General features: G+C 39.9%; 1 protein-coding gene across 1 annotated transcript; it reads right to left on the bottom strand.

Moving 5' to 3' along the window:
- Window positions 1-15,348: 15,348 nt before the first annotated feature.
- Window positions 15,349-42,694, bottom strand: LOC140637758 (uncharacterized). The gene is given in 9 exon segments (XM_072834023.1): window positions 15,349-16,527; window positions 16,530-17,015; window positions 17,018-17,463; window positions 17,465-18,611; window positions 18,614-19,051; window positions 34,970-35,065; window positions 35,318-35,444; window positions 40,224-40,282; window positions 42,500-42,694. Coding segments are annotated over 8 exon segments (3,105 nt in total). The 5' UTR covers window positions 40,239-40,282; window positions 42,500-42,694; the 3' UTR covers window positions 15,349-16,177.
- Window positions 42,695-71,439: the final 28,745 nt, after the last annotated feature.

The raw sequence follows: 71,439 nt of genomic DNA, 5'->3' as shown, positions 1-71,439 counted from the left end.
TAACTCTGTGGCAGAGAGTACTGTTTCTGGTTCTTTCTTTTTTTTTTAATTTTTATTTATTTATGATAGTCACAGAGAGAGAGAGAGAGAGAGAGGCAGAGACACAGGCAGAGGGAGAAGCAGGCTCCATGCACTGGGAGCCCGATGTGGGATTCGATCCCGGGTCTCCAGGATCGCGCCCTGGGCCAAAGGCAGGTGCCAAACCGCTGCGCCACCCAGGGATCCCTGGTTCTTTCTTTTGTGGTGAGTTCTTCCTTCTAGTCATTTTGTTCAGTGCAGAGTGGCTGTATGAGCAGGCTAACCACAACCTAAGTAAAATATTAACCATGACCTAAGTAAAATCCACCCTAGATTATTTTGAAGAGGTCAGAGACCAGAAAACAAAAGAAAAAGAAGATCAACAAAATAGAACAAAATAAAACAAAAGGACCACTAAGGTGAAAATCAAAATTCTAAAACAAAGTAGTAAAAATATAAAGCCAAAAACAAAGAAGAAAAAAGAATTTAAAAAGTAAAGAAAAGAGGAAAAAGAGAAGAAAAAAAGGAGAGATGGTCATGGTGAGGAAATGGTGGTAAAGAGAGAGTGTAGTCTACCTGAGGGGTCCTAGAGGCTGATCCTCTTGGTTCTGAGTGTACTTTGTTCTTTATGTTAGAAGATGCTCAATCCCAAATTTATATAAACCAACAATACTTCAGAAATCCCCAACATTGACCACAAAAACATAAACAAGATAAAAGAGGGGGTAAGAATGGGAAGGAAGGGAGAATATAATCTCACAGAATGAACCAGCACGGTGTTTCACTTGGTTTTGGGTGTATGTTGGTTGTGTTTTAGAAGGTACTAACTTCCACCATTGTAAAACAAAATGAGGGAGAAAAAAAAACAAACAAACAAACCCTAAATCTCATATGTCTCCCAAAATTAAATTGAATATGTTGAAGGGAATCCAGAAGTGAAAAATGTATCTAAGAATGTAAGTGTAGAAATATGAAAGTTAAACTGGAAGAAACTTAAAAATGAAGAGCTTGTATAATATTGTAGTTAAGGTGGGAAAAGAGAAAAAAATTGGAACTTTTAGTCTGATATAAAAACGAGGTGTAATGGAAAAAGGAAACAAAGGGTTAAAAAAAAAAGGACTGTTTATATTTATATCCTATTTTCCCTCGATTTTCCCTGGGTCCTGGAGATTTCCAGCACTGCTTGGTGAAGAACTTGCTCTTTCCCTGTTTTTCCAGCAGTTCATCTGGAAAAATGAACTGGGGGTGGGGCCTGCTGTGCTGATTTTCAAGTGTGTGTGTGCCTGGGCAGAGCTGCCCCGCCCCCTGCCAGGTGCTGGGCTCAGTGGGAGCTGTTTACCCCATGAGGTCTTAGTTCCCTGGCAGCCCTGCCTCTCAGGCACAAGGTGAAACAAGGAGGAAAAACAACAATGGCGGCAGCCAGATTTCCAGCTCTGGAGTCAGCTTTCCGCTAGTAACTAAAGCAGTCTCCCAGTCCACACTGGTCTAGATGCTCCCAGGGCAACATGGGTGCACTGATCTGCACAGCTTGGGGTCACCCAGTGGCAGGAGAGTTCTCGCTGAATTGTGCCCTCCCTGATTCCATGTTTTTGAACTTATCTAGGTAAGTTTGTGAGACCAGGTGAATTGATGACCCCTACTCTTCCGCCATCTTCCCCTCCCCCAGTCTTAGTTGTAAAGTCTAGCTTTTCTGATGTAAGTAGTTCTACTCTGGCTTTCTTTTGACATTCAGTTGAGTGATAAATGTTTCTCCATCTCTGCATTTTCAATCTGTAGATGTCTTAAGATCTAATGAGTCCCTGGCAGGCAGCATATAGATAGGTCTTGTTTTTTATCCATTCTGACACTCTATGTCTTTTAACTCTAGTATTTAGTTCATTTTCATTCAAAGTAATTATTGTGTATATTTAGTGCCATGTTATTACTTGCCATTATTTCTGAGATTTTCTCTGATCCTTTCTTTTCTTTGTCACTTTCGGTCTCTTCTTTCAACTCAAAGAGTTCCCTGTATTATTTCTTACAGGATTGGTTTAGTGGTCATGAACTCTTTTACTTTTTTTTGTTTGTTTGTTTAGGAAACTCTTAATCTTTTCTGTTCTGTAAAATAGCCTAGCATATAGTGTGTTTTTGGCTGCAGGCTTTCCCATTGAGTACTTTGAATATATCATGCCACTCTCTTCTGACTTGTTAAATTTTCATTGAGAACTCTCCTAGCCTTATGGGTTTTCCCTAAGTTAAGAACTTCTTTTATCTTACTTCTTTTATGATTTTTCTTTACCAATATATTTTGCAAATTTAATTACAAGATGTCTTGGTGTTGGCCTGCTTTTGTTCATTTTGATGTGAGTTCTCTGTACCTCCTGGATCTAGATATTTGTTTCCTTCTTTGATTAGGGAAATTTTCAGCTATTATTATTATTATTATTATTATTATTATTATTACTTCTTCAGATAAATTTTCTGCCCCCTTTTATCTCTCTTCTTCTTCCGGGATTCCTATAAAACAAATGTTAATTACATTTGATGGAGCCACTGAGTTCTCTAAGCCTATTCTCATGTTGTATGATTCTTCTTTCTTTTTTCCAGCTTCCTTACTTGGCATTACTTTTTCTCCAAGTCATTAATTTTTTCCTCTGCCTCTTCCAGCCTGCTTTTCATTGTATCAAACATGTTTCTAGTCTCATTTACTTTACTCTCCATCTGATTTTTTAAAATTCTTATCTCTGTAGTAAGGGTTTCATTGATGCCTTCTATTCTTGTCCCAAACAAATGAGACTCTTTATGATTGTTGCTTTAAATTCTCCATCAGGTGTTACTTATATTTGTTTCACTAAGATCTCTGGCAAAACCTTATTATGGTATTTCATTTGAGATAAATTCCTGTCTTGGCATTTAGTCTACGTCTCTGCCTTCTTTGTGTTACAAAAGCCAGTTTTGTGTCTTGCTTCTGAAAGTAATGGTCTTATGGAAAAGAGATCATGTAGTGTCAGGGCTTGGTGTTTCAGGAACTGTCTCCTGTGTGTGTTGCATGTGCTCTGCTGTTGTGTTTTGGCTGCTCTATCCTTAAAGCCAATCTATAGAGGCTCTCCTTGCCTGCCTTGGGCAGTGTTTGGTCTCTGGCCTGAACTGGCAAGTTTGTTGTTGTTGTTGATGATGATGTTGTTTTTTGTTTGTATATTTTTTTATTGGAGTTTGATTTGCCAACATATAGTGTAACACCCAGTGCTCATCCCATCATGTGCCCCTCTCAGTGTCCAACACCCAGTCACTCCATCCCCCAGCCCACTTCCCCTTCCAACCCCTTGTTCATTGCCAGAGTTCAGAGTCTCTCATCTTCTGTCACCTCTCTGATTTATCCCACTCATTTTCTGTCCTTTCCCCTAGAATCCCTTTCACTATTTTTTTATATTCCCTGAATGAATGAAACCATATAACGTTTGTCCTTCTCTGATTCACTTACTTCACTCAGCATAATACCCTCCAGTACTGTCCACGTTGAAGCAAATGGGGGTATTTGTTGTTTCTAATAGCTGAGTAATATTCCATTGTAAATATATATCACATATTCTTTATCCATTCATCTTTCGATGGATACCTAGGCTCCTTCCACAGTTTGGCTATTGTAGACATTGCTGCCATGAACATTGGGGTGCAGGGTCTGCCATTTCACTGCATCTGTGTCTTTGGGGTAAATCCCCAGTAGTGCAATTGCTGGGTCATAGGTAGCTCTATTTTTTTAACTCTTTGAGGAACCTCCACACAGTTTTCCAGAGTGGCTGTACCAGTTCACATTCCCACCAACAGTGCTAGAGAGTTCCCCTTTCTCCACATCCTCTCCAACATCTGTTATTTCCTGTCTTGGTAATTTTCACCATTCTCACTGGTGTGAGGTGGTATCTCTTGTTGTTTTGATTTGTATTTCCCTGATGGCAAGTGATGCGGAGCATTTTCTCATGTGCTAATAAGCCAATAGGCCATGTGTATGTCTTCTTTGGTGAAATTCCTGTTCCAGTCCTCTGTTCATTTGATGATTGGATTGTTTGTTTCTTGGGTGTTGAGTTTAAAAAGCTCTATAGAATTTGGATACTAGCCCTTCATCAGATCTGTCATTTGCAAACATCTCCATTTCTGTAGGTTGTCTTTTAGTTTTGTTGACTGTTTCTTTTGCTGTGCATAGGCTTTTCATCTTGATTAAGTCCCAATAATTCATTTTTGCTTTTGTTTCCCTTGCCTTCATAGATGTATATTGCAGGTTGCTGTGGCCAAGTTAAAAAAGGGTGTTGCCTGTGTTCTCCTCTAGGATTATGATGGATTCTTGTCTCACATTTAGATCTTTCATCCATTTTGAGTTTATCTTTGGGTATGATATAAGAGAATGGTCTAGTTTCATGCTTCTGCACAAGGCTGTCCAATATTCTCAGGACCATGTATTGAAGAGACTGATCTTTTTCCAGTGGATAGTCTTTTCTGCTTTGTCGAATATTAGTTGACCATAAAGTTAAAGGTCCATTTATGGGTTCTCTATTCTGTTCCATTGATCTATGGGTCTGTTTTTGTGCCAGTACCACACTGTCTTGATGATCACAGCTTTGTAGTACAACTTGAAATCTGGCATTCTGATGCCCCCGGCTCTGGTTTTCTTTTTCAATATTCCCCTGGCTATTCGGAGTCTTTTCTGATTCCACACAAATCTTAAGATTATTTGTTCCAACTCTCTGAAGAAATTCCATGGTATTTTAATAGGGATTGCATTGAAAGTGTAAATTACCATGGGTAGCATACATATTTTCACCATATTAGTTCTTCCAATCCACAAGCATGGAATGTTTTTACATCTCTTTGTGTCTTCCTCAATTTCTTTCAGAAATATTCTGTAGTTTTTAAGGTATAGATCCTTTACCTCTTTGGTTAGGTTTATTCCTAGGTATCTTATGCTTTTGGGTGCAATTGTAAATGGGATGGACTCTTTAATATCTTTTTCTTCAGACTCATTGTTACTGTATAGAAATGCCACTGACTTCTAGGCATTGATTTTGTATCCTGCCACACTGCCGAATTGCTGTGGGAGTTCTACCAATCTTGGGGTGGAGTCTTTTGGGTTTTCTAAGTACAGTATCATGTCATCTGCAAAGAGGGAGAGTTTGATTTCTTCTTTGTCAATTTGAATGACTTTTACTTCTTTTTGTTGTCTGATTGCTGAGGCTAAGACTTCCAGTACCATGTTGAATAGCAGTGGTGAGAGTGAACATCCCTGTCTTGTTCCTGATCTTAGGGGAAAGGCTCCCAGTGTTTCCCCATTGAGAATGGTATTACCTGTGGACTTTTCATAGATGGCTTTTAAGATGCTGAGGAATATTCCCTCTATACCTACACTCTGAAAAAATTTGATCAGGAATGGATGCTGTATTTTGTCAAATGCTTTCTCTGCATCTATTGAGAGGCTCATATGGTTCTTATTTTTTCCTTGTTGATTAGTACTGCCATGTTGATTGCTGAGTGTTCAACCAGCTTTCCATCTTGGGGATAAATCCCACTTGGTCATGGTGAATAATCTACCTAATGTACTGTTGGATCCTATTGGCTAGTATCTTGTTGAGAATTTTGCATCTATGTTCACAGGGATATTGGTCTATAATTCTCCTTTTTGGCGGGGTCTTTGTCTGATTTTGGAAATAAGGGGATGCTGGCTTCATAGAACAAGTTTGGAAGTAATCCGTCCCTTTCTATCTTTCAGAACAGTTAGAATAGAATAGGTATTGTTTCTTCTTTAAACGTTTGATAGAATTCCCCTGGGAAGCCATCTGGCCCTGCACTTTTCTGTCTTGGGAGGATTTTGATGACTGCTTCAATTTCCTCCCTGGTTATTGGCCTGTTCAGGTTTTTTTATTTCTTCCTGTTCCACTTTTGGTAGTTTGTGGTTTTCAGATATGCATCCATTTCTTCTAGATTGCCTAATTTATTGGCGGATAGATGCTCATGTTTTTAAAATTGTTTTTATTTCCTTGGTATTGGTTGTGATCTCTCTTTTTTTCTTTTTTTTCTCTTTTTTTCATTTGTGATTTTATTAATTTAGTCTTTTTTATTTTTAATAAGGCTGGCTAATGGTTTATCTATCTTACTAATTCTTTCAAAGAACCAACTCCTGGTTTTGTTGATCTATTCTACATTTCTTCTGGTCTCCATTTCATTGAGTTCTACTCAAATCCTTATCATCTATCTTCTTCTGTTGGGTGTAGGTTTTATTTGCTGTTCTTTCTCCAGTTTCTTTAGTTCTGAGGTTAGCTTGAGTTTTTTTCCAGTTTTTGAGGGATGCTTGTATTGCGATGTATTTCCCTCTCAGGACTGCTTTTGCTGTATCCCAAAGATTTTGAACAGTTGTATCTTCATTTTCATTAGTTTCCATGAATCTTTTTAATTCTTCTCTAATTTCCTCATTGACCCTTTGATCTTTTAGCAGGATGCTCTTTAACCTCCACGTGTTTGAGTTTCTTCCAAATTTCTTCTTGTGATTGAGTTCTAGTTTCAAAGCATTACGGTCTGAAAATATGCAGGGATAATCCCAATCTTTTGGTATCAGTTGAGACCTGATTTGTGACCAAGTATGTGGTCTATTCTGGAGAAAGTTCCATGTGCACTTGAGAGGAATGTGGTTCTAGAGGGTGATCCTCTTGTTTCTGAGTATATTAAGTTCTGTATATTAGAAGATGTTCAGTCCCAAATTTATTTATATTTATATATGTATACATATACATACATATATGTATGTATACGTATATATATATAAATATAGGGCCCCAACACTGACCACCAAAAAATAAGTGAGATAAAAGACGGGGGCAGAATGGGAATGAGGAATCTCAAAGAATGAACCAGCACAGTATACCACTTGGTTCTGGGTGCATACTGGTCATGTTTTAGAAGGTATTAACTTCTGCCATTGTAGAACAAAATGAGGCACAGAAAACAAAAAGTAGAAAACAAAACAAAACATATCTTGTTTACCTCCCCCAAATGAAGTTGAGTACAGTGAAGGGAATCTAGGAGTGAAAAATATATCTAGGACCTGTAATTGTAGAAATATGAAAGTGAAAAAGGAAGAATCTTAAAAATGAAGAGGTGGTAAAATATTGTAGTTAAGGTGGGAAAAGAGAAAAAAATTGGAAATTTACAGTCTGATATAAAAACGAGTTGTACTGGAAAAAGGAAAGAAAAGAGAAAAAAGGAGGCATACCCTCTGGTACTGTAAATCTGTTGACTTCCCCTGGAGCTTTCCAGCACTGCTGGGTCAAGAGCTGGCTCTTCCCTGTTCTTCCAGCTTGTCTTCTGTAGGAGTGGTCTGCTGTGCTATTCTCAAGTGCGTGCACCTATGGATAGCTGCTCCACCCCTCCACTGGGTGCCAGGCTCAGTGGGAACTGTTTATCCTGTGAGGCCCCAGTTCCTGGAGGCCCTGCTCTGTCCCAGGTACAGGGTGACACAGGGAGGAACAACACTGGCGGGCAGGGCAGGTCTCCAGCTCTAGAGTCAGCTCCCGTAGTAACTACCGCAGAATTCCAGTCTGCACTGGCATAGGTGTTCCAGGGCTGTCAGGGGGTGCTTATCTGCACAGCTTGGGGGTGCCCAGCAGCAGAAGAGTCCTTGCTGTCCTGTGCCCTCCCCGCCTCCGCCTGTCCTAGGGGGGATCAACAGGATCCTGGGCTGTGTCCGCTGGGCTTCCCTGGGATCCAGAGCCTGTGCTGCTGGAATTGTGGTCCTGGGGCTGCGTCTCCCGAAGGCAGCAGGGCGCAGAGCCCTCTGCCCGCACCCCGTCTGACCCACCGGCTTCTCCCTGAGGCCCCACCGCCCGCACTCCAGCCCTTTGCTGAGATTGGCCCACGGTATGTGGCGCGGTCTCCCCGGGGCGGCTTCCTCTATTAGCCTCTGAGAACCTGGAGGTTCCACTGCCCCTCCTGTGATTCTGCCCAAGTTCCCTGCTAAGTGCCTTTCCATCCAGGAAGAATCCAGTGCGGATTTTTCAAGTTCCTGCTTCTCCCGGACTGGGCTTTCCTTCCCAGGAGGCTTTTGCTGCCCAGTCTTAGCCCGGTTCCTCTCGGGGGCCCCTCCCCCATTTGATTCTTTTTAGTTTTTTTTTCCACCTTCCTACCTCGTTAGAAGCAAAAACCCTTCTCTCTGTAGCATTCCAACTGTTCTCTCTTTAAATCTCAGGTCGAATTCGTAGGTTTTCAGGAAGATTTGAAAGTTATCTAGGTAAGTTGGTGGGGACAGATGACTTGGAGACCCTACTCCTCTGCCATCTTGCCCCGCCCCTACTATTATTTTTTTATTTAAAAATAGACATATTGTACTGGGTAACAGAAATTGAAATAAATGAACATTCAGTGTAAGAATTTATAACTAGGAGTTGGGCTGTGCTTAAAATTTGCTCTAACAATAGGCACCAAATGCTTCAAATTCCTGTTATACATGTGTCTCCTCTTGATACTGAGTTTCCCTAATTACTCCTCATCAGAGTCTGTTTTTGCAGCTCTTTCAGTTGTAATCCAGTTGTTATATGATGTTATAATATATATATAATATATATATGTAATATATATAATTATATTATGTTGGTATACTCATCTGGTATATGAGAAAGGGAATGCTCCAAACATTCCAATTAAATCTCACTCCTTTATTGGGACTATTTCTCAGAACTGTGACCTTTACAAGTGTTTCTGACCCTTATCCAATGGTACAGCTCCCCCCCCAACTTCACTTTTTCCCCTTGGTGAATTCTAAATCTATTTAATTAAAGCCTCAACCTCTATTGATTGTTTTTTTCCTCTTTAGGTAATATGACAAGGCTGAAGTGGACTAGAATGGAAATAATTTCCTTCCCTCAGCCAGGATAAGGCTCCCAAAAATCTTTTGTATGACTATGACTTTCTTTGGGGAAGGCTTTAGGTATATTTTATAATGATTCCACTTACTCCCCTCCTCCAGAGCCATGAGGAATATTTCTCAGATTTCCACAAGAACCTGAGGGGGTTCCTGTGAGTAAAGCTTATTAAAATGTAAAACTAAAACTGATGTCAGGACCCAGAAATTTCTCCCTCTCAAAGCAGTGCATATTCAGACTGCAGTAATTAATTAAAATTACCATTTAAGTATTCCTACCAGCTATGGCTCCTATGGCATCTACCTCAGGTAAGCAGATCTCAGCTGTATATTTCTGGAAGTGCCTGTCCCTCTATGTTTTTAGTATGATGGTTTGACCTGTGATCTCAGTTCTCTGATGGGTTCAGAAAAAAAAATCTTTGATTTTTATTTCTTTCAGCTTTTATCATTGTATGGACAGAAGTAACAACTTCTAATCTCTTTCCATGTTGGAATTGAAACAGGAAATCCTATACTAGCTTTCTAAAATTTTCTTGTCTACTAATTCCATCATCTGTTTTTTTCTCTGAGTCTTCTATGGTGATCATTTTTGTCTTCATTATAGGTCACCATTTTGTCCTTCTTTTCATTCCTGGCAATATTTGACTATATAACATATATCTTGAATTTTGGTATCTGGATATCTTATTAAACAGTCTTCATCGACACTATCACAAATAGCATCAAATATTACTGGCTCTGGAAGTAATAAAATGGATATTGACTTGTTACACTTTTGGGTTTGTCTTCAAGTGCCCAATGACTGAAGCTAATGATTCTAATATTATCAAAGGATTGGTACAGGACATATTCTATCACTTTATCCTCCTAGTTTCATTTCTTCAGGTGAAGGTACTCACTTGACTGCCTGTGCAGTCTAACAGTGGAGAAATAAACACCATATTCTCTGTTAACCTCAAAGTAACCATTTAATAAAAAACTGGAATTAGCAATTAAAATACCTGCTTCAATAAGTGGAGGGTGACAAAGGATAGAAGCACTAATCTACAAACTTACAGTATTATGTTTTGCCACTTAACATAAGGAGTCTAACAGTGAGTCTTCATTAGATAAATCACTATGTTTTAGATAGATAAAATGTGATATCTTCATACTGTTATAACAAAATAACACAGATGTGGTGGCTTAAATAACAAATATCTCTTTCTCACAGTCCTGGAGCCTGGAAGTCTGAGATCAGATTGGCAGCATGGTGGGAGTTCTGGTAAAGGTCCTCATGCTGGTTTACAGATAGCTTCCTTTCATGCAGTATCTTCACACGAATCAGACAAGGAGGGCTCTGGTTTCCTCACCTTACAAGGACATTGACTCTTTATGTGGGTTCTATACTCATGAACTCATCTAAACATAATTACCTCCTAATGCTCCAGACCTCAATACCATCATAAAAGGGGGTTAAACCTTCAAAATATGGATTCTGGATGGAGGACATAAACATTCAGTCCATAACAAAGGAGATGAAAACTAAATTTACATAAAACTCAGCTTTACAATTTTTTTATTTTTAATGCCATATCTGGAAGGCCTTAATGGGGCTAAAATCAAGGTCCAAGAAATATTTCAAAACCAGAAACTATAGGTTAACTTGAAATGGTGAGAACTTTAAGATACTGATGGGATGGACGGTCTTCTCATTATCTTTCACATGGTCGGGCTTGACTATGCAAATGTTTTGTTGCCTAGAGAGTTGAATAGCTGTATTTCTCTGTATTTATCCAATCCAGTTCTGTATGACTAGGAATGGCCCCCCAAATAAGCCCTGGTCATCTCATCTTGTTACCATTACTATCACTGACTTCAAGGAGAAAGGTTTATTTTAAAATTAATGGTAAATGAGGGCAATGTGAGATTGTTACTGAGTGGAAAGGAGCCAACATTCGGGTGTTATAAATGGGGGGAAATCCAAGATAACTTTGGTGCCTTTTGAGAAGCTCAGACAAGTGAATAATATGCTCTTTTAGCTTAGACTCAGATGTCCCTTGGAGCAAAAGACTGCCAAAATTCCTCCACTTTCAAAGAAATGAGGGAGCGGTACAATAGCCAACATAATAAACATACTTCTAGGATTACTTTATGTCCTCCTAATCAATGAACAGATCAGAACTCAATGACTATGTAGGATAATACTAATATGGCTGTCTCTTATGGTTTCCATTTCACAGAATATTGTGTCTATGAACTAGAACTGGCCTAAAGATTTAGACTTAAGTGATGACAGACTGATTGGGTTCTTAATTAGATGTATACATAAAGTGCATATAGCTATAGATCAGGCAGGCAAAAACAAAGGGCAAAAATTTAAGAAACAATTTGTGCTGCATTCTAAGATAGTTTAAATGACACAATTCCTTACTCATTATTACAACTCTTTGAAATATGTGTCAGCATTTTGATTGTTTGAATATATGCTGTTGAAAGACATTTACATGATTGCTATCAAACTAAGAGTGAATTTTGTTGTTATAAAATATTTTGACCCAAGATCAGGGTGGTAGACTTTGCTGTAAGGGTTAAATTCTGCAGACCGGGAATACTGAGCTAACATATGCGCACATCATTATCTGTTGGTTAAGGAATGAAATATATTAATAGTTTCTTTGAAACCAGCAGTCCAGGATGCTTGGGGGCAGGTTTTAACAGCTTATCAGCAGTGTTTATTAGTAACAGTGTGATTAATGATTTACATCTGTTTTCTCTGAGACCTTCAGAGTCCTCTGTTGTTAGGGGCTGGTTACATAGTAAGAATATGCTCACATATTTGAAAGGGTGTAAGAAACTCCAACAGTAAATCCATTTTGGTTTTCTGAGTGATTCTGTGCACAGTGGTTCTTTCTGACAGTGAATTATATTCATGTGATAGACAAAAATGGGAGATCATGCCTGGCCCTTTTCCCAACCCCAGTATGAAGCAGCCTTTGGCTGTGATGCAAATCCTTACTTTAATAATGTTGCTATATTTCACCTTTTTTCCTGTAATAAATTTTATATTTATCAGCATTATCATTTTAGGTCCTACGAGTTTTTTTTAGCAATTTAGTTTAGCTGTCAGTGGTTAGTACAGCACAATCTCTGGCAATGTGGCAGTTTGGCATTTTTAGGCCGTCTTCATTTCTCAAAGTATGACTTTTTTCTTTCTCCTGAGTTGTGTATCAAGATGTATAGTCTAGCTCTTTTTCCAGGTTCAGTTTATTCAATGGTCTCTTGTTTCCTTATTTTCAGTACTAATGACTTTCTCACTGTGCTTTCTGGTTTCTGATCTTTCTCTCTCAGATTTACTGCACTCTGGTCATCAACAATTTTCCCTGGCTTCCTGAGTAGTCTAACAAGTAAGATACTTGTTAGAATAAGTATATTCTTAGTATAATAAGTATAATAATAAGATATTCCTGTTTATCTCAATAGAGACATGATTACATGTACCCGCACTGTTGCATTATCTTTTATCAGAGGTATATGCCTCTGTTTGAGAACATGTTTATCAACAAAACTGTTTTCTACATGGACTCCAATCAATATAGTTCTCTCCCAGAAGTGTTGTTGTTATAAGAGTTCCTATTAGATTTTCACTTGCACTGATATCTGACAATATGGATTGTATGTGTGCAATAACATGCCCATGTGTCTTGCTTCACTAGTAACTTGCTTCCTTATAATCCTTCCATAGTTTAGCTATTAAGGTATTATCTGGGAGTGACCATCTGCCCCTACATCTTTATATATCTATGTCATTTACCTATGGATCTAGCTTGTATGTCTAAACTTAGCTTTATAATGGTAACATACCCACTCCTTTTAAGTCTTCTGACTAGTACCATTCAATTTATCAATGTTTTTTTTAAAAATCCTTTACATTTAGCTTTTTAATATTCCACCTTTTAAAATTTTACTTATTTCTCCTATTATCATAGATTTTAGTTATGATGGCTGGTCATTCTTCATATCTCCTATTGTTATCTGGGTTAACATAACAATCTAGGTTGATTAGCTCATGAAATGCAAACAAATTTACTTTCAGTCCTTTTATTATTCAAAGTCCAAACTCTAGGAATTAAATGGAATAGAAGAATTGGGCACCACTATGATGATGAAGTATGAAGATAAAATTCTGAAGCTAAATCCTTGGGGGCAAAGGACAATGATTCATTAATATTCCAATAAACATTAAAAACAAAAATTTTGGACTACATACTGGATCTGTGTGAAGTTTCTAAATTCTAGGTGTTATTTTTAACCTATCTGCATTTATACTTTTTCCAACATTAATATCAGAAACATATAAAAAGGATTCTTAGCTTATGTTTAGTGTGGTAACTTATAAAATAAATTATTACCAGTAGCATACTGCTCACTTACTCATGCTTTTGAGGGATACAAACCTAAATTTTTCATGTTGACAGCATATACCATTAATATGATGAGAATAGCATTTTATTTCTGTGGTCTTCCTACAAAACAAAAACAAAACAAATTTGTAATGCCAGTGCAATCATTAAATATGTGTGTGTGTGTGTGTGTATACATAAAACATATATAAACCCAAATTGAGGGGTATTCTATAAAATTTTTGACAAGTACTCCTCAAAACTGTCAAGGAAACTGAAATATGGAAGATTTAAGAAGTTGTTACAGACCAGTAAAAGATAAGGAGACAAGACTATTAGATGTAATGTGGTATCCTGGATGGGATCTTGAAATACAAAAATATTAGGGAAAGGTGCAACTGGGTGGTTCACTGGGTTAAGCGTTGGACTCCTGGTTTCAGCTCAAGTCTTGATCTCGCATTCATGGAATTGAGCCCAGTGTTGAGGTCTTTACTCAGTACGGAGTCTGCTTCAGATTCTCTCTCCTCCCTCCCTCTCTCTAATAAAATATATTTTTTTTAATTAGGGAAAAACCAGTGTGATCTGAAAAATGTTTACTTAATAATGTATCAGTGTCATTACTTAGGTAAGACAAATATACCAGAATAAGATGTTCGTAAGAGGAACTGGGTGAGTCTGTAAGAACTAGTGTTGGTAATTTTTATTCAAACCTAAAACTATTGTAAATTGAAGTTAATTTTTTGAAAGTACTCCGGGTTTGATAATTTCCTTTTCATACTATAGTTTTCTGAAAAATCAGGCAGGCAGAAAAAAATGTTTTTTCTATCATTTCCTTTTGAACATTGTGCACTAAGCTCAGTTGTATCAAGGTGTCAGAGGTGGAGGTGCACACTTTCTTATCTGCTGGAAGGAACCTCCTTGCTACAAAGAGTGCTGATTCAGGGGCTGGTCTACTAGCCCTGGTGGTATGATATGAAGGTACAGCCTTCATCCAATGCTGAGCTCTCACTACAGGCTCTTTTCTTTAGCAGTGATGCTGCTAAGTGGCAGCAGCCTAGTGTAAAAGAAATACCTATTCTCCCATTATATGCCATCATATTCCTCACAGGATATCAGCAGAGGATTGGGAATAGAACTCAGGGAATCAATTGACTTATTGTCTTCATGCTCAATCTACCAGATCACACCTCAGAATGCAATGTGCCCAGAGTTGAGAGACATTTTGTGGTCCAGCTTTTTAAAAATGTGGGCTGCATTTACTTTCTTCTCTATGCTAAGCCATGCAGCCTCAAATGATGACAGACAGACCAATATGTTCTTGACTAAGACTATACAATACTAAATTGTTTTCTCAAAAGTTAGTCTGCCTTTCAATACCAATGTGGTACTTATGACATGAAAGGAGACTTTTTCATTCCAATTCCAAAAACTGCTGTCCAAACAGAATAAAAAAAATAATGGTTTGCAATGCTCCAGTGTGAGCACACATTATGAGGTTGGAAAAAGATCCTGTACAAGACGCTTAGACCACATGGCTATGATGTCCTTTATAATTACACAGTACAAAATAAACCACTAGTAGATACAACAAAAGCCAAATAAACATTTAAGAATCATTCAGCCCACCCGCATACCCACAGATACATATACACAAGGTGTCAAAATTTCATTGCATCAACAGCATCAAGCTGAGGGAAGCCAACAGAAGAACATAGACTGGAACTCAAAAAACAAAAGTGGACAGGGTCGAGAGCAGGTTTGACTGCTGCCTTCTACTAGAACTAGTCAGTGGTAATGAATTGTTACATAAACTGATAGAGATGTACCACGTAACTCAGAGACTAGCCACAAACACGTATTGGTATTGTTCACAGAATTTGTTAACTTCCTCCATCTTTAAAACTTCACATTTCACAGTGAGTGTGTGTGTAGGAGAATATTTTACTGTATTTTTTCTATAAAACTTGATGTTACATATGAACCACAAATTTAGGTACAAATTCTAGGTGAAGATTTTATCCTCAATTCTGAAACTGATATGTTTCCTCAGGAAAAAAATTATCTGAAGCAAACTTTCAATATTTAAAAATACGATTTATTAAAATATAAGACTTTGGTCAAATCTTATTTGATGATTTTAAGTTTTTTTTTTAATTTATTTTTTAGAGACAGAGAGAGAGGCAGAGACACAGGCAGACGGAGAAGCAGGCTCCATGCAGGGAGCCTGACATGGGACTCGATCCTGAGTCTCCAGGATCACGCCCTGGGCTGAAGGTGGCGCTAAACCACTAAGCCACCAGGGCTGCCCTTATTTGATGATTAATATGTAGCAAAGGCTTTTGTGTTTTTTTCCCTGAGATTACTCTAGTTTCTAATGAAGACTTCTGATCAGTGAGGATATTGACTGTTTTCTTCCTCATGTGAAGTCTCTGATGCACAGTGACAGGCTGAATTTTATAGGTCTTCTGACATTATATTCATAGGGTTTTGTCCCACTGCAACAGAGTTAACTAAGCTATGTGCATTTAACCGACAGAACAAAATCTTTAAGAGCTCAACAGTACATTTTTAAAAGCCAACCCATGAAGATCTGTTAGAGAATTGTTTCACCCAGTTATTCATATTTCAGCTTATGCTCTAACATGCTTAATACAGAGCACCCAAGTCTAGGTGCTAGAAATCCCTCTATTCCAACATAACATAGGACAGAAAGAATGTAAGGTGATTTTTAAAGGCTAAACTTAGCTTAAATGTAACAGCGGCATATTCCATGACCAGTATCACTTAAATGAATAACAGACTAGGAAATCACTGGAAGAGGAAATATTTAAGTGAAAAAATCTGCCAATCTATGTGATATGAGCTTTTTTACTGTGTGCTATCAATTAAGGTAGGAGTCCCTTTAGGACTTCCCAAATTCACCACAATCAAGGCTTTCCTCTCTGGTGTGGATTCTGGTATGATGTACTCTAAGAGCTGCCTTACGAACAAAAGTTTTCCTGCATTCATTACATTCATAGGGTTTCTCTCCTGTGTGAATTCTCTGGTGTACTCTGAGAGTTGAATTTTGTGCAAAAGCTTTCCCACATTCATTACACTCATAGGGTTTCTCCCCTGTATGAATTCTCTGGTGTGCACTTAGATGTGACTTCTGGGAGAAACTCTTCCCACATTCATTACATTCATAGGATTTTATGCCTGTGTGAGTTCTCTGATGTACTCTGAGGGTTGAATTATGGGCAAAAGGTTTCTCCCTGTATGAATTCTCTGATGTGCAGTAACATAGGATTTCTGGGAGAAAGTTTTCCCACATTCATTACATTCATAGGGTTTCTCCCCTGTTTGAGTCCTCAGATGCTCCTGGAGGTGTGATGCCTTGGAGAAAGTTTTCCCACATTCATTACACTCATAGGGTTTCTCTCCTGTGTGCATTCTCTGATGTGCCCTGAGGGCTGAGTTATCAGCAAATGCTTTCCCACATTCCTTGCATTCATAAGGTTTCTCCCCTGTGTGAATTCTCTGATGTGCACAGAGATGTGTCCTTTGGGAGAAAGTTTTCCCACATTCACTACATTCATAGGGTTTTTCTCCTGTGTGAATTCTTTGATGGACTATGAGGGCTGCCTTACAGACAAAAGTTTTCCCACATTCATTACATTTATAAGGTTTTTTCCCTTTGTGAATTCTTTCATGTCCACTAAGGTATGATTTCTGAGAGAAGGTTTTCCCACACTCACCAATTTATAAGGTTTCTCACCTGTGTGAATTCTCTGATGTGTTCTGAGATGTGTATTCTGTGAAAAAGTCTTTCCACATTCATTACATTCATAGAGTTTCTCCCCTGTGTGAATTTTTTGATGTGCTCTGAGTGCTGAATTATGGGCAAACATTTTTGCACATTCATTACACTCATATGGTTTCTCCTCTGTATGAATTCTCTGATGTACTCTGAGAGCTGAATTATGGGCAAACACTTTTTTACAGTCACTACATTCATAGGGTTTCTCTCTGGTGTGCATTCTCTGATGTGCTCTAAGGGCTGAATTATGCACAAAAGATCTCCCACAGTCATTACACTCATAGGGTTTCTCATTTGTATGAATTTTCTGATGTGCTTTGAGAACAGATAGATGGGCAAAAGACCTCCCACATTCATTACACTCATAGGGTTTCTCCCCTGTGTGAATTTTGATGTGCTCTGAGGTTTGAATTATCAGCAAAAGTTTTCCCACATCCATTACATTTATAGGGTTTCTCCCCCATATGAATTCTCTGGTGTGCACTAAGGTGTGTCTTGTGAGAGAAAGTTTTCCCACATTTAAAACACTTGTAGGGTTTTTCACCTGTATGAATTCTCTGATGTGTTCTGAAATGTGATATCTTAGAGAAAGTTTTCCAACATTCAATACATTTGTAGTATTTCTCCCCTGTGTGAATTCTCTGATGTTCTTTTAGATTTACCATCTTGAAGAATGTTTTCCCATATACATTACTTTGACAGGGTTTCATTACTGTGTGTGTTCTTTGGTGTACTATGAGAGCAGACTTGTAAGATTTCCCACATCCACTGTTTTCATAAGATTTCTCCTTTGTGTGAATTGTTAGATTTTCACAGAGGTTTGACTTCTGACAGAAAGTTTTTCCATATTTATTACATTTATAGAGACCAACTGTCATATCAGTTCCTGGATAATGAATAAGGTGTGAATTTGAACAAAAAGATTCTCCACATTCCTCAGGTTTCTCTCCCGAATGGTTCCTCTGATAATGAATGAGTTCTGCTTTCTGGTAAAAGGATTTCCTGCATTCATGACATTCAAATGACTTCTCTCCAGTTTCACTTTGCTCATGTACACTGAGGGCTGAATTTTGATGGAAGGACCTCCCATATTTACCACACTGGTAGAGTTCTGCTTCTGTGTGAGTTCTCGAACATACTATAAGGTCTAATTTCTGGTAGAAAGCATTTATACATCTATTATTTGTACAAAATTCTTCTCTAGTTTGTGTCTTTTTTCGTACTACACAGGTTGAGCTCTGGCTCAAACTTTCGTCACATTTATTGCTTGCAAAAGCACCCTGTTCTTTAACAGTTCTCTGAGATTGAGTAAGAGATAAGATCCTGCTGAAGTTATTCTCATTTTCATCACATTCTGAGTGTGTCACAGCCATGTGAACCTTACTGTATTTCACAGTGGTGGTTCTGTCACAGGATTTCCCACATTTATTCAGATCAAAGCATTACTCTCTTACGGCAGTTCTCACATACTTAAATAAAGTTGCTTTATCACAGTTTTTCCTAAATTCATCATCCTTATAGGATTCCCCTCCTATAACACAGTCTTATCATATAAAACTTACCCAAATTCATCATATTCAAAAGATTTCTCCAGGGACTGAAGTTTCTGATGATCTTTCCTATAACTGAAAGCTTTCATGTTTTTATTATACCCATAAGACTTCTCTCCAACATGCGTTTTCTCATGCTTCATATCAAACTGCAACTTTGCGCATACATTCATGCAATCAGCCTTCTTTCTCGAAGAGTTTCGATCACAAATAATTAATTCAGAAACAACTGGCAAATTCATTCTACATGAGTCAGATCTACAGGGCAGTTTTTCAGAAGAATTTGGAGTTATGTCCAGATTAAATGGTTTTCCTAAAACTTTCTGCCCTTTATTCAATGTTTTGTTATCAGTGAGTATTACTTGCCACAGAGGTTTCTCTTCTTTTCTTTGGTTCCCCTCAATGTGAATATCAACACTAAAATATCCTAAAATGAGAAAAATTGAAAACATCTTTACCTTTTATATTCCTTATGGAGAGGAACTTATAGCCGTATGTTTGTTACATATTGTATTCTGTTACAAGTCACATTTCCAAAGTTCAATAATACACACACATAGGGAAAAAGGTATACTCTCTTTTTTTTTCTCATCCACGTTGTTTAAAGAAAACAGGTAGTATGGCCAAAATTGAGTAGCTCCTTTCTTCCCAAGTTCTCCTGCTTACAATTAACAAATCCCTGGAAAATCAATATATCTATAGTAAATAAGTAAGATGCTACAAAATGGAAAGTAAACTTTGGGACTCAAAAAATGATGTAGCAGAGGATTCCAAGGCTGTTCTGTTTCCCAGATATCTCATGTGGGGTACTAGAGTGTCGTAAAAACCTACAATCCAAAGTCAACAATATACACAAAAAGAGCTACAAGAAAAGTGTGTTCTTGATTGCCAAATGGCTGAAATGAAACAAAGGTGATCTAACAGAACAGAAAATATTTTTGACAATATCCACCCTGCTCAAGCTAAACAAAAATGGAACATTCCCCTGTGGTTCAGCCAGGTTTAGCAGGGAATGAAAGTTCCACTGTGACAGGTCCTTTATGGACTGGACACTCTTACAAAATTTCTATGAGCCAAAACTAAGAGCTCACTTGAAAGATCATGAAGAATCCTAAGAAAGTTCTATTTATAGGACATTCAGGGATGGTAACAGCAATCACTACCAAAATTCTTCCTGGAACTACATTCCTACCTACTCTATGGAATCTGCAATAGCAAAAGCAATAAATCTGTTGTCTTAGGGTATTTATGGCAACACAGCAGGTAGGGGATGGAAAGAAGGGAAAAGAGGCAGGAATACTACAATATCATAGCTAGAACGAATAGAAAGCATCTGGAATAACGATGCTCTCAAAACCCAAGAATGCAATACATTTAAAAAATCAATTTAATTTATATTATTCTCAAATGCACATGAAACATTCATCATGGAAGACGGCATTCTATACTGCAAGAAAAATCTTCACAAATGTAAAAGAACAGAAATCATATAAAGTGTAATCTCAGGCCATCAAAATTATCCCAGAAATCAATAACACAAAGTTACATGGAAAAACACAACCTATTTGTAAATTAATATAATTAACCCATTGGACAAAGAGAAAATTTCATAGGAAAATCAGATATTTAGAATTGAATGAAAACAAAAAATGTTTAGAATATAATGTAGTTTTTTTTTAATTTTTATTTATTTATGATAGTCACAGAGAGAGAGAGAGAGAGACAGGCAGAGGGAGAAGCAGGCTCCATGCACCGGGAGCCCGATGTTGGATTCGATCCCGGGTCTCCAGGATCGCATCCTGAGCCAAAGGCAGGTGCCAAACCGCTGCGCCACCCAGGGATCCCCAAAATGTTTAGAATATATAGAAATTTGTGAGATGGGGATGCTTGGGTGGCTCAATGGTTAAGCATCTGACTTCAGCTTGGATCATGATCCTGGAGTCCCAGGATCGAGTCCCACATCAGGTTCCCTGCATGGAGCCTGCTTCTCCCTCTGCTTGTGTCTCTGCCTCCCTCTCTCTGTGTCTCTCATGAATAAATAAAATAAAATCTTCAAAGAAAGAAAGAAAAAGAAAGAAAGAAAGAAAGAAAGAGAAAGAAAATAGAATTTACATCACCTCTTCTAGAAAATACAAGATCAATATCTAGAAAGAAAGAAAGAAAAAGAAAGAAAGAAAGAAAGAAAGAAAGAAAGAAAGAAAGAAAGAAAAAAAGAAAATCAAATTTACATCACCTCTTCTAGAAAATACAAGATCAATATCTCTACAGACTAAAGATGGCGGAAGAGTAGGAGTCCTCAACCACCTGGTCTCACCAACTTACCTTTAGAACATCCTGAACGCCTACGAATTTGACCTGAGATTTAGAGAGAATGGCTGGAATGCTACAGAGAAAAGGGTTTTCGCTTCTAGCAAGGTAGGAAGGTGGAAAAAAATAAGTAAATAAAAAAGAATAATGTAGGGGAGGGGCCCCGTGAGGAGCTGGGCTAAAGTGAGAGCCTCTGGGACAGGAAAGCCCAGAGCTGGAGAAGTGGAAACTTCAAAAATCTGCACTGGCGTTTTCCCGGACGGAAAAGTGCTTAGCAGGGAAATCGGGCAGAACCTCAGGAGGGACAGTAAAGCCTCAAGATTCCTAGAGTCACAGTTAGAGGAAGTGTGCCTGAGGGAATGCTCAGCACAAACTCTGGTCCGATATCTGTAAAGGGCATTTGGGAAAAGCCAGTCGGTTAGGCAGGCCGGCTCTGGACAGACATGGCTGTGTCCCGTTGCCACCAAGAGAGGCGGTCGGTCCACAGGAGCGCAGTTCAAGCAGCACAAGACCCTGGATCCCAGGGTGCCAAAACAGACAAAGCCCACGATCCTGTGTTCTCCCTGGGACAGGAGGAAGCTCCTGCTGCTGAGCGCCCTCAAGCTGTGCAGATTAGTGCACTCACGCCAGGGTGGGGGGGGGAGGGGCCCAGGAGCATCTACATCAGTGCAGACTCGGAGGCTGCATTAGTTAGTAGCAGGGAGCTAACTCCAGACTAGAGATCTGGCCGCAACAGAATTGTTGTTCCTCCTTGTTTCACCATGTGCCTGAGAGAGGCAGGGATGCCAGGGAACAGAGGCCTCTCCTGGTAAACAGCTCCCACTGAGCATGGCACCTGGCAGGGGGCAGGGCAGCTCCCTCCAGGCACACACAACTGAGAATCAGCACAGCAGGCCCCTCCACCAGAAGATCAGCTGGAATAACAGAGTAAGAGTTCTTGACCAAGCAGCCCTGGGAAGCTCCAAGAATGAAGGAGAAACAGAAGGAAAATAGTATACAGAACTGGAGGGTTCACCACCACTTTTTTTAATTATTTTTTTTTCCTTTTTCCATTACAACTCGATTTTATATCACACTAAACATTTCCAATATTTTTTCTCTTTTCCCATCTTAGCCACAATATTGTACCAGCTCTAAATTGTAGTTTCTTCCTTTTTGACTTTCACATTTCTACAATGTGAAAACTGTCTTAGATACATTTTTCACTTCTGGATTCCCTTCAACATATGCAATTTAATTTGGGGAGATATATGAAATACGGGTTTTTGTTTTGTGTTTACTGTTCTCTGCCTCATTTTCTTCTACAATGGTAGAAGTTAATACCTTCTAAAAAATGACCAGCATGCACCCAGAACCAAATGGAATACCGTTCTGGGTTCATTCTATAAGATTATATTCTCCCTTGATTCCCATTTTGCCCCCCTCTTTTTACTCGTTTATGTTTTGGTGGTTAATGTTGGAGCTTTCTATGCAAGTATTGCTGGTTTATATAAATTTGGGACTGAGCATCTTCTAACATAAGGAACAAAATATACTCAGAACCAAGAGAATCACCCTCTAGGATACCTCAGGTAGACTACATTCTATCTCCACTGCCACTTCTTCACCACCGCCATTCCCCCGTAGTACAGCCCTTGATTTTCTTTTTTCTCTTTTTCCTCTTTTCTTTTTCTTTTTTCTTCTCCTTTGGGGCTTTTTGCCTTTTTTATTTTTTATTACTTCGTTTTAAAATTTGTTTTTCACATGAGTGTCCTTTTGTTTAATTTTGTTCAGATCTTCTTTTTCATTTTCTGGTCTCCGACCTTGTTAGAGTCATCTAGGGTGGAATTTACTTAGGTTGTGGTTGATATTTTTGACACAGCCTGCTCATACAGCCACTCTGCACTGAACAAAGTGACTAGAAGGAAAAAATCACCACAAAACAAAGAATCAGAAACAATACTCTCTGTCACAAAGTTACAGAATAAGGATTTCAATTCGATGTCAGAAAGCCAATTCAGAAGCACAATTATAAAGCTACTGTTGGCTCTGGAAAAAAGCATAAAAGACTCTAGAGGCTTTGTTACTCAAGAATGGAGTTCTAAGAAGGGCAAAATTAAAAGCAAATGAAATGAGATACAATCCAAAGTGGATGTCCTAATGACTAGGGTTAATGAGGTGGAAGAAAGTGTGAGTAACATAGAAAACAAGTTGATGGTAAGAAAGGAAGCTGAGGAAAAAAGAGAAAAACAATGAAGAGACCATGAGGAAAGGTTAAGGGAAATAAATGATAGCCTCAGAAGGAAGAATCTACATACAATTGGGATTCCAGAAGAGTCTGAGAGGGAGAGTGGGCTACAAAGTATATCTGAACAAATCATAGCTGAGAACTTCCCTAATTTGGGGAGGGAAACAGGCATTCAGATCCAGGAGGTACATAGGTTGCCCCCAAAATCAATAAAAACTGTTCAAATCTCGACATTTAACAGTGACACTTGCAAATTCCGAAGATAAACAGAAAATCTTTAAGGCAGCGAGAGAAAAGAGATTAACTTATATGGGGAGAAGTATCAGATTAACAGCAGACCTCTCCACAGAGACCTGGCAGGCCAGAAAAGGTTGGCAGGATATAGTCAGGGTACTAAATAGAAAGAACACACAGCCAAGAATACTTTATCCAACAAGGCTATCATTCAGAATGGAAGAAGAGATAATGAGCTTCCAAGATAAGCAGAAACTGAAAGAATATGTGACCACCAAACCAGCTCTGCAAGAAATATTAAGGGGGACTCTGTAAAAGAAAGAGGGAACCCAAGAAATAAAACAGGGACTGAATAGGTATTATGACGACACAAAATTCATAGTTTTCAATAGTAACTGTGAACGTGAATGGGCTAAATGACTCCATCAAAAGACACAGGGTTTCGGGCTGGATAAAAAAGCAAGACTGATCTATTTGCTGTCTACAAGAGACTCATTTTATACCCAAGGACACCTATAGCCTGAAAATGAAGGAGTGGAAAACGATTTACTATTCAAATGGACCTCAAAAGGAAGCTGTGGTAGCCATTCTCGTATCAGATAAATTAAGGTTTATCCCAAAGACTGTAGTAAGGATGAAAAGGGGCAATATATCATACTTAGAAGATCTATCCAACAAGAAGACCTAACAATCATGAATATTTATGTCCCTAATGTGGGAGCTGCCAAGTATATCAAGCAATTAATAACCTAAGTAAAGAGATACATAGTAATAATACACTAATAGAAGGAGGTTTCAACACAGCACTTTCTGCAAATGACAGATATTCTAAGCACAACATCACCAAAGAAACAAGGGCTTTAAATGATACACTGGACCAGATGGATTTCACAGAACTTTCCATCCAAATGCAACCGAATACACATTCTTCTCAAGTGCACATGGAACTTTCTCTAGAATAGACCACATACTGGATCACAAATCAGGTCTCAACTGATACCAAAAGATTAGGATTAACCCCTATATATTTTCAGACCACAATGATTTGACACCAGAATTCAATCCCAAGAAGAAATTTGGAAGAAACTCAAACAATGGAGGTTAAAGACCATCCTACTAAAAGATGAATAGGTCAACCAGGAAATTAGAGAAGAATTAAAAAGAGTCATAGAAACCAATGACAATGAAGATATAAGCATTCAAAATCTTTTGGATACAGGAAAAGCAGTCCTAGGAGGGAAATACACAGCAATACAAACCTCCCTCAAAAAACTGGAAAAAACTCAAATACCCAAAGCTAACCTCACACCTAAAAAAACTGGAGAAAGAACAGCAAGTAAAACCTACAGGAAGCAGAAAAAGGGAGATAATAAAGATTCAAGCAGAACTCAATGACATAGAGACCACAAGAACTGTACAGATCAACAGAACCAGGAGTTGGTTTTTTGAAAGAATTCATAAGATAGATAAACCCCTAGCCAGCTTTATTAAAAAGAAAAAAGACTAAAATTAATAAAATCATGTATGAAACAGGAGAGATCACAACCAATACCAAGAAAACACAAACTAATTTAAAAATGTATTATGAGCAGCTATATGCCAACAAATTGAGCAATCTACAAGAAATGGATGCATTTCTGGAAATGCACAAATTACCAAAACTGGAACAGGAAGAAACAGAAAACCTGAACAGGCTAATAAACAGCGAGGAAACTGAAGCAGTCATCACGACACAAAAGTCCAGGGCCAGGTGGCTTCTCAGGATAATTCTATCAAATGTTTAAAGAAGAAATAACACCTATTCTGCTAAAGTTGTTCTGAAGGATAGAAAGGGAGGGAATACTTCCAAACTTGTTTTATGAGGCCAGCATTACCTTGATTCCAAAACCAAACAAAGACCCCACCAAAAAGGAGAATTATAGACCAATATCCCTGATGAACACAGATACAAAAATTCTCAACAAGATATTAGCTATAGGATCCAACAATACATTAAGAGGATCATTCACTATGACCAAGTAGGATTTATCCCCGGGATGCAAGGTTGGTTCAACCCTCATAAAAGAATCAACATTATAGATCACATCAACAAGAGAAAAAACAAGAACTACATAATCCTCTCAGTAGATGCAGAGAAAGCATTTGACAAAATATAGCATCCATTCCTGATCAAAACTCTTCAGAGTGTAGGTATAGAGGATACATTCCTCAGCATTTTAAAAGCCATCTATGAAAAGCCCACAGGTAATACCATTCTCAATGGTGTAAAACTGAAAGCCTTTCCCCTAAGATCAGGAACACAACAGGGATGTTCACTCTCACCACTGTTATTCAACATACTACTAGAAGTCCTAGCCTCAGCAATCAGACAACAAAAAGAAATAAAACACATTCAAATTGGCAAAGAAGTCCATCTCTCCCTCTTCACAGATGATATGATACTGTATATAGAAAATGCAAAGACTCCACCCCAAGATTGCTAGAACTCATACAGCAATTTGGCAATGTGTCAGGATACAAATCAATGCACAGGTATAAGTGGCATTTCTGTACACTAACAAAGAGACTGAAGAAAGAGAATTAAGGAATCAATCCCATTAACAATTGCATTAAAAAGCATAAGATACCTACAAATAAACATAACCAAAGAGGTAAAGGATTTATACCCTAAAAACTACAGAATATTTCTGAAAGGAATTGAGGGGCAGCCCGGGTGGCTCAGCAGTTTATCACCACCTTCAGCCCAGGGTGTGATCCTGGAGACCCGGGATTGAGTCCCACATCGGGCTCCCTCCTCTCTCTCTCTATGTCTCTCATGAATAAATAAATTAAATCTTTAAAAAAAAAAAAAGAAATTGAGGAAGACAGAAAGATGGAAAAACATTCCATGCTCATCGATGGAAGAATTAATATTGCGAACACGTCTATGCTACCAGGGCAATTTACACATTCAATGCAATCCCTATCAAAATTCCATGGACTTTCTTCAGATAGTTGCAAGAACTTAAGTTGTCCAACTTAAGTTGTCTGTCCCCTTCAGATAGTTGGAACATCTTAAGATTTGTGTGGAATCAGAAAAGACCACGAATAGCCAGGGAAATACTGAAAAAGAAAACCAGAGCCAGGGGCATCACAATGCCAGATTTTTTGTATTACAAAGCTGCGTTCATCAAGACAGTTTGGTAGTGGCACAAAAACAGACCCACAGATCAATGGAACAGAATAGAGGACCCAGAAATGCGCCCTCAACTCTATGGTCAACTAATATTCGACAAAGCAGGAACGAATATCCCCTGGAAAAAGTACAGTCTCTTCAATACATGGTGCTGGGAAAATTGGACAGCCACATGCAGAAGAATGAAACTAGACCATTCTCTTACCTCAGACCCAAAGATAACCTCAAAATGGATGAAAGATCTAAATGTCCATCAAAATCCTAGAGGAGAACATAGGCAACACCCTTTTTGAACTTGGCTACAGCAACTTCTTGCAAGATACATCTATGAAGGCAAGGGAAACAAAAGCAAAAATGAACTATTGGGACTTAAGATAAAAAGCTTCTGCACAGCAAAAGAAACAGTCAACAAAACTAAAAGACAACCTACAGAATGGGAGTAGATATTTGCAAATGACACATCAGATAAAGGGCTATATCCAAGATCTATAAAGAGCTTATTAAACTCGACACCCAAGAAACAAACAATCCAATCATCAAATGGGCAAAGGACTAGAACAGGAATTTACCAAAGAAGACATACACATGGCCAACAAGCACATGAAAAAATGCTCCACATCCCTTGCCATCAGCGAAACACATATCAAAACAACAATGAGATACCATCTCACACCAATGAGAATGGTGAAAATTAACGAGACAAGAAATAACAGATGTTGGAAAGGATGTGGAGAAAGGGGGACCCTCTTGCACTGTTGGTGGGAATGTGAACTGGTGCAGCCACTCTTGGAAAACTGTGTGGAGGTTCCTCAAAGAGTTAAAAATAGAGCTACCCTACTACCCAGCAATTGCACTGTTAGGGATTTACCCCAAAGATACAATTGTAGCGAAATGCTGGGACACCTGACCCCAATGTTCACAGCAGCAATATCTATAATAGCCAAATTGTGGAAAGAGCTATGGTGTCCTTTAACAGATGGATGGATAGAGAAGATGTGGTCAATATAGACAATGGAATATTACTCAGCCATTAGAAACGATGAATACCCCCCATATGCTTCGATGTGGATGGAACTGGAGGGTACTATGCTGAGTGAAGTAAGTCAATTGGAGAAGGACAATCATTATATGGTTTCACTTATACAGGGAATATAAAAAGTAGTGAAAATATTATAGGGGAAAGGAGAGAAAATGATTGGGAAAAATTAGAGAGGGAGACAAACCATGAGAAGCTCTTAACTCTGAAACAAACAAGGGGTAGTGGAAGGGGAGGTGACCAGGGGCATAGGGGGACTGGGTGATAGGCAGTGAGGAGGGCACTTGATGGGATGAGCACTGGGTGTTATACTATATGTTGGCAAATCGAATTTCAGTTTAAAAAAAAAAAGGCAAAAAAAAAAAATCTCTGCAGACCAGTATCTCCCATGATAGAAATGTAAATATCCTCAAAAAAATAGCATCAAAAAGAACAATGCAATATATAAAAAGAAATGATATATTAGATCAAGGGGGATTCATCCCAAGAATACACACTGTTGTGATATTTAAAACTCAATGTTATCCATCATATTAATCATTTATTGAATTAAAACCATACAATCACATAATTTAAGACAAATACTACTTCACAAAATTCAGAATGGATCCATTAACCTATTGTAAAGGGAATCTATAAACAGCCTAGAACTAACACTGTACTTAAGAGAGAGAATACTTAAACCCTAAGATCAGAAAAAGTCAAGAATGTCTACCGTCAGTGCCTCTATTCCAGACTGTACTGGAAGTTCTAACCAATAGCAATATGGCAAGAACAGAAATAAAAGATACAAAATATACATTGAGAACCACAGAAACATCTTCAGAAAAGTTCCTTAGTATTTTCAGCAAGGGAAAACTACAAAGCCAATACTAAAGCCAATCATACACAAACAATTACTATTAGATTTTTAAGTCAAACAAAGAATATAATTTACCATGATGCTGAAAACAAAAAACAAAAATACTTGGTATCTGTATGCTGAAAACTACTGATCAAAGAAATCATAAGTAAAAGGAGGTATTTTTTTGTGGTTGTAAAGCAATGGTCTTTATTTTTTTAATTTAAATTCAAGTTGCCAACATACAGTATAACACCCAGTGCTCATCCCATCAAGTGCCCTCCTCAGTGCCTGTCACCCAATTACCCACCCCCACCCACCTCCCATTCCACAACCTTTTGTTTCCCAGAGTCAGGAGTCTCTCATAGTTCGTCTCCCTCTCTAATTGTCCCACTTAATTGATGTATATGTCCTTTATGGATTGGAAGACTCCAATCTTTTTAAGATGTTAAACCTCTGTGATTTATAAATTCAATACATGCCCAATTGAAAAACTGGCATGCTTTTTGTAAATATCAAAAAGCTTGTTTTAGGGGAACCTGGGTGGCTCAGTGGTTGAGCGTCTGCCTTTAGCTCATGCTATGATTCTGGGGTCCTGGGATCAAGTCCTGCATTGGGCTCCCTTTGGGGAGCCTGCCTTTCCCTCTTCCTATGTCTCTGCCTCTCTCTGTGTCTCTCATGAATAAATAAAAAAATTTTTTTAAATGCTTGTTTTAAAATATATACAGAAGAAATTTGGTGGACTTACATTACCTGATTTCAAGACCTAATTAAGAATCTAGAATGGTGGTGATCCCTGGGTGTGGCTCAGTGGTTTAGCGCCCAGGATCGAGTCCCACGTCAGGCTCCCTGCATGGAGACTGCTTCTCCCTCTGCCTGTGTCTCTGCTTCTCTCTCTCTTTCTGTGTCTCTCATGAACAAATAAATAAATAATCTATATATAAAAAAAAAGAATCTAGAATAGTAACAATGTGGTACTGGCATAAGGATATGAAGATGAATAAATAAAAAAAGAGATACCACAGAAATAGTCTTAAATGTACAGAATATAAGTACAATCATATACGCATAAACTTATGTACCATATACAAAATATACATTTATCCATTTTTTCAGAACAAGGGAAATGCTAGTCAGTAGGGAAAGGATAATCTTTTCGATAAATGGCACTAGAATAACTATTCTCATTTTTAAAAATTTAAACTTGACACATATCCTGTCTATGAAAACTAACACCAAATGAATTACAAAACATAAAATATGAAATTTAAAAATTTCTAGAAGAAAACATGAATAAATCTGTCTTTACTTTGAGTTTGGATATTTCTAGACAGAACAAATATAAGATCCTTAAGAGAAAATCAAAGAGTTGAATATTCAATTTTAGCCAACCTCCTCTGAAACCATGCCAACAAAAGAAGTAGAATGCAGTTTCACTATTGCCAAATGTGGACAGAAGTCCATGCTCACCACTAACCCTCCACTGACACCTTTGGGAGGTAGAGGAGTAGGCTGTCACATTAATGATGTGGGGGTTGAGATATCAGGGTCCCCACCAGCCTTTCCCTAACACTAAACGTCCTGTATTTAATTATGTGCCAATGTTCCTAGCTCACCTTGTTTTATAAAATCTTTCAGAATACTACATTTGTTCTATGTGTATATATCATATATTTGTAGATATATACACACACACGTATTTAGATATATATATACACAGACATACCTATATACATATATATACACAAACAGATATACATAAACACACATATATAAGTATATATACATATGTATATAGATATATACAGATATACACATATATGCACACATATACATACATACAGATATATACACACAGATAAAGATATATAGATATATACACATATACACCTATACATAGGTATACACACGTATATAGACATATTTACACAGATATACATATACACACATATATACACACATATACATGCAGATATACATATATATAGATACACATACATATATATACAGATACTCATATATATACACATATATACACACATAGATATATAGGTATATATACACATATATAGATACGTAGGTATATATACATGTATACATATATGTATATATACATATATACACATAGATATATACACAGATATACATGTATATATACACATATATATACACACAGATATATACACAGATTTCCATGTATACATATACATGTATAGATACACACACATACACCACACACACATACACATACATATTCAGCTGTACTTAGCAGGCAGAGTAAAATAGGATATATTTACTGCAACTTTCCCCTGGTTAATACTTTTTATATCTTATTAATCCCTTTCCTAAGCAGAGTCATGAACACATTTTCATTATTATAATATAGAATATTTCTAGTTTTAGGGCCTCTGGGTGGTTCAGTCTGTTAAGTGTCTGCCTTCGGCTCAGGTCATGATCCTAGAATAGGCCCCACACGGGGCTCCTTGCTCAACAGGGAGTCTGAGCTTCTCTCTCTCTCTCTGCTCCCCCTGCCACTGCTCACTCTCTCTCTCAAATAAATAAAATCTTAAAAAAAAAAAAAGAATATTTCTAGTTTTGCTTTAAAAAGAAATCAGGCCTTTAAGCCACCTGAATCTCATTTTTCATTTCATAAGGTTACTCCGGGATTCTTTCTCCCCACTGTTCTATAGGGATAGTGCCATCTGTCAAAGACCAATTATCTATGAAGCATATACTTTTTTCTTGAGTTTTCTTTTCTGTTTCACTAATTTATTAAACTATCCTACTTCCAGTTCCACACAACTCTCAGAGCTTTACATATGTGATGGGGCCAATCCTACCACAACCTTCCTATGAATGAGATTTACTTTGAATATTGCATTAGATGTTTATAATATTGAATTTATTATATGAGTGCTTCTTTTCTTTTGTCTTTGTTAGGGTTAGCTAAAATTCATTCATTTTACTCTCTTCTATTCTAAGAAACATTCTATAATTTCTCAGTCTTCTAGGTTATTAATTTTTAATTTCACTTTTAAATTCTGCGTGTTAGTATACCTGCTATTGTTCTTGCTTAATTTATTACTAGGACTACCAATTTACCTGTTCATTAATTTAGCTATATCCTAAGGTTTATAATATGCACAATTATTTTGTATATGTCATGCAATTTTGGGTTTGATATCGTTTTTTAAATTTTTTTTTTAAATATATCTGCCCTACGACCCAGCAATTGCAATGCTGGGGATTTACCCCAAAGATACAGATGCAATGAAATGCCAGGACACCTGCACCCCGATGTTTCTAGCAGCAATGTCCACATAGCAGCCAAACTGTGGAAGGAGCGTTGGTGTCCATCGAAAGATGAATGGATAAAGAAGATGTGGTTTATGTATACAATGGAATATTAGTCATTAGAAACGACAAATACCCATCATTTGCTTCGATGTGGATGGAACTGGAGGGTATTATGCTGAGTGAAATAAGTCAATCAGAGAAAGACAAACATTATATGGTCTCATTCATTTGGGGAATATAAAAAATAGTGAAAGGGAATAAAGGGGAAAGGAGAAAAAATAAGTGGGAAATATCAGAAAGGGAGACAGAACATGAGAGACTCCTAACTTTGGGAAACGAACTAGGGGTGGTGGAAGGGGAGGTGGGTGGGGGGTGGGGGTGACTGGGTGACGGGCACTGAGGTGGGCACTTGACGGGATGAGCACTGGGTGTTATTCTGTATGTTGACAAATTGAACACCAATAAAAAATAAATTTATTTTAAAAAAAGATAATTTTTTAAATATCCATGTTAAGAGTTTTTTTTATCTCATTAACTTCTATATTTATCAAATTATGTTGAGAATATTACTAATGGGATTCTAATTTATTGGATTTATTGAGGTTTTCTTTCTACAGTAATATTGTATTTTCACTATCATGATTAATCTATGGGAATGTCAAAGGCTTCTTTGATTTTAGGATACACATACAAATATATGATTCACTTTTTTTTTTTTTTTTAAGATTTTATTTCTTTGAGAGAGCCAGGGAAAGAACAAGCATGGGGAAGGGGCAGACAGAGGGAGAGGCACATTCCCCACTGAGCAGGGAGCCTGTCATGAGACTGGATCCCAGGACCCCAAGATCATGACCCGAACCAGAGGCAGATGCTTAACCTATTGAGGCATCCAGGCACCCCTGGTTGACTTTAATATAAATATCATTTATATCCCATATAGACATACTTATTTAATGTTCATAGTATCTCTAATCAGATGAGGTACACCATTATCTCCTAATCCTGGTGAGTTTTAAATTCTTAGAACCCCATTATTTTGTGTTTTATGATAGCTGGTATGATATTGCTTGGTGCAGTTACTCAAATGCTTAAGGGTTTACTTTGACCTGTGCTCTTGATCAGAGGGTCTTTTTTTAAGTTAATGAATTTATTTATTTATCTATTTATTTTAAAAATTTTATGTATTTATTTGAGAGAGAGGGAGTGAAAGAACACAAGTGGAGTGTGGGGCAGAGGGAGCAGCAGACTCTCCACTGATTAGAGAGCCCAATACAGAGTTTAACCCCAGGACTCTGAGATCATGACCTGAGCTGAAGGCAGACACCTAACTTATTGAGCCATCTAGGCACCCCTAAGTTAATTCACTTACTGCCTAAACCTGAATAATAACACAAAACCCTAAATTATTTCATTTTTTTACTTAATAGCTTTACTATTCTTTTACTGCAATATTTCAAAGATACTTATTTCAGGGTATCTTCTTTAGCCAACAATATGATCATATCATTTACAACTAGTGACTGGGAAATATGCCTGATCTAAAAATTATGTCAATCTTCATGTTATGTTGTCTGACTGAAAGCTTTACAATAAGAACTTTCAGTAAACACTTAGGATGATTTTACTCCTTTGCTCTAAGAACTATATTGAAACTATAATTTTTGAAGTTTCTGCAATTGTTTACTAGTTTACACAAATACCAATAAGCACATGGAAAAATGCTTGACATCACCAGTGATCAGGTAAATTGTTAGGGACTGAATTCTATCTCCCTTCAAATTCATACCGTTGAAGCTCTGATCCTTAAGTAACTGTATTTGGTGATAAGGCCTTTGTGGAAATAATTAAGGCTAAATGAAGTCATAAGGGTAGAGCTCAAATTCTTAGGGGGTAGGTGTCCTTATAATAACAGGAAGAGACATCAAAGCTCTCTCTCCCTGAAAGCAAAGGGGAAAGGCTATATGAGGACACAATCTGAAGGCAGTCATCTGCAAGCCAGGAAGAAGCCTCACCAGAAATTAATTATGTTGGCACCTGGATGTTGGACTTTCAGCTTCTAGAACTGAAATAAATTTCTGTTGTTTAGGCCATCCAGGCTATGGTATTTATTATGCCAGGCCAAATGACTAGTACAGAAATGCACATCAAAATTTCAGAAATATACCACTTCACATCTACTAGGATGGCTAGAATAAAAAAGTCAGATAATAACAAGTGTTGATGAAGATGTGGAAAAATTAGAACCCTCATATGCTATTATTAGGAATGAAAAATAGTACAGGCACTGTGGAAAATAGTCTGGAAGTTCCTGAAACAGTTACCACACAACCCAGCAATTTAACTGTCAAGTATAACTCAATAAGAGAAATAAAAGCATCATGTCCCCTCACTGCCCCTCAAAAATGTACATCTATGAAAAACTTGTAAATGAATGTTTCTATCAGATTATTCAATAGTCAAAAGGCAGAATCCCAAATGTAAATTGAATGAATGGGCAAACAAATGTGGCAAAAACATACCATGAAACATTATTTTGCCATAGGAAGGATCAATAAAGTACATATAAACCTTTTAATTCTATGTGAAAGAAACCAATCAAAAAAGATCACATAATGTATGATTGCATGGTACATGAAATGTCTGCAATAGTCACATCTAGACAAAAAGTAGATTAGTGATTGCTTGGACAGAAGGCCAGGGAGGAATAGCTAGAGTATGAGATTTCTTTTTTTTTTTTTTTAAGATTTTATTTATTCATGAGAGATACAGAGAGACAGAGAGAGAGAGAGAGAGAAAGAGAGAGAGAGAGGCAGAGACACAGGCAGAGGGAGAAGCAGGCTCCCCAAAAGGAGCTGATGTGGGACTTTAATTTTTATTGATTGATTGATTGATTGATTGATTGATGTGGGACTTTATCCTGGGCCCCAGGATCACGACCTGAGCTGAAGGCAGATGCTCAACTGCTGAGCCTCCCAGGCATCCTAAGAGTATGAGGTTTCTTTTTGAAATGATGAAAATGGACTGTGGTGTTGTTTACACATATCTATGATTATATGAATAGGCACTAAATTGTACCCTTTACATTGGTGGATTATACGATATGTAAATAGTACCTCAGTAGAGCTATTTAAAGGGGTAAAAGAACCAACGAACCAAACAAAACTTTCAAAGGTATTCCCCTAAAAGTTTAACTACTCTAAGTGTTTCCTTCCATCAGTGCTCACCCACCTAGGTACCTCTGGTTTAGGAATTCTTCCCCTAAGGACCAGGGCTCTTCTCCTTGCTCCAACTTGAAGATCATCTTGGGTTTGGTAGTGCAATATCCTATAAAAATGACAATTGAGAGTATATATAGATCAGATCCATGGGCTTTTTGATACAGCAGCATGAGTACCAAAATAAATGTGCTCATTTGAAATTTTCCATTGTTTCTGTTTCCTCAAGTCTTCAGGTATCTTTGACCTCTTACTCAAAAGCCTGTATTACACTAATCTCTACAAAGAATCCATGTGTCTTGATAACTTTTAAAAAAAGGAAATTTAATTTAGAGTAAGTCACATAATAAGGTATGCTTACCCACTGAGATGAGGTGGCTATAGTTCTCTAGCATCACATCTCTGTACAGAGTCCTTTGTGCAGGGCTCACATACTGCCATTCATCCTGGGTAAATACCACAATCACATCTTCAAATGACATGGATCCCTGTAACAACATGTTTTGTTTAAAGATTCAGAATTATGTTCAGAAAATATCTTTGAGAATTACTACTTTCCCTGTTTACTCTTAAGCTCTAAAAGACATGCTTATCAAAGATGCCTATTTCTGACCTAATTTTGTCTTTAACTGTGGAGTTACTCAGTTAAAAAGGTTTTTAACTTACAATTCATTTATCTATTTATGAATTATAGATTTTTTAAGACAAAAAATTTTAATGTAAAGAGATTTCCTATAACTCTTACTCTTCATCCTGAGGGATTACTGTGGGTATTCTAGAGAATTCTAAAATGTTCATTCTCTCCTTAGACATCATCATTGTAAATAATGGGAGACAAAGAAGGTACATGCAAGCTGTAGAGATGTCTTACATGATTAAATTTAGGTATAAATACAGATATAAAGATATATAAATTTAGAGCTCATGAAGAGCAAAGAACAACTTACCAAGGATTTGGAGTCACAGAGACCAATATAAGTGAATGTTGTTTACACAGAAGTAACAGCAATGAATATAAGGATAAGCATATAGTCACAGAGCAGAAGCAGCAACCAATTTGATAACTACTTTCTTATACAACCACCCAGTCTAACTGTACGAGCAGCTCCTGGAAGGCTAGTGCCAAACACTGACATTTAGGAAACAACAGGAAAAAGAAATGTTAGAAGTTTTAGTGAGACAGACCTGTTCATGTTGTTCCTAAAGAGTCTGTGAACATAAAGCTGGAACTATTCTTTAAATTAGTATATATGTGGTTTTAGAATATAGAAAGGAAGTCTAAGATGAAGACGATCACTTAGGAGTTACTAGCAATTTAGGTGGTTAACTAAAATTATAAGAGGCAAACAGCAACTTGAGCTATATGCTATACATCCTATATGGGACTGAGAAAAGAAAAACACCAAATAGCATTTAGGGAAGCATGAATATTAAAGAGGCTGGCATACAAAGTATAGGCCACAAAAGCCAAAGAAAAAGCTTTCTGAAAAGTAGTAAGAGTCAGGAAATGGTAGAATCTCGCAAAATGAGAAAAAGGAAAATTTCCATAACAAAAGACTTCAAAGGGGCTGGGGAGGAATCGGAGTTGCTATTCAACAGGTATTTAGTTTTAGTTATGCAAAATTATTAAGTTCCACCTAAAAATGTGCTGAGGGTAGATCGCATGTTAAATGTTCTTATAATAATTAAAAGTAGAAATGAAAGGGAAGACTAAGAGATCATAGGACAGAAAGAATTTTTTTCTCCCCCCAGTGTTATGTATCCAATTATTTGTTCATTCGTGTCTTCAGTATTACTAAGTGAGTACCTCCTGCATGTGAAACTCAGTAGTAGTAGCAGCTGGTAACTAAAACAAATAAATAACAGGAATAGCTCTTAAAAATTTTGATCTAAAAAAAAGGGAAAATTTAATTATATTCTCCAAAACTAAAAAAAAAAAAAAAAATAGGGAAAAAAGTGGCACTACTTTCATTTTTGCCAATCTCTTTAATATCTGACTTAATAAAATCACTTGGATTAAAAAATATAAGCTAACAAGTGACAAAATAGTGAAGTAAAGGATCCAAGCAAATTCTCTCCTTCATAAAAACTATGCAAAAACTAGCAAAAATTAGGGCACCTGGGTAGCTCAGTTGGTTAAATGTCCAACTCTTGATTTCAGCTCGCGTAATGATCTCAGGATTGTGGGATTGAACCCGTCAGCCTCCACACTCAGCACAGAGTCTGCATGAAATTCTCCCTCTGTTTCTCTCCTGCCCCTTCCTCTCACTCATGCTCTCTCTTGCTCTCTCAATAAATAAATAAAATCCTTTAAAAAAAAACTGGCAAAAGTTATAAAAATTAACAAAGGCTATCTTCAAAACATTTGTAAAAAATAAACAAAAACAAAACAGGTGAATCACAGTAAGAATGTGACCTTTTAACTTACCCTGTTCTCATCCCTCTCCTTCCAAGTCCAAAATAGTTTGATAACCAGCAGCATGGCCACCACAACACCACCAAAAGTAGGCTAGAGATCCATCAAAGCCTCATTCACAAAAAATTGTCATTATTTGGCCTGTTTGGTGGTTTCCTGAAAGACTCTACTTAAAAGGATGCCTTTATTTGAGCTAACTCAGAGCTCAGTGTGTAAAATATTGTCCTCACTTGTCATTCATCAAAAACTGAAGGCATTTCTTTAAATTAATTGGCTACCCAAAGTGGTAGATAACAGCTGAGGCAAACAATGGCTTAACCAATAAGCTTGAAAGGAATAGCTGGATAATAAGAAGTCCATAAATGTTTTTGAAAAGCTCTGATATATTCCTGAGAATCCAGGAGGCCTCATACTTGCAAAGAGCTATGCATATGCTTAAGGCTGTGAGCATACTGAGGAAAAATGTGAGAAGGCCCTGAGCTGTCGCTTATAGGTGCCCCAGAGGCGTGGCATTAGAAAAGTCTAGGCTAATGCAGTTATAAGGTATCTAACTGTTGGAAAAATTCTGTGACATGCAGAGAGCCCCTTAGCAAAGACTGGAAGACCTACTCGTTTTAGGCATTTAACGAAATTTCTGTAGACACTTCAACCGCCTCAGATACAAGATACACAGGCTCTACAGAATTTTTTAAAAAGTCACTGAACAAATAAATTTCAACAATGATCCCGATGGAGGAGAGAAATTCTAATTATCTAATTGCCACATTCTTTTATTTAAAATGTCCTATTTTCAACAACAACAAAAAATTAGTAAACAAGGAAAGAAACAAAGGAAGGCCCATATACAGAAAAGGTATAATCAACAGAAATTGCTCTTAAGGAAGCAGACATTGAACTTACTAGACAATGACCTTAAATCAGCTATATTAAATATGGTCAAATACCTAGCAAAAACAATGTCCAAAGACTTAAGGAAAAGAAAAGAAAAACATTTCACTGAATAAAGAATATCAATAAAAAGAGAAATTTTAACAACAAATAGAAATTATATAGAAACTCAAGAGTTGAAAAATACAATAACTAAATCAAAATTTCACCAGAGGGATTCTCTAGCAGATTTGAGCAGGTAAAAGAAAGAATGAACAGACTGGACAATATGCTCATTGAAATTACATACTGTGAAAAACAGAAAGAAAAATGATAAAAAATGAACTATGGGATAGCATCAAGCTTACCAACATATGCATCAGTAAGTCTGAAAGAATATTTGAAGAAATAATGGCCAAGAACTCTCCAAATTTCATGATAAACATTAATCTACAAATCCAAGAAGCTCAATAAACTTCAATAAGGATAAATCTGGAGTAAGAGATCCACACTTAGACACATGATAATCAAATTGTCAAAAAATAAAGACAAAGAGACAATACTGAAAGCAGCAAGAAAGAAGTGATTCATCACATACAACAGTATTAAAAGCAGATTACTAATCAGAAACCATGGAGGACAGAAAGCAGTGAAATGATGTATGACAAGTGCTGAAAGAAAAAAGTTGTCAACCAAGAAAATTGTATATTCAGCAAAAATAGAAAAAATTAAAACCTTCCCAGATAAACAAAAACAAAATTTGCCATAGGCAGAACTGCCATACAGGAATAATACCGGGTTAGCAAATCTATACAGACAGAAAATAGATTAGTGGTTGCTTGGGGTTTGGGGAAATGAGTAGATGAGAGGGGATAAAATATGGAGTTACTTTTTAAGGTGATGAAAATGTTCTAAAATTGACTGTGGTGATATTTGCAGAAATCTGTAAGTATACTAAAACATCACTGAATTCTACATTTTAAATGGGTCAAAGGCATAGTACGTGAATTGAATCTCAATAAAGCTTATAAAGAAAATAAAGAGAATGAAACTATTCCAAGAATAATAGAGCAGATTAAAGGGCCAACATCCTAAACTGGAAATGAGGAACATGAAAGGAAAGAGAAAGAAGATAAAGAAATAAGCCCTGGAAGGATGGAGTCAATGGATGGTGTCATGGATATTATTAACAAAGAAACCTTCCACAATGAGTGAAAAGTAGAAGCAAATGCTACAGAAAAATCAGATAAGGAAAGGATTGGACAAGACCCAATAGATTTGAGTATAATCAAGTCTCTGGTCACTAGATATGACAGGCAAGTGGGGAGAGAAACCAAAGCATCATGTAGAGGTTTGAAGTGTGAATACAACAGGTTGAAATGTTTGAAAGAAAACACAATTTTAAACTGTCTGCTGAGCAACCTGAATATCATGGGTACTCAAAATATTTATGGAGAGTAATTTTAAGGGATATTCAGTTGATTCATTAGAACAATGTCAAATTCAACCCCTGTATTTGAGCTTCTGGAAAACAGAATTGACCAAGTCCACATTTAGCATTATGTCTCCTACTTTTATTGAAGAACAAGTAGAGACCATGTTCTATATTACTTTAGTAACTACTGAAAAGTTAAATAAATCATCCACTAGAAAAATGAAGATTTTTAAAAATCTATAAATGTTTTAACATTCCATGTGGTATCAGTTTGCTTAACCTTCTCACTAATGTCAACCTTTAAAGCAGCACTGTTTGACACCCTGACAAGGCTACCAAAACTCAGAAATAAATTTGGAGCTCCAATTTTGTAAATTTGTAATGTAAGAGGACCTGCATATCCATATGCCACCTTTACTCTGCTACTCATCTGTATTTCCATCTCTGAATGCATCTGATCTGTTTCTATTTCTACTTTTTCATGTTAATGGACACTTAAGTCCTGATAAAATCCACCGTAAACAAACAGGTTATTAAAAAAGAACTCACCTGCACTATGTTCATTTTCTGCTGCTCCTCAAAGAATGTAAAGAAATTAAAAGGTTCAGCTGGGAAAGAGGAACAAGAAATAGGGTCAGCAGAAACCTGGTCTGCCTTACAACTATTTTCATTTACCTAAAAATCTCATAACACCAGCTGGAAAGAAAGGTTTCCCTATAGAAGAATGTCCTTTTGACATTTTTAAGAGGAACAGGAAGGACCACACAGAGGTAGGACCTGAACATGTGCATCTCCGATATGATTATGTGGATTTAACCTTGCATCATTTTCACTGCTGTGAAACTCAGAAGTCAATGAATTAACAATTTCTGTCCCCTTCTAAGTAGGAACAACAAAAAACACAAAATAAAACAAGAGGATAGTGGTTAAACAAATTCAGGTATACAAAGGTAAAATTTTGCACCTTCACTTAAACTAATACTTTAAAAACCTATTTAGATGGGATTGTTAATCAAATTTGTATTGTCTTTACACCTTGAATTAGAGCTTCCCCAGAGAACTCCAAAATAAAGATGGGATGCTTTATGCAAGAAATATTTTTTCTAACTTTGTTTTCTAAATTGGTTGCAAATTCTAAAACAAATTTTTTAGTAAGATGCTTATAGTACTGACCTGTGTAAATAAACAGCACTGTGCTTAAGTTCTTGATTCTGCCTGGGTGTCTTTACAAAAATCATTCATTTCAGGCCCAATATTTTGAGCTTCCAAAAGTGTCTAATATAGAAAACCTTTTTTCCACTATCCTTTTGTCATTCCCTACACTCAGGAAAAAGGGAGTACCAGCATAACTCTAGATGCCACATGTGGTGATGAGTATGCTATGAAGGCAGCTCATAATCTGGAAAGAAGGGAGAATGAAGAAACTGGGTGCTATTTAGCATTTCGTCAGTTCTGGCTCGTTAAACCTTCCCTGGGCATCAAGTCCTTACCAGCCATCCAGTGAAGTGCCTTTTCCTGTACAGTCTGACAGTCACCTATCCCTCTCAATCTCAGGTTACCACCTTCTGCAAGCTAGTCCAGTGCCCACTGTCACGCATCTGTGATGGCTTCTGCGCGTGATGCTATCACCAAATCTAATTCATGCTATACAGAGATCAAGAATTGCTTCTGGTGGAGGGAATCAGGACCCGTGCTTGAAACTTCTGCTTCTGCTCTGAAGCTCCAGTGAGGAACCTGTCAGGACAGCTGTTCTTCTAAGTGACAGTTGTTCCTAGGGCTCTCTTTTTCCAGTCTTAAGAGTTACTTTACTACAGGGTAGCCCCGGTGGCACAGCGGTTTAGCGCCTCCTGCAGCCTGGGGTGTGATCCTGGAGACCCAGGATCAAGTCCCACGTTGGGTGTCCTGTATGGAGCCTGCTTCTCCCTCTGCCCGTGTCTCTGCCTCTCTCTGTCTCTATGAATAAATAAAATCTTTAATAAGATTTTAATAAAATCTAAAGATTTAAAATCTTAAAAAAAAAAAAAGAGTTACTTTACTACAAAGGGGCTGGGATCTGGGGCTGAGAAACAAAAACAAATTTGATGTATTTGAAACCTCCACTTAACACTCTATACCTGACTTTGGAATCAACTACTACAAATGAACTATCCAATAACGTGGCCATCAGCTGCATGCAACTACTACACCTGAAGTGTGTGTGGCTAGTGCCACAAATCAAAATAACAATTTGGATATACTGAGTTAAACACATCAGGTTTATTAATTTCATCTCTTTTTATTGTTGCTAGTGAAAAATTTTAAATTACATTTAGTTTCCATTTTCTATTGGCCAGCACTGCATTAGATTATCAGACTGTGCCTTTGAGGATGGAAATACCTTAGATGCTGCAGGAAGGCTCAAGACTCTCAGGGGCTCTTAAAAGAATCCACAAATCCCAGGATATATTTACCACATTGTAAGACTCTGTCCATATTCACTTCACAATCATATCTCTGCAAATTTGGGGACAGGCTATTCTGCTAAAAGCTCAAAGGTTGCAACTCTTGGTTTGGGGCGGAAAGATATTGGAAGAGCAACGTATAGAGGGACTAAACCCGTACTTGTATTTACATCCAACCTCTCCCACCTACTATCTTGTACCCGGGGGTATATCATTTGGCTTCCAGTAAATTCCTTTCACCTTTTAAAATGGCATATTTATAAGGGCAATTGTGAGGCTTAAATGAAATACCAAAGGAAACAAAGGGTCTTGTGATAGCAACTTACACACCAATTACTGGAAGTCCCAGGACCTGCCGCTCTCAGACGCCCCACACAAACCTACCCGACCTGGAAGGCCCCGGGCCTCCCGGAGCCGTGACCCCAGTGCTCTCAGCCCAGTGGGAGGCCTCTGCTCCCGCAGAGACCCAAAGAAGGCGAAGTCCGGTCCTTTTCGACCAGAGAAGATGGTCACAAGGGGCGAGGCTGACTGCGCTGCGCTGAAAGCGCCCGGAACACCGTTCCCAGAGGCTGCGCGGTAGGCTCTTGACATTTAAGACTACATTTCCCATAAAACTTTGAGACCGCAGGAAGTAATTTTAGAGGCCTTTCCTCCTCTGCGAGTTGGGACGTGACAGTGGGACCTGACCCTTGGAGACTTTAGTCGAATCCCTAGATAGTGTAGATTAGGCTTGAACTCTATGACAGGACAACATATTAAGAAGCGTGGCTCTCGATTGGATCCTAGTTGGAAAAACACAACAGCTGCAAGAGACTACAATTGGAGAGACGGTTATAGACTAGACATTATAAATACAAAGGAGAATTATCATTACTTTGGCTAGTGTGATTAATATTTGGACGATGTAGGAAATTGTTCTTATTTTTAAAGATGCATCCGTGGAGTTTGAGGAGCAAGACAGATGAACATAGGGGAAGGAAAAAAAATGAGAGAAGGGGCAGACCCTTGGAGGCTCTTGAATGTGGACAGCAGACTGGGAATTCCTGAGTGGAGGGGGAGGTGGGTGGGAATGGGCTGGATGGGTGATGGGCATTGGAGAGAACGCCTGTGTGGCATGCGTGTGTGTGATGACACACTAAATTCTCCTAAAACCAGAATTGCACTATGTGTTCACTAACTGGAATTTAAATAAAAATTTGAAACATTAAAAGAAGAAATATTCGATTGTTAAATCATATATGTGACTATATAATATAAAATTTACTTTCTAAAATTCAGCAAAACAATTAGAAAAAGAAAATATGGTTAAGGATTGTTAAATGTGTGTAATATGCATATGATGTTCATTTTACTATTTCTAGTATTCATTCTGAATCTATGAATTAATTTTTAATACATAGTAAAAATGGAAGCAGGGAGGCAGTGGTGGTGGTGGTGGTGGTGGTAGGAGGATGATTAGGGAGAGTCTACTGCCCCTCCAGAAGTACACCTTTTAAAATAAATTTTCCTGGATACACACAAGTATCTTTTATGAATACTGCTGTGCAATATAACAAATACTAGAAAATGGAACAAGAATTAACCTAAGAGTTGTATCTTGGCAGGGTGTATCTGGGGGGTGGAGATGGGGTAAGCTAGCTGCTCAAAATACATAGAACCCAAAATAAGAAAATTATTATTATCAATTATTATTATTATTATCAATTTTGCATTTCCACCAGTAAATTTTCTTTCAAAATTAATGCATGGATACATCAGACATTTTTAACAAATTAGAGACCTAAGGACATGAAAACAAATTCTGAGTGGAACTTTTGAGAGTAGTGTTAGATTTATAAAATAATTGAGCAGAAAGTAGAGTTCCCATATATCCCTTCTCATCACTCCACACACCATATCCCCTATTTTTAGTATCTTACATTAATGTAGTACATTTTTACAATTAACAAAAGAAATAGTATTACTACCTAAAGCCCATAGTTGACATCAGCACTCTTTGTGTTGTACAGTTCAATGGGTTTTGCCAATTTAATAATGTCATCCACTGTAATATCCACTATTACATTATCATAGAGAGCAGTCTCACAGACCTAAAATATAAAGAACATTTTTACTGCCCTAGAATCTGTGCTGTATCTACTCAACCTCTCCCCTTTGAATTTCCCCTTTGAACTCCTGACATCCATTTATCTTTTTCATTATCTCAATAGTTTTGCCTTTTCCAGAATGTCACATAGTTAAAATCGTATAGTAAGTAGTCTTTTTAGATTGGCTTATTTCAGTTAGGAGATGAATTGAAGCTCTCTCCCTGTCTTTTTCTGGCTTAATACCTCACTTCTTTTTTATTGCTGAATAAAATTCCATTATATTGATTTACATAGTTTGTTTTTACACTCTTCTATTGAAAAGCATCTGATTTAAAATGTTTACAATCACAAAATAAAATTTTTTGTGTATGTGTATGTGTACCTTTTTAAAAAAAGATTTTATTTATTTATTCATGAGAGACACACAGAGAGAGGTAGAGGGAGAAGCAGGCTCCATGCAGGGAGCCGGATGTGGGACTTCCTGTGCAGAAGCCAGATGCTCAACTACTGACCCATTGAGGCATCCCATGTGTGTAGGCTTTTGTATGAACAGAAGATTTCAAAACAATTCAGTAAATAGCAAGGAGAGCAATTGCTGGATTCTATAGTGGAAACTGTTTAAATTTATAAGAAACTGCCAAACTGTCTCCCAAAAGTGAATATCATTTTGCATTCTCACCAGCAATAACTGAGAGTTTCCCTACTCCATATCCTCACCAGCATTAGGTGTAGTCAGTGCATTGGATTTGGATTTGTTCTATTAACTTGTTGGTTGATTCTTTCTCCAACATCACACTAGTTTGATCACATGCCAATTTTTGGCATTAGGTAGGGTCAGTCTTCTGACTTGGTTCTTTAATCATGGGTTGGCTATTCTGGACATTTTTACTTCTATACAAATTTTATAATCAATTTGATGGTATTTAAAAAGTAAATTTCTGTGATTTTGATTGAGACTGAGTGAATCTATTGATTAAATTAGTTGGAAATGACATCTTAACAATATTAAGAATTATATTCATTACCATGGAATATCCCCATCTATTTTGTTCTTCTTTGATTTGTTTCGTCTGAATATTGTAGGTGCCTCATATAGATTCTGTAAATATTTCCTTAAATTTATTCTTAACTATTTCATTGTAAATGGTATTGTGTGTATTTGTTTGTTGTTTTAGAGGAGGGTGCAGAGGGGCAGAGGGAGAGGAATAGAGAGAATCAGAAGTGGTGCCCAAAGTGGGGCTCAATCTCATGACCCTAAGCTGAAATCAAGAGTCGTACATTTCACTGAGGAGCCGCCTAGGCAGAACTGTGTTTTTCACTTCATTTTTTAAAATATATATACATATCTTTTATTGGAGTCCGATTTGACAACATAAAGTAAAACACGCAGTGCTCATCCCATCAAGTGCCCTCCTCAACTGCCCATCACCTAGTCCCCTATGCCCCCGGCCACTTCCCCTTCCACTACCCCTTGTTCGTTTGAAAGAGTTAAGAGTTTCTCATGGTTTGTCTCTCTCTCTAATTTTTCCCAATCATTTTCTCTCCTTTCCCCTATAATATTTTCACTACTTTTTATATTCCCCATTTAAGTGAAACCATATAATAATTGTCCTTCTCCAATTTACTTCCTTCACTCAACAAAATACCCTCTAGTTCCATCCACATTGAAGCACATGGGGGGGAACCTGTCCTTTCTGATGGCTGAGTAATATTCCATTGAATATATAAACCACAACTTCTCTATCCGTCCAACTGTTGAAGAACACCGGGGCTCCTTCCACAATTTGGCTATTGTGGACATTGCTGCTATAAACATTGGGGGGCAAGTGTCCTGGCATTTCACTACACTTGTATCTTTGGAGTAAATCCCCAGCAGTGCAATTGCTGGGTCGTAGGGCAGATCTATTTTTAACTCTTTGAGGAACCTCCACACAGTTTTCCAGAGTGGCTGCACCAGTTCACATTCCCACCAACAGTGGAGTCCGATTTGAAAACAAAAGTAAAACACGCAGTGCTCATCCCATCAAGTGCCCTCCTCACTCATCACCTAGTCCCCTATGCCCCCAGCCACTTCCCCTTCCACTACCCCTTGTTCATTTGAAAGAGTTAAGAGTTTCTCATGGTTTGTCTCTCTCTCTAATTTTTCCCAATCATTTTCTCTCCTTTCCCCTATAATATTTTCACTACTTTTTGTATTCCCCATATAAGTGAAACCATATAATAATTGTCTTTCTCCAATTTACTTCCTTCACTCAACATAATACCCTCTAGTTCCATCCACATTGAAGCACATGGGGGGAACCTGTCCTTTCTGATGGCTGAGTAATATATTCCATTGAATATATAAACCACAACTTCTCTATCCGTCCAACTGTTGAAGAACACCAGGGCTCCTTCCACAATTTGGCTATTGTGGACATTGCTGCTATAAACATTGGGGTGCAGGTGTCCCGGCGTTTCACTGCATATGTATCTTTGGGGTAAATCCCCAGCAGTACAATTGCTAGGTCATAGGGTAGCTCTGTTTTTAACTCTTTGAGGAACCTCCACACAGTTTTCCCGAGTGGCTGTACCAGTTCACATTCCCACGAACAGTGCAAGAGGGTCCCCCTTTCTCCACATCCTCTCCAACATCTGTTATTTCTTGTCTCGTTAATTTTCACCATTCTCACTGGTGTGAGGTGGTATCTCATTGTGGCTTTGATGTGTATTTCCCTGATGGCAAGTGATGCGGGGCATTTTCTCATGTGCTTATTGGCATAACAAGATCTGTTTGTACAGAATTCTCATTCTCATGCTCACTTCCTGTCCTTGAAGATAAGAATGTCATTCACTCCCCTCCTGGCACTCCCCTCCAAATCACCTTCCAGGGGCATGGGAGAAGGTGTGCTTCTCGGAAGGAAAAGGAGGGGAGTCAGCACACCCTCCTTCCACCTGCTGGGGGGAGGGGGTGTGTTTTGTGTGTGTTTCTTTGCTGCTACAGCTACTTTTTAAAAGTATCTATAGGGGACGCTTGGGTGGCTCAGCGTTTAAGCATTTGCCTTTGGCACGTGGCATGCTCCTGGCACAGGGCGTGGTCCTGGAGCTCTGGGATTGAGTCCTGCATGGGGCTCCCTGCATGGAGCCTGCTTCTCCCTCTCCCTGTCTCTCTCTCTCTCTCTCTCTCTCTCTCTGTGTGTCTCTCATGAATGGATAAATTAAATCTTAAAAAAATAAATAAAAGTGTCTATAGTTCAAAAAAGTATTCTGGTTTCCTTTCTATCCAAGTCTTATCTCAGATTTGACTTTCGACAGGAGGAGGGAGGGTGGGCCATATTTTCTTCCGCCACGATGGAGAAGGATAAGATGGGTGCAGACCTGTGCATATTCTTTTCTGTCTTCTGGGTGAGCAGAGGATTCGGATTCAGCTATTGCAGGATGGGATCTAATTTCTCCGTGAACAATCAGGCAAAATATCAGGTGAACAGAGGGCGAGGAAAGGTTAGAAGAACATTGACAAGATCGGCTATAGATGCTAGAGTTTCCAGAGCAATGATTTCATCAGAGGCATGTGAATGTCAAAGATTTCCGGGACCATGTTTAGAGATGCCTTGGCATGTAGGTCCTTTGAAATTGACAGTGCTACCATCCAGTCACTTTAGCATATTGTCTCCAGCTCACGTGAGAAGTGTGGTCATGCAATTATATGGGCCTGATGGGGGATGGAATTGTGCCAGAGAAAGGGAGATAGCATCAAGTCATTGAGCCTAAGGCATATCTAAGAGAGTGACTCTCTACAGTAGATTGAGGCAGAAGGAGGCCAGCTGGATTTTTGTTTTGTTGGTTGGATATCTGTGGCAATGGGTGGCTGTTGTTTGTTTGTTTTCTGGACGGGGTGAAAGAACTCTTCAAGTGGAAGTATTTGCACAGGGGGTCTGGCGGGATGGGAGGGTGTGGATCAGTCCATTCGCCCGAGAAAACAGGAGAAATCAGGCTTTTTAAGAACTAGGCAATGGGGGGATCCCTGGGTGTCTCAGCAGTTCAGTGCTTGCCTTCGGCCCAGGGCATGATTCTGGAGTCCAGGGATCGAGACCCACATCGGACTCCCTGCACGGAGCCTGCTTCTCCCTCTGCCTGTGTCTCTGCCTCTCTTTAAAAAAAAAAAAAAAAAAAAGAACTAGGCAATGGGAGGAGTTTAGCTTTGCTCATCACAGCAAGTGGCAACTCAGCAGAAACAACAAAACGTTCCCAGAATGAATTGAGTTGCGGGAGCCAGTTTGAGCTTGCCCCACTAATCTCAGCACACACACACACACACACACACACACACACACACACACGGGCTTCCATTCCCAAATCCACTGGAGGATTCAGGGTTGGGGGGACGGGGGTAGTGGGGGGCTGAAGAGAGGTTCAGGGTGATCCATTCCAATGGGCCTCATTCAATCATTTAATTCAAATGCTCAAGGCTGTCTGAAAAGTCAGAGCCTTGGACTTATTCTCCATTGAATGGCTTTCTCCCTCAACCCTCAGGCTGCAACTTCCAAAGTGTGGGGGAAGAGAGGGGAGGGGAGGGGAAGGGAGGGTAAAGAGAGGGGAGAGGAGAGGAGGGGAAGGGAAGGGTAGGGGAGGAGAGGGTAGGGAAGGAGAGAGAGGGAAAAAGAAAGGAAAAGAGAAAGGGAAGGGGAAAGAGGATGTCTGAAGAACTCACCTTGTCTGGGGGCCAAAAGAGTCCCCTCCTGGTTTCCTAACCCAGGAAACCCCAATAAACCCTTTGGGAATCCTGGATGTGGAGGATGACATCTCACTCTAATGCCTTCCAGGGGTGGGGGTGCATCTGGGAGGGCATGGCCTGCTGAGTCTGAGGGGCACCTAAACACATGACGGTGGTGTCTTAGGGTTCAAGGCCAAACACGGGCATGGAGTGATAAGGGTGAAAGACTAAGGGAGGCCTGACAGGGGACAGTTCTGACCCATTCACCCTCGGTGAGGGCCCAGCAAGCACACTCTTTCCTCTAAAGCAATGCCAACAGTTTACTGGTTCTCCATCCACCTGTCCTCCCTCTTGCACCCACTTCCCAAGGGAAATCTTCAGTCTCATTCGACATAGTCACTGGCTGTTTCACAAGACACCTTCTGTCTACTAAAAGGAGGAAGGAAGATGAACAAACATGAACCAGCCTGACAGATGTCACCTCTTCATGGAGGGGTGGAAGGTGGGAGGGCCTCACTGGACAAATGGTGACACTGAGCCATGATCCCAGGGTTCTTGAAAAAATGAAATGGAAGGAGCACCTGGCCAGCTCAGTCAGAAGAGCACTCAACTCTTGATCTCAGTCAGGGTGGTGATTTCCAGCCCTATATTGGGTCTAGAGATAATGAAACATGAATGAACAAACTTTTAAAAAATTAAGTATGTATGGGTTTCCTGGGTGGCTCAGCGATTGGGCCCTGGGGGGTGGGGGCGCATCATCCCAGGGTCTTTGGATCCATGGAGTCCCGAGTCGGGTTCCCTGAGGGGAGCCTACTTCTCCCTCTGCCTGTGTCTCTGCCTCTCGCTCTCTCTCTCTCTCTGTATCTCTAATGAATTAAAGAAATAACATTTTTAAAATATATAAAAATTAAAATTTTAAAAATGAAATGGAAAGATAACGTGGTGAGGAGGATGTGACGTACCTAATACTGCTGAACTCTAGGCTTACAAATGGCTAATATGCCCCATTGTAGATGATGTCTACTTTTAACCACAACTTAAAAACAAAACAAGACCCCCTTTCCTTGGCTCAGAGTAAGGGAGTTCCTGTGTCAGGTTGGAGGGGGTTTGGTCATCCGCAGTGTGGAAAACCAGGTTCCAGCAATCTGGAATATTTTCTTCCTCTCCAAGTAGACAGACATAGTCACTGACGTCATCCCTGTAAAGGCAAGACAAAAAGGAAGAACTACAGCATTTCAAAGCACCTTTAGGGGCACCTGGGAGGCTTGGTCTGATTAAGCATCTGATTCTTGCTTTCATCTGCCAGGAGGTGCCACTCTTGACTCACCTGGTAAGGCTGTGGGGAATTCTGTAAGGAAGGTATCAGGCCAACATTTTCCAAGGGGTTTTATTGGCTCCAGAAAGTCGATCTGATTTTCTTAAAGCTGTGTTGATCCTATCTGAGTCTATGCATGTGTCTTAAGGATGAGATTCCAGGGGCACCTGGCCTGCTCAGTCAGTAGAGAGCATGACTCTTGACATCAAGCTTGTGAGTTTGAGCCCTACCTTGGGAGTAGAGATTATTTATAGATAAAACTGGGGTGGGGGTGGGGGAGAAAAAGAAAAACCGATGCCATTCTAGTCAAGGCCTTGGTAATATAACCAATCCTTCCAACAGTGTCTGGTTACAATGAGAACAGATTCCCACCCAAACTATGCAGATGATTTACAATTGCCATACAAGAAAGAATACTCACTGAGAGTTTCTGAACTCTGGAGGGTTACAGGTAGGGAGAAAAGATAAATATTTTAATTTGTTTACAAAACAACATTTTCATAAAATTTCTGTAAGTCATAGATATCTCTAGAGACAAATTTGCCTTCAATCTGGAGTAGCAAACATAAGAGGATCAACAATGTTGTGAATAAGAGTCATTAAAAACAGTCATCATTGTCCTTAACCCATTCAGTGCCATGTTGTTTCTTTTTGTTCTGTTTAAATGTAGCTTTTCCATTAGTTCTGGAAATTCATACTTTAGTTTTACGATCTCAGGGTGACCAGAGACCGGTATTTGTCAAAAGTCCTTTTCGTAACTCGTCTTGAACCTGGATCATATTTTTGATAGACCATCATAACAATACCTATAAATGACAGGGCAGACAAAAAATGGACATGGTTAAAGACCTGATGAGAGTTCCTTATAATGCAGTCGGTAAGAAACTTTGATTATTTTTTGTAACACATAGCATTTTAACAATTAGAGTGTCGAGTGATGGCACTGTACCAGGACATGTTACAACTTTTGGAATTTCATTTCATTTTTGGAACATTGACAGCATTCACGCACCCAATATAATCTAAGAGGGCTTATCGTTGTTTGACAATGCTTCTCATGTGACTTTGCATAGCAGGTAAACTATATTAATTAGTCAAGAGACTCTATTTAGGGTTTGACTTTCTCGGAATCTGCTGAAAATCAATGAACAAATGAACAAACCAGAGAACAGTGAGTCAGCCAGCTGGCCCGCCGGCCGGCCAGCCAAACCAACCAACCATCCAACCAACCAAGCAACCAAGATCTCAGAAGTTTTCAAGGCACGTGCCTACAAATGATCATGGATCATTACAAGACTGAAAACTTCAGTATCTGTTTCTCCAAGGTGTCCCTAGGAGATTCTACAGGAATTATAGAGTCACCAAAATGTAGCTCCTTTAATACTGAGAAGTTTTCACTCTCTTACTTAGGTAAAGACCAGATAAAAACGAATATAAAAACCTTGTTGTAACGAGCAGGTAAAGAAAAAAAAAGCCTTTTCTTTGTTCATAATCTCTTATCAAGAATAGACTAACAATGCAAAAAAACCTTGTTGTTTTAACAGTGAGAAGAGCCAAGTCTCAATGTTATACCAGTGTACTTGTAAAACTCACTTCTCCCAATCTCAGTCAGTCCTGACCATGCAGACAATTCCTTTTCAAAAAGTCTCCTTCAGAAACACCTTCTACAATGTCCCTTTGCATTTGGAATCAGTCTTAAGTTTTCTTTCTCTAGCTAGCCAGGCTCTGGGAAGTGTGGGTAGCTCAGTGGTTGAGCTGAGCATCTGCCTTAGGCTCAGGGCATGATCTCAGAGTCCCAGGATCCAGTCCCATATCAGGATCCTTGCCAGTAGTCTGCTTCTGCTGTCTTTGAGGCCTCTCTCTCTGCCTCCCTCTGTGTCTCTCATGAATAAGTAAATAAAATCTTAAAAAAAAAAAAATAGGGGTGCCTGGGTGGCTCAGTGGTTGGGCCTCTGCCTTAGGCTCAGAGCTTGATCCCAGAGTTCTGGGACCTAGTCCCACATTGGGCTCCCTGCAGGGAGCCTGCTTTTCCCTCTGCCTATATCTCTTGCCTTCTCTCTGTGTCTCTCATTAATAAATAAATAAAATCTTTAAAAAATGTTTAAAAAGATAGCCAGGCTCATTTCAGGACAAAATTATTTTATTTTTCCTCAACAACAAAAAAAATGTATTCTCATGTCTTGTACCTCTTCTACACGTCTTCTAACTTCTCACACATGGAGTTGTTTTCCTTATCGTTTTTCAGCAGTCTCGATTCCATGTGGCAGACTTTTTTAAAAAAATTGTATTTATCCCGTCAAGTGCCCCCCTCAGTGCCCGCCACCCAGGCACTTGACGGGATGAGCACTGGGTGTTATTCTGTATGTTGGCAAATTGAACACCAATAAAAAATAAATTTACTATTTAAAAAAATTGTATTTATCTACATTTGTTAGAGACCAAGCACTTGTGTGGAGGGGGAAGGGGGAGGGAGGGAGACAGAGAGAGAGAGAGAGAGATGAGAAAAAGAGGTGAGAAAATCTTTCTTTTTTTTTTTTTCTTTTTAAGATTTTGTTTATTTATTCATGAGAGACAGAGAGAGAAAGAGCCAGAGACACAGGCAGATGCAGGCTCCCTGCAAGGAGCCGGATGTGCTACTCAATCCTGGACCCAGTGATCACACCATGAGCCAAAGGCAGATGCTCAACCTGAGCCACCCAGGAGGCCCCCATATGGCAGACTTTAAAATAAATAAATAAATAAATAAATAAATAAACAAACAAACTCCTAGGAACCCCAGTCTCTGGTGAAAAGTCAGTAGGAACCAATGGCGCACTGTCTATTGTACCAGAATTCTTTAGATTGGCAAATGTATGAATACATGTCACAGCTTTTAGAGACACAGTGTGTGTGTGTGTGTGTGTTCATAATACAATTTTTAAGAAAGCATGAACATGTTTACTAACACACCCAAGTATCTGCAGTTTTCCTGACTAAGACAAAAGATAAAAAGAAAACAGGGAGGGAGGAGAAAATGGGAGGGGCAGGGGTGGGGGAGGAAGGAAACACAATGAAACAAAACAAAAAACCACCTTGGGTGTCTTAGTGATTCATTCATGCTTTAGTATTTTACCTTATGTTGAAAAGACGTAGGTATCGGATGAATTCAACCCAATTTGTCAATTAACCTAGCACAACTTCAAAGTTTCAGGTCACTAAAGATTTTGAAAACTATTGTAAAGGTTTACCTATAAACCTTTTTCTTTCATTTTACCTATTGGCTCTTAACAATGAAAAGTATATGAGACAAAATTGACCATTTTAAGTAGTTTCTGTGGACAAATCACAAGTACAATTTAGCTAATCCATTGAGTTAACAGCAAAGTTGAATAGGGCCCTCCCTCGGGCCTGGACCCTCCAGCGTCCGGGTTAGTACGGGTGAAATCAGAAATCAGAGCATAAGTAGTTCTTATTTCCTTTTTTGTGCCTGTTGTATAACAAGACAGCAAATGTGGTTTCTTTGTATAAAGGTACGGAAGGGTCTATTTCAATTACCACCATTCCAGGCTCACAAAAAGTGACAGGAGTGCAGCACATCCCACTGCCCACCCCAAGGGCTTGTAAGGCAGACAGAACTGAAAATCAATGGATTTTACAACTCGACGGGGCAGGGGGGCGGGAGGGGAGATAAAGTTGGTTATCTGTATGACATGTGACATTGATAGCTCCAAAGACACGTCTTTTTAAAATACAACAACCTTGTATTGGCTTGAAAGCCATATATGTCGCCCCTGTGTCCACTAAAAATTCAGTAGATTTTTTCCCCCACTCCCACTGTCAGGCTCCCGTGAGAAAGTCTGAAGTAGGTGGTTTAGGTCCAGGGGAGCTCTCCGGCCCCTTCCTGCCTTCTGATTTGGGAGGTACTCCAATGTGAACCTCAGAAGGAGGTGACCCAATAGCTTGGGGTGATTTTTGCTCCTTGGTAGGGGTGGGGAGGTGGGGAGGAGATGGCGCTGGAGGCACCTGGGATGGCAGAGGGGCCGACCACTCCAGCCAAGGGAGTGGTGCAGAAACAGGGGGAAGGGAGGGGAAGTGGGAGACAAGGGACGGAGATTGGGAGGGAGAGGTAGAGGCCTCAGGAGAACCACCAGCAAGGCCTGAGGCAGATTTAAGATTTTGTGTTTTTTTTTTTTTAAGATTTATTTATATATTCATGAGAGACACAGAGAGAGGCAGAGACACAGGCAGAGGGAGAAGCAGGCTCTTCCGCGGTCAGCCCCATGTGGGACTGGACCCCAGGACACCCCCCCAAGCCCCCTCCATCTAGCATTGCACCCTCAACCACTGAGCCACCCAGGCCTCCCTCTTTCCCTTTTTCTTATCTTTCACCTTGCACCCTTCTGCCTACACCTCCACCTGTTCCTTCATCTCGGTCTCCTGTCTTTTCCTTCTGCAATACAGGCTTCGTCTGTGGTTGCCTTTCAGCCCTCTGAAAGAGGTGGAAGAGCAGGCAGTGTGGGTTGGGCATCGGTTCTGGTGCTTGTGCTTGGGGAGGAAGAGTGGATTTCGGATTTCTGGCGTCTGCCTGGCCTGCAGATTCTTCATGATTTTGACTATTGGGAAGTGGAGGGTTGGGTCAGGTGTCTAAAATTTTCGTCTATCCTTATCTCTTTGGATCACCTCTTGGGTCCCGTCTTGCAAGGGGTGACCTGGAAGTCCAAATGTAGAGAATTTCTTTTCTCTTTTCCCCTTTTTTAAAAAAATTTTATTTATATATTTTAAATATATAAATAAATTTTATTTATATATTTATTCATGAGAGAGAGAGAGACAGATAGACAGACACAGACAGAGGGAGAAGCAGGCTGCATGCAAGGAGCCTTATGTGGGACTCGATCCTAGATCCTGGGATCACACCCTGAGCCAGAGGCAGATGCTCAGCTGCTGAGCCACACAGATGTTACAAATGTAGGGAATTTCATCCCAGATCATGGGAACTTGTAAAACATTGAGGCTCGTCTTTAACTTTCTGAGCTGTACGGTGCCCAATTTTTACCCACGCCTGCCTTTCAACTCATGAGCTAGAGTTCCTTTACAAACAGATTTTAGCAATAGGATCCAGAGGCGAAAGAAACCTCTCCCACAGAGAACACATACGGACACGTAGACACCAGCAAGATGCCAACGAACTCTATCCTTTGTATCACTCCTATTTGTGGAGAGGTCTTGAAAGGCCTGATGTTCCAATATCCCCCTTTTACAAAAACAACTCCAGACACCAGGTAACTTGACCACATGTGGATCCCATCCATCCATTGTTTTCAATTTCAAATCAGAACAGGGCTGGTTTCCTGCAAAGGTACCAAAAGCTGCAACAGCAAATCAACCAAAGACCAGAGTATCTCCCCAAGGGAACCGAGCATCGATTCCTCCCCAAAAGTCAGGGCATTCCTGATGGAACCACATGTCAGAGGCTAGTTGAAAGCAGCATTCAAGGAATGCTTGTTTCTGAGAGTTAAGCACTGTCCATTTCCATTGCATCCCCACACCTACTTCAGATAGGTTCTTAACCAGTATGTGAGAGGCTACCGGAAATCGCATACAAGGAAGGACAGATTCTTAGAGTTAAGAAAGGGTCTTTCCATTGCGCCTCCTAGTAAGATACTTCCTAACTCTCTAATGTGAGAAGCTAGTTGAAAGCTGCATTCAGAGAATGTTTCTTCTTTTTCTTAGAGGCAAGTTGACAGCTGCCTTCAAGGCATCCCTGTTTCTTGGAGCTATGGACAGTGCATTTCCATGGGCTTCAACAACAACTGTTGACATAGATTCTAACTCCCTTATGTGAGAGGTTTGTTAGAAGGTGCTTTCAAGGAATGCTTGTTTTTCAGAGTTAAGTATATCGCAATTCCGAGGAACCTCCACAGGTTCTTTTGATAGAGGTTCTAAAACTGGTAGGTGAGAGGGTAGTGAAAAGCTGCACCAAGGAACACTAGTTGCTCAGAGTACACTACACAGCATTCCCATGGCCACACCATTCCTGTGGAGATAGATTGATTCTATCTCCCTTAGTTGAGAGGCCAGGGAAAGGCTGCAGGGAAGGAAATCTTGTGTCTCAGAGTTCAGTACAGCTCATTTCCATGGCACCTCCTCACTTCCAGTGGAGCCATAGGTGAGAGGCTAGTTGAAAGTGTCATTCAAGGACTGGTTCTTTCTGAGAGTTGAGCACAAGGCCTTTCCATTGAGTCTCCACACAGACTGTGGAAATAGGTTCTAATACCTTATGTTACAGGCTTGTCAGAAGCTGCCTGCAAGGAACGCTTGTTTCTCAGAGTTTAGTAGGCTGCATGTCACTCGATCCTCCACAGGTGCTTTTGATATACGTTCTAAGGCAGTAGGGAAGCGGGTAGTGGAAAGATGCTCTCCAGGAAAGCAAGTTGCTCATGGTTCACTACATAGAATTTCCAAGGAACCTCCACTCTTGTGGAGATAGCTTCTAATTCCTTTATTTGAGAGACGAGTTGAAAGCTGCATTCAAGGAATGCTTCTTTCTGAGAATTAAGTAAAGGGCCTTTCCATTGGGCCTCCACACAAACTGTGGACATAGGTTCTAACTGCCTTATTTTAGAGGATTGTAAGAAGCTGCCTGCAAGGAACGCAGGTGTCACGGGGTCGGTAGTCCGCATTGCCCTCGAACTACCACAGGTGCTTTTGATCTAGGTTCTAATGCCAGTAGGTGAGATGGTAGTGGAAAACTGCACCAAGGAACACTGGTTGCTCAGAGTTCACTATGTAGAATTTCCATGGCCTCTCCACTCTTGTGGAGATAACTTCGACCCACTTTAGGTGAAAGGCTAGTGGAAAGCCTCAGGGCCACAATGCTTGTGTCTCAGAGTTCAGTATAGCACCTTTCCAAGGCACCTCCTCACCTACAATGGAGCTAGCTTCAAATTCGCATGGTTGAGGATAGTTGAATGCTGCATTCAAGGAATGCTTCTTTCTGAGAGATGAGCACAGGGCCTTTCCATTGGGTCTCCACACCTACTGTGGACATAGCTTCTAAATCCCTTATGTGAGCAACTTATCGGTAGGTGCCCGCAGGGAACACTTGTTTCTCAGAACTCAGCAGGCTGCATTTCACTCGAGCCTCCACAGGTGCCCTTGGTGTAGGTTCTAAGGCTGGTAGGTGAGGGCTAGTGGAAAAACTGCTCTCCAGGAACGCTGGTTGCTCACAGTTCAGCACATAGTGTTTCCATGGGCCCTCCACCCCTGTGGAGCTAGCCTGTACCTCCCGTGGGTGAGAGGCTAGTGGCAAGCTGCAGGCCCAGAATACTTGTGTCTCAGAGTTCAGTACAGCGCCTTTCCATGGCATCTCCTCACCCAGAGTGGAGCTAGCCTCTAACTCCCATAGGTGAGAGGCTAGTCAAAAGCTACATTCAAGAAATGCTTCTTTCTGAGAGTTGTGCACAGGGCCTGTGCCTTGGGCCTCCACACCTACTGTGGACTTGGCTTTTAACTCCCTTATGGTAGAGGCTTGTCAGAAGCTGCCTGCAAGGAACGCTTGTTTCTCAGAGTGCAGTAGGCCGCATTTCACGAGAGACTCCACGGGTGCTTTTGATCTCAATTCTAAGGCTGGTAGGTGACAGAGTAGTGAAAAGCTGCTCTCCAGGAAGGCTGGTTACTCACAGTTCAATACATAGCATTTCCATGGGCCCTCCACTCCTGTGGAATTAGCTCATACCTCCCATGGGTGAGAGGCTAGTGGCAAGTTACAAGCCCAGAATGCTTGTCTCAGAGTTCAGTACAGGGCCTTTCCATGCTACCTCCTCACCTAGAGTGGAGCTACCTTCTAACTCCCATAGGTGAGAGGCTAGTTGAAAGCTGCATTCAAGGAATGCTTCTTTCTGAGGGTTGAGCACAGAGCCTGTACCTTGGGCCTCCACACATACTATACTGTGGACATAGCTTCTAACTCCCTTATGTTAGAGGCTTGTCAGAAGAGGCCAGAAAGGAACGCTTGTTTCTCAGAATGCATTAGGTGACATTTCCCGTGAGCCTCCATAGGTGCTTTTGATCAAGGTTCTAAGGCTGGTAGGTCAGAGGGTAGTGGAAAGCTGTTCTCCAGAACGCTGGCTCACAGTTTACCACAAAGCATTTCCTTTGTCCTTCACTCCTGTGTAGTTAGCTTGTATCTCCTGTGAGTGAGAGGCTAGTGGAAAGCTGCAGGGCAGGAATACTTGTTTCTCAGAGTTCAGTACATCGCATTTCCAGGACACCTCTTCACCTACGATGAGCTAGTTTCTAACTCCCATATATTTAGTTGAAATAATAATACCTTGTACCTCCTGTGAGTGAGAGGCTAGTTGAAAGCTGCATTCATGAAATGCCTTTCTAAGAATTAAGCACAGTGCCTTTCCTTGTGTCCCCTCACCTACTGTTCTGAAATGTTCTTAACCACTACGTGTGAGGCTAGTGGAAATCGCATACAAGGAACGACCGATTCTCACAGTTAAGACAGGGCCTTTCCATTGCGCCTCTTGTTAAGATACTTCCTAAACTCGCTTATGTGAGAGCTAGTTGAAAGCTGCATTCAGAGAATGCTTTCTCAGACTTTAAGTGCTGCTCACTTTAGTGCTCCTGCGCCACCTACTGTGGAGATAGAGTAACGCTTCTTTTTCTTAGAGGCAAATTGACAGCTGCCTTCAAGGAACCCCTGTTTCTTGGAGTTATGTACAGTGTATTTCCATGGGCTTCCACACCAACTCTTAACATAGATTCTTTTTTTGTGTGTGTATTTTTTATTGGAGTTCGCTTTGCCAACATATAACACCCAGTGCTCATCCCATCAAGTGCCCCCCTCAGTGCCCATAACCCAGTCACCCCATCCCCCGCTGCCCACCTCCCCTTCCACTAACCCTTGTTTGTTTCTCAGAGTTACCAGTCTCTCATGTTCTGTCACCCTCGCTGATATTTCCCACTCATTTTCTCTTCTTTCCCCTTAAATCCCTTTCACTATTTTTTATATTCCTCCTGAATAAATGAAACCATACAATGTTTGTCCTTCTCCGATTGACTTACTTCACTCAGCATAATACCCTCCAGTTCTATCCACATTGAAGCAAATGAGGGGCATTCGTCGTTTCTAATGGCTGAGTAATATTCCATTGTATATATAGACCACATCTTCTTCATTCCTCTTTCGATGGACACTGAGGCTCCTTCCACAGTTTGGCTATTGTGGACATTGCTGCTATAAACATCAGGGTGCAGGTGTCTCGGTTTTTCACTGCATCTGTATCTTTGGGGTAAATCCCTAGTAGTGCAATTGAAGGGTCATAGGGTAGCTCTATTTTTAGCCCTTTGAGGAACCTCCACACAGTTTTCCAGAGTAGCTGCACCAGTTCACATTCCCACCGAGTGCAAAAGGGTTCCCCTTTCTCCACATCTTCTCCAACATTTGTTGTTTCCTGTCTTGTTAATTCTCACCATTCTCACTGGTGTGAGGTGGTATCTCATTGTGGTTTTGATTTGTATTTCCTTGATGGCCAGTGATGCAGAGCATATTCTCATGTGGTTGTGGGCCATGTGTCTGTCTTCTTTGGTGAAATTTCTGTTCATGTCTTTTGCCCATTTCATGATTGGATCGTTTGTTTCTTGGGTGTTCAGTTTAATAAGTTCTTTATGGATCTTGGATACTAACCCTTTATCTGATGTGTCATTTGCAAATATCTTCTCCCATCCTGCAGGTTGTCTTTTAGTTTTGCTGACCATTTCTTTTGCTGTGCACAGGCTTTTCATCTTGATTAAGTCCCAATAGTTCATTTTTGCTTTTGTTTCCCTTGCCTTCATAGATGTATCTTGCTGAGGCCAAGTTCAAAAAGGATGTTGCCTGTGTTCTCCTCTAGGGTTTCGATGAATTCTTGTCTCACATTTAGATCTTTCATCCATTTTGAGTTTATCTTTGTGTATGGTGTAAGAGAATGGTCTAGTTTCATTCTTCTGCACATGGTGTCCAATTTTCCCAGCACCATGTATTGAAGAGACTGTCCTTTTTCCAGTGGATAGTCTTTTCTGCTTTGTCGAATATTAGTTGACCATAAGGGTACCTGGGTGGCTCAGTAGTTGAGCATCTGCCTTTGGTTCAGGGCGTGATCCCGGGGTCCTAGGATTGAGTCCCACATCAGGCTCTCCACAGGGAGCCTGCTTCTCCCTCTCCCTCTGCCTATGTCTCTGCCTCTCTCTGTGTGTCTCTTATGAGTAAAAAGTAATTTTTTTTAAAAAAAAGAATATTAGTTGACCATAGAGTTGAGGGCCCATTTCTGGGTTCTCTGTTCTGTTCCATTGATCTGTGGGTCTGTTTTTGTGCCAGTACCACACTGTCTTGATGATCACAGCTTTGTAGTACAACTTGAAATCTGACATTCTGATGCCCCCAGCTCTGGTTTTCTTTTTCAATATTCCCCTGGCTATTCGGGGTCTTTTCTGATTCCACACAAATCTTAAGATGATTTGTTCCAACTCTCTGAAGAAAGTTCATGGTATTTTGATAGGGATTGCATTGAAAGTGTAGATTACCCTGGGTAGCATAGACATTTTCACCATATTAGTTCTTCCAACCCATGAGCATGGAATGTTTTTCCATCTCTTTGTGTCTTCCTCAATTTCTTTAAGAAATATTCCATAGTTTTTAGGGTATAGATCCTTTACCCCTTTCGTTAGGTTTATCCCTATGTATCTTATGCTTTTGGGTGCAATTGTAAATGGGATTGACTCCTTAATTTCCCTTTCTTCAATCTCATTGTTAGTGTATAGAAATGCCACTGATTTCTGGGTATTGATTTTGTATCCTGTCACATTGTCAAATTGCTGTATGAGTTCTAGCAATCTCGGGGTGGAGTCTTTTGGGCTTTCTATTTATGGTATTATGTCATCTGCAAAGAGGGAGAGTTTGACTTTTTCTTTGCCAGTTTGAATGCGTTTTATTTCTTTTTTGTTGTCTGATTGCTGAGGCTAGGACCTCTATGTACATGTTGAACAGCAGTGGTGAGTGGACATCCCTATCATGTTCCTGATCTTAGGGGAAAGTGTCTCAGTTTTTCCCCATTGAGAATGATATGTTCTGTGGGCTTTTCATACATGGTTTTTAAGATGCTGAGGAATGTTCCCTCTATTCCTACACTCTGAAGAGTTTTGATCAGGAATGGATGCTGTATTTTGTCAAATATTGAGAGGATTATATGGTTCTTGTTTCTTCTCTTGCTCATGTGATCTATCACGTTGATTGTTTTACGAGTGTGGAACCAACCTTGCATCCCGGGGGTAAATCCTACTTGGTCCTGGTGAATAATCTTCTCCATGTACTGTTGGATCCTATTGGCTAGTATCTTGTTCAGAATTTTTTGCATCCGTGTTCATCAGGGATATTGGTCTATAATTCTCCTTTTTGGTGGGGTCTTTATCTGGTTTGTGAATTAAAGTGATGCTGGCCTCACAAAACGAGTTTGGAAGCATTCTGTCCCTTTCTATCTTTCGGAACAACTTTAGTAGAATAGGTATGGTTTCTTCTTTAAACGTTTGATACAATTCCCGTGGGAAGCCATCTGGCCCTGGACTTTTGTGCCTTGGGAGGTTTTTGATGACTGCTTCAATTTCCTCCCTGGTTATCGGCCTGTTCAGGTTTTCTATTTCTACTTGTTCCAGTTTTGGTAATTTGTGGTTCTCCAGAAATGCATCCATTTCTTCTAGATTGCCTAATTTATTGGCATATAGCTGTTCATAATACGTTTTTTAAATCGTTTGTATTTCCTTGGTATTGGTTGTGATCTCCTTTTTCATTCATGATTTTATTAATTTGAGTCTTTTTTCTTTTTAACAAGGCTGGCTAATGGTGTATCTATCTTATGAATTCTTTCAAAGAACCAACTCCTGGTTTTGTTGATCTGTTCTACAGTTCTTCTGGTCTTTAATTCATGAGTTCTGCTCGAATCTTTACTATCTCTCTTCTTCTGCTTGGTGTAGGTTTTATTTGCTGTTCTTTCACCACATCCTTTAGGTGTGAGGTTAGCTTGTGCATTTGAGTGTTTTCCAGTATTTTGAGGGATGCTTGTATTGCGATGTATTTCCCTCTTAGGACTGCTTACACTGGCCAAAGATTTTGAATGGTTGTATCTTCATTTTCATTAGTTTCCATGAATCTTTTTAATTCTTCTCTAATTTCCTGGTTGACCCATTCATCTTCTAGTAGGATGCTCTTTAACCTCCACGTGTTTGAGTTTCTTCCAAATTTCTTCTTGTCATTGAGTTCTAGTTTCAAAGCATTGTGGTCTGAAAATATGCAGGGGACAATCCCAATCTTTTGGTATCAGTTGAGACCTGATTTGTGACCCAGTATGTGGTCTATTCTGGAGAAAGTTCCATGTGCACTTGAGAAGAATGTGTATTCAGTTGCATTTGGATGGAAAGTTCTGTATATATCTGTGTAATCCATCTGGTCCAGTGTATCATCTAAAGCCCTTGTTTCTTTGGTGATGTTGTGGTTAGAATATCTGTCATTTGCATAAAGTGCTGTGTTGAAGTCTCCTACTATTAGTGTATATTATCTAAGTATGTCTTTACTTTGGTTATTAATTGATTGATATAATTGGCAGCTCCCACATTAGGGGCATAAATATTCATGATTGTTAGGTCTTCTTGTTGGAGAGACCCTTAAAGTATGATATAGTGTCCCTCTTTATCTCTTACTACCATCTCTGTGATAAACGTTAATTTATCTGATATGAGGATTGCCACCCCTGCTTTCTTTTGAGGACCATTTGAATGGTAAATGGTTCTCCAATCTTTCATTTTCAGGCTGGAGGTGTCCTTAGGTCTCAAATGAGTCTCTTGTAGACAGGAAGTAGATGGGTCTTACTTTTTCATCCAGTCCAAAACTGTGTCTTGGGATCACTTAGCTCATTCACATTCAGAGTAACTATTGAAATATATGAATTCATGATTTTATTAATTTTTCATCATAATACCTATTCAGTCCCTGTTTTTGTGGATTATTTGTTTGGGCTTCCTCTTTCTTTTACAGGATCCCCCTTAATATTTCTTGCAGACCTCGTTTGGTGGTCATATCTTCTTTCAGTTTCTGCCTATCTTGGAAGCTCTTTATCTCTCCTTCTATTCTCAATGAGAGCCTTGCTGGATATAGTATTCTTGGCTGCATGTTCTTCTCATTTAGTACCCTGAATATATCCTGCTAGCCCTTTCTGGCCTGCCAGGACTCTGTGAGAGGTTTGCTGTTCATCTAATACTTCTCCCCATATAAGTTAGGAATCTCTTGTCTCTCACTGCTTTAAGGATTTTCTTTTTATCTTTGGAATTTGCAAGTTCACTATTAAATGTCAAGGTGTTGAATGGTTTTTATTGAGATTGGGGGGGGGGGTCTCTCTATCCCCTGGATCTGAATGCCTGTTTCCCTCCCCAAATTAGGGAAGTTCTCAGCTATGATTTGTTTAGATATGCTTTCTGGCCCTCTGACCTTCTCAGCACTCTCTGAAACCCCAATTATATGTAGATTCTTCCTTCTGAGGCTGTCATTTATTTCCCTTAGCCTTTGCTCATGGTCTTTTAATTGTTTTTTCTCTTTTTTCCTCAGCTTTCTTCCTTGACATCAACTTCTCTTCTATGTTGCTCACTCTTTCTTCCACCTCATTAACCCTCTTCGTTAGTACCTCCAGTTTGGATTGCATCTCATTTAATTGATTTTTAATTTTGTCCTCATTAGATCTAAATTCTGCAGTCATGAAGTCTCTTGAATCCTTTATGCTTTTTTCCAGAGCTACCAGTAGTTTTATAATTGTGCTTCTCAATTGGCTTTCTGACATTGAATTGTAATCCATATTCTGTACCTCTGTGGCAGAGAGTACTGTTTCTGATTCTTTCCTCTGTGGTGAGTTCTTCCTTCTAGTCATTTTGCTCAGTGCATAGTGGCTGTATGAGCAGGCTGAGTCAAAAATATCAACCACGACCTAAGGAAATGTCACCCTAGATGATTCTGATGAGGTCAGAGACTAGAAAATGAAAACAATGATCAGAAGAAAATGAAACAAAGGACCACTAAAGTCAAAAACAAATTTTAAAACAACGTAGTAAAAAATAAAAGGCCAAGAATCCCAAAGAAGAAGAAAAAAAAAGAAGAGAAAACAGCAAATGTAAAGAGAAAAAAAAAAAAAAAGAAAAAAAGAGGAAGAAAAAAAGCAGTGGGGGTGGACTGGGAATTGGTGGTGTGATGAAGTTGTAGTGGAGGGAGAATGCAGTCTACCTGAGGGCTCCTAGAGGGTGATCCTCTAGGTTCTGAGGGTATTCAATTCTGTATGTTAGAAGATGCTCAGTCCCAAATTTATATAAACCAGAAATACCTGTAGAGAGCCCCAACATTGACCACCAAGACATAAACGAGATAAAAGAGGGGGGCAGAATGGGAATGAAGAGAGAATATAATCTCACAGAATGAACCAGCACAGTATACCACTTGGTTCTGGGTGCATGCTGGTCATGTTTTAGAAGGTATTAACTTCTGCCATTGTAGAACAAAATGAGGCAGAGAAAGTAAAAAACAAAACAAAACAAAAATATTTGTATATCTCTTGAAATTAAGTTGAGTATGTTGAAGGGAGTCTAGAAATATATCTAAGACATTCTAATTGTAGAAATATGGAAGTCAAAAAGGAAGAAACCTAAAAATGAAGAGGTGGTAAAATATTTAAAATATTGTAGTTAAGGTGGGAAAAGAGAAAAAAATGGAAATTTTTAGTATGATATAAAAACGGGTTGTACTGGAAAAAAGGGGGGGAAAGGAGGGGTACCCTGTAGTTCTACATACTATAAAGCCCTCGACTTCCCCTGGAGCTTTCCAACGCTGCTTGGTCAAGAACTTGCTCTTCCCCTGTTCTTCCAGCTGGTCTTCTGTGGGGAGGGCCTGCTGTGCTGATTCTCAAGTGTGTGATTGGGCAGGGCTGCCCCACCCCCTGCTGGTTGCAGGGCTCAGTGGGAGCTGTTTACCCCATGAGGCCTCTGTTCCCTGGTGGCCCCGCCTCTCCCAGGCACGAGGTGAAACAAAGAGGAAAAACAATGGCAGCGGCCAGATGTCTAGCTCTGGAGTTAGCTCCCCACTAGTATCTAATGCAGTCTCCCAGTCCCCACTGGCCTAGATGCTCCTGGGGCAGGCGTGGGTGCACTGATCTGCACAGCTTGTGGGCACCCAGTGGCCAAGAGAGTTCTCGCTGTCCTGTGCCCTCCCTGCCTCCGCCTATCCCGGGGGGAGTGCACGATCGTGGACTTTGTCCGCTCTGCACCGTGGGATCTGGGGTCCTGCACTGCTGGAATCGCACTCCTGGGGCACGCAGCTCCGGAAGGCAGCAGGGTGCAGACACCTCCTTCTGGAGCCTCACGCCTAGCGCAGTCTTCTCCCAAATGCCCTGCCGGGTGCGCGCTCCAGCCCTTTACCGAGATCGACCCACAGTTTGTGGTGTGCTTTCCCCCATGTGCACTTTTTCTATTAGTGACTCCGAGAAACTGGAGGCTTCACCAATTTCCCTGCTAAGCACTTTTCCATCCGGGAAGAATGCGGTGTGGATTTTTAAAGTTCCCGCTTCTCCGTGGCTGGGCTTTCCTGTCCTGGAGGCTTTTGCCACCTGCCTTAGCCTGACTCTTTGCGGTGCCCTCCCCCATTTGATTCTTTTTTATTTTATTTTTTTCTGCCTTCCTCCCTTGCTAGAAACGAAAAGCCTTCTCTCTGTAACGTTCTGGCTGTTCTCTCTTTAAACCTCAGGTTGAATTTATAAGTGTTCAGGATGATATTTGTAAATTGTCTAGGTAAGTTGGTGGGGCCAGGTGAGTTGAGGACCCCTACTCCTCCTCCATCTTGCCCATCTCCTGTTGACATAGATTCTAACTCCCTTCTGTGAGAGGTTTGTTAGAAGGTGCTTTCAAGGAACGCTTGTTTTTCAGAGTTAAGTATATCGCATTTCTGATGACCCTCCACAGGTTCTTTTGATAGAGTTTCTAAAGCCGGTGGTGAGAGGGTAGTGAAAAGCTGCACTAAGGAACTCTAGTTGCTCAGAGTACACTACATAGCATTGCCATTGCCTCACCATTCCTATGGAGATAGATTCTATCTCCCTTAGTTGAGAGGCTAGTGGCAAGCTGCAGGCCTAGAATGCTTGTGTTTCAGAGTTCAGTACAACACCTTTCCATGGCACCTCATCACCTAGAGTGGAGCTAGCTATGAACTCCCATGGGTGAGAGGCTAGTTGAAAGCTGTGTTTAAGGAATGCTTCTTTTCGAGAGTTGAGCACAGGGCCTGTCCCTTGGGCCTCCACACCTACTGTGGATATAGCTTCTAACTCCCTTATGTTAGAGACTTGTCAGAAGCTGCCTTCAAGGAACGCTTGTTTTCAGAGTGCAGTAGGATGCATTTCCCGTGAGCTTCAAGAGGTACTTTTGATCTAGGTTCTAAGGACGGTAGGTCCGAGGGTAGTGCAAAACTGCTCTCCAGGAACGCTGGTTGCTCACAGTTCCCTACATAGCATTTCAATGGACCCTCCATTCCTGTGGAGATAACTTCTTCCCCCTTTTTTGTGAGAGGCTAGTGGAAAGCATAGTGCCAGAATGCTTATGTCTCACTTTCAGTACAGTGCCCTTCCATGGCACCTCCTCACCTAGGGTGGAGCTAGCTTCTAACTCGCATGGGTGAGGGCTCTTTGAATGCTGCATTCAAGGAATACTTCTTTCTGAGAAATGAGCACAGGGCCTTTCCATCAGGCCTCCACATCTACTGTGGACATGGCTTCTAACTCCATTATTTTAGTGGCTTGTCAGAAGCTGCCTGCAAGGTACACGTGTTTCTCAGAATTCAGTAGGCCGCATTTCCCTTGAACCTCCACAGGTGCTTTTGATCTACGTTCTTAGGCGAGTAGGTGACAGGGTAGTGGAAAGATGCTCTCCAGGAATGCTGGTTGCTCACAGTTCACTACATAGCAGTTCCATGGACCCTCCACTCCTGTGGAGCTAGCTGGTATCTCTCATGGGTGAGAGGCTAGTGGCATGCTGCAGGCCCGGAAAGCTTGCGTCTCCAGGTCAGTGCAGTGCCTTTTCATTGTACCTCTTCACTGAGACTGGTACTAGCTTCTAACTCCCATAATTCAGAGGCTAGTCGAAAGTTACATTCAAGGCATGCTTCTTTCTCGGTGTTGAACACAGGGCCTGTCTTTTGGACTTCCACACATACTGTGGACTTAGTTTCTAACTCTCTTAGGTTAGGGCATCTCAGAAGCTGCCTGCTAGGAATGCTTGTTTCTCAGAGTGCAGTAGCTGCATTTCCTGGGAGCTGCCACATGTGCTTTTCATTTGGTTTCTAAGGTCAGTAGGTGAACGGGTAGTGCAAAGTTGCTCTCCAGGAACGCTGGGTGCTCACCATTCAGTACATAGCATTTCCATGGGCCGTGCACCTCTCTAGAGCTAGCTTGTACCTCCTGTGGATGAGAGGCAAGTGTCAAGCTGCAGGTGCGGTAGGCTTGAGACTCCAAGTTCAATACAGCGCCACCATGGAACCTCATCACCTAGAGTGGAGCTAGCTTCTAAATCCCATAGGAGCGAGGGTACTTGAAATCTGGATTCAAGGCACACTTATCTCTGAGAGCTGAGAACATTTACTGTCCCTTACAGCTCCACACCCCCTGTGAGCTTAGCTACTAACTCTCCTATGTAAGATGCTTGTCAGGAGACTTGTGAGAGGCAAGTGGCAAGCTGCAGACCTAGAAAGATAGTGTCTCTGAGTTCAGTACAGAGCTTTTCATGGAACATACTCATCTAAAATGGAGCTAGGCTTCTTTTTTTTTAAGATTTTGTTTATTTATTCATGAGAGACACAGAGAGATAGAGGCAGAGACACAGGCATAGGGAGAAGCAGGCTCCATGCATGGAGCCCGACGCGGGACTCGATCCCAGATCTCCAGGATCATGCCCTGGGCTGAAGGCGGCGCTAAACCACTGAGCCACCCGGGCTGCCCAAAATGGAGCTAGCTTCTAACTCTGACTGGATCGAGGCTAGTTGAAAGGTGGCTTCAAGGCATACTCTTTTGGGAGAATTGAGTAAAGAGCCTGTCCTTCACAGCTCCACACTGCCTGTGGACTTAGCTTCTAACTCCCTTATGTTAGAGGCTTGTCAGGAGCTACCTGCAAGGAACACTTGTTTCTCAGAGTGCAGTAGGCCACATTTCCCGAGAGCCACCAAATTTGCTTTTGCTTTGGGTTCAAGGCCGGTAGGTGAGAGGGTAGTGCAAAGCTCCTCTCTAGCACCACTGGTTGCTCACAGTTCATTGCATGGCATTTCCATGATTCCTCTACCACTGGGGAGCTAGATTGTACCTGCCATGGTGATGGGCTAGTGGCAAGCTGCAGGACCAGAATTCTTGTGTCTCAGAGTTCAGTATAAAGCCTTTTCATTGTACCTCCTCACCTAGAGTGGAGCTAGCTTCTAACTCCCATAGGTGAGAGGCTAGTTGAAATCTGCACTCAAGGAATGCTTCTTTCTGAGACGTGAGCCCAGGATTGTCCCTTGGGCCTCCACGCCTACTTGGACATAGCTTCTAACTCCCTTATATTGGAGGCTTCTCAGAAGCTGACTGCAAGAAATGCTTGTTTCTCAGAGTGCAGCAGCCGCATTTCCCATGAGCCACCACATGTGCTTTTGACTAGGTTTCTAAGGCCAGTAGGTGAGAGGGTAGTCCAAAGCTGCTTTCCAGGTAAGCGAGTTGCTCACAGTTCACTACATAGCCTTTCCACGGCCTTCCACTCCAGTGGAGCTAGCTTGTACCTTCTGATAGTGAAATGCTGGTGGCAAGCTGCAGCCCTGGAATACTTGCATCTGAGAGTTCAGAAAACCGCCTTTCAGTGGCACCTCCTCACCTTGAGTGGAGCTACCTCTAACTCCCATAGATGAGAGGCTAGTTGAGGCTGAGTTCAAGCATTGCTTCTTTCTGAGTTTGAGCACAGGGTCTTTCTCTTGGGCCCACACACCTACTATTGGCATAGATTCCAATTCCCTAAATTTAGAGGCTTGTCAGAAGTTTCCTGCAAGGAATGCTTGTGGCTAGGAGTGCTGTAGGCTGCACTTCTGGGAATGTCCACAGGTGCTTTTGATCTAATTTCTAAGGATGGTAGGAGAAAGAGTGTTTCAAAACTCCTCTAGGACAACGCTCGTTGCTTACAGTTCACTACATACCATTTTCATGGGCCCTCCACTCCTGTGGAGCTAGCTTATACCTCCTGAGTTTGAGGAGCTTTTGGCAAATTCCAGGTCCAGAAGATCGCTCAACTCTTGATTTCAGTCAGGGTCGTGAGTTTGAGCCCTATGTTGGGTCTAGAGGTAATGAAAAATGAATGAACGCGCTTTACAAAAATTAAGTATGTATAGGGCATCTGCGTGACTCAGTTAGTTAATCGTCTGCCTTTGTTTCTGGTTGTGATCCCAGGGTCCTGGGATAACCCTAACCCTACCCTAACCCCTAACCTCAACACTTAACCCTAAGCCTAACCCTAACCAAAATCCTAAAACTACCCCTACCTGTAAGCCTACCCCTACACTACACCTACCCCACCACTAACCCTAAGCCTAAACCTAACGCTAACCTGACCCTACCCCTAACCCTAATACTACCCACACCTACCCAAACCACTAACCCTACCCCTACCCCTACCCGTACCCCTAACTCCAACTCCTACCTCTAACCCTAACCCTTAACATTACCCCTAACCCTACCCCTAACCTTACACCTAGACCTATCCCTATCCCTATCCCTACCCCTACCCCTACCCCTAACCCTAACCATCCAAGCTCCCTGGGCCCTAATCCTAACCCTAATTTGGGTTCTGCCCTGACCACACCCCAAGACCTGGCTCCAAACTTCAAAGGATTGGGGGCCAGTGAGTGACACCATAAAGGCCAGCCAATTTCCCAGGTGGAAAAAGTGCCATTTGTATGAGGGTCAGACAGGAGGAGCCTGAGATAGATGAAGTGCTCTCTGAGCCCAGGGAAATATTCCCCTATAGTTTTAAAGCATGTATTTTAATTCAAAATTTCAGTAAAGGTTGACTATTTAATATAAAGTAGAAATATCTGTATTTATGAGTCAGGTATTTCATAGTTTCCAAGTTTATTTTCCTTCATGTTTAACACTTTAATTGATGATGTAAATTGTGACATAGCTTGTATTCAGATCTTTCTATTTCATGCATGTATATATCCAAACATTATTAAATGTTTAAAGAAAAAAATATGAAAAAGAAGCTTTTTTCCAATTACAAATTGAACGTATAGAGGAGTATACAGGACGTAATTCTGAGATAAGTAGGGGCCATTTCTTAGCCCTTTAGTCTCTTGCAGTTACATGATAAAAACTTCTCAAATTTACTTAAAGGAGACTAAGTAGCCAATCTTTCAGCCTCAATTCTTGTTTTAGCTTACATTTGAAGACAAATCCCTTATTTTTGCTTTTGTTATTTTGCTGCAAGTGTATTTTTCTATTTGCCAGTTCTAGAATATCATTCTAATTCCAAGGCACTATCATTAGCATAAAACAATGACAAAGTATTTAATCATCTCCCCCTTCCTAACAACCATAGACCAAAGATATCAGAAATAATAAAACACTTAACACTACTTTTTAAAAATATGGAAAGCTAAGAAGATACCCTGAGAATTACATGAACACTTTTAAAGGAAGCACAGAGCATCATCTATAAAGTCTGACTAAACTTCAAATGACGTATTCATATAACTTAACAGCAATTCAAAAGACAATAAACCAACATAAGCTTCTGATTTCTGATGTAAAAAGCTTGGCAGATTCATCAAAGAATTGAGATCATAAGACAAACTGTTCCCCTGGTAATTGAAGAAACAGGCAATTATAGAGAATTACAACCTACCAGGAACAGAAGTCCATAGCTTAAGTCAGTATATTTAAATTGTAATTGATGAATTTCTGAAGTTTCTGTGTGGACTAGGTTTAGAGCCTAAAACTCATAGGGAACCTACTCTTAAGGGGCTCCCCATACACTTTCCATAGTTTTTCTTGAAATGAACCTACCAGTTTTTCACTGTAGAATATCAGAGAAAAATCCTGTAGTGCTTCCCATGAGGAAAGAAGAAAACTAGCATTTCATTTTCAAAATATATCTAGAGCTTTTTTCCCCTTAAACAAAG

Source organism: Canis lupus, chromosome 1 (assembly GCF_048164855.1).
Source record: "Canis lupus baileyi chromosome 1, mCanLup2.hap1, whole genome shotgun sequence".
NCBI classification, from domain to species: domain Eukaryota; kingdom Metazoa; phylum Chordata; class Mammalia; order Carnivora; family Canidae; genus Canis; species Canis lupus.
Note: the sequence above shows the minus strand (reverse complement) of the source record. Positions and strands in the feature narration are given on the sequence as shown.